This window comes from Dipteris shenzhenensis, chromosome 25 (genome assembly GCF_047967505.1).
Source record: "Dipteris shenzhenensis isolate YYH24624 ecotype China chromosome 25, Dip_SZ_1.0, whole genome shotgun sequence".
Lineage (NCBI taxonomy): Eukaryota > Viridiplantae > Streptophyta > Polypodiopsida > Gleicheniales > Dipteridaceae > Dipteris > Dipteris shenzhenensis.
In genome coordinates this window covers 26,260,700-26,332,788 of record NC_141620.1, presented here as the reverse complement: position 1 = coordinate 26,332,788, position 72,089 = coordinate 26,260,700, and the positions used below count along the sequence as shown (strand labels likewise).

Genomic DNA, 72,089 nt, shown 5'->3' with positions numbered 1-72,089 from the left:
CCTATGGCTGATTGTATTGTATGTGTACTATATTCCCTTAAAGGCACACTGCCTTTAAGTGGGAGGTTGTTGAGGTAAAGGGCAGTGTGCCCACCCACTTGTACAATGCCCATGTATACTCATATATATATATGATAGAGGAATAAGCTGGAGTAGCTTTTGCTCCACCACTTTTGGTGTCTCCTATCACTTTGTGTGTGCTCTCCTCTCCCACACAAAGAACCTAGTGTTTCATGCCAGAACAAAACACATTAAAGTGCTTATCAATTCATCCGTGAGCTCTCCATGAGAATGTTCTCAGTGAAGAGATTAATTTGGTACATTGTTTGACCCAAGAACAAGTCACAAATATCTTCACCAAGCCACTTTCCCTTGACAAGTTTTCCCACTTTTGATATCAGCTTGGTCTTCACCAACTGCAACTTAAAATGGGGAAGTGAAGATTATGTTGTACACCTTTGTACATACTTTTTCTCACAGTGCCCTTTTTGCACTCTTATGCATCTTGTTTTATCTATATCTCTATTGCCATCATGCAACATTTAGAGAATCCAAAAACTGTGTTTTGTAAAGCACCCTCTTCTTATGTAGTGCAATTTAAGAGGGGGTGTTGAGACTAGTGTAAATTGCACCACAGGGTTATGGGATATATAAACCCTAGCCCTAACCCTAACCCTAAGGGATCCATGTATATATTCCAATTTTCCTTGGAATACAAGTTAGTGTATAGCTAGCTATCTCTTGTGCACTCCTCTCTCTCTGACTCTCCCAATTGCATTTATTAGGTTTGATAGGTAATTGGTTGCCCCATATGTTTGAGTGCAATGAACCTTGCGTAATGGTTTCTAGAGAAGGCCAAGGGGAAAGGGGTTGGATATGCCATGGTATGACAAGCTCTGGTCCTGTAAAGATTTTGGGTTCATATTTAGTAGCCGTGACTATAATGGCATGGAAAACTTGTAGCTCTTTGATGAGGTGGAAGGGTCGAGTGAGATCGAGGGGTGATGCTACTTTGTATAAAGGCATATGGTGGGGATGGGCCATAACATTACAAGGTAAAGCTTTGGCTTGGGCTGATGTACACCTAGTGCCAGGTCCACGTACACCATAGATGCAATTTTGGGATCAAAGGTGGGTGCATTGGAGATCCATATGTTCCCTCATGATCAGTATGATTTATCGAATAGGGAGGTTGCCATGTTGAATATAGTGCTAGTTAATATCCCAGAGGTCCTGTGAAACTGTTATAGCATCTCTTGCTTGGAGGGGAAATCACTAGAATGTTGGTGCATCGGGTCTCAATACGATTATTGCAAGAGCAATCTATAGGAATCTTACAGTTTGGTTGATAAGTGGTGGAAGCAAAGGATCAGTGGAGTGTGGAAAGCTGGTCTAATGGGGAAGGCAATATTTCTTAACTCGAAAGTGATGCATACACTTAGAGGTAGAATGGGAAAGTGGTCCAAAGTCAAACAATTTCGCCTTGGGTGGAAGACTCCATGCATTTGGGTTGGCATGACGTGTGTCCAAGTGTTGGTGGTTGCAAGTAGCATCGGCGGTCAAAAAGGTTTAGCCTTATGGGGAAGTCTTTCATACTTCTAAGTGATGCATACACTTAGAGCTAGAATGGGAAAAGGTCCAAAGTCAACCCATTTTGCCTTGGGTGGAAGACTCCATGCATTTGGGTTGGCATGCCGTGTGTCCAAGTGTTGGTGGCTGCACGTAACATCGGTGGTCAAAAAGGTTTAGCCTTATGGGGAAGTCTTTCATTCCAGCAAATCAGAGGTTGATCATATTGGGAGATACTTCTAGGCTACCATCAACTTTGGTAGCCTATTTACGATTCATGCATGTTGCGGCCGGGTCTTTTGGCCTAAGAAAACTTGCTAAGGGTGTGGGTATGAGGTTTAGGGAAAAGGTGTTGGGATGACCAAGGGCTTGCTGTGGCTGATATGGGGACGCTTGTGATTAGAAGGGACTCTCTAGTGGGAATGTGTGTGAATGATCTCATTTAGTTTTGCAAGTTCTCTTGTTTGTTTTGAGTAGGTAGTGAGCCAAAATGGCATGGTTGCCTCAAGGAGGTGACCTTTTTCTTTACGAAAATCGAAAAGCCACCATATTTTCCACACGAAAAAAGGATGTACAAAGTTGAATAGATTCCTAGAATTAAAACACCATACACCGAATGTTTGGAAAAAAGAACTATCACTATTACTCAACATATGTTCCTTTACCATTTCTAATAGTATGGGTAATTTAATACAATACCATGATGGTGGATGGCCACTATTGAGTTTGATTACATTATCAAGGTGTGTTGCATTGTGATAACCGAGAAGATTTTAGATGGCTCATGAGTGTTGGCTCTTTCCTACTGCTTTCGCAGGAAGAGCTGGGTTTTTCTATGTTGCAGGGTTCCGAGGCTTTTTGTCACCAACAGATATGTTGGGATTGTCGTTGTAGTATATGTGTAGCTTAGGACCTCGAGTCGTGTTTCGGTGAGAGACGTAGGCTTAAGTGTGGTAAGCAAACAAAGTGCAAGCATGTGTAAAAAGGCACGTAAACCATCGTTGTTGGGGTAATGAAGGCTTTCGCCTTCATTGGGGGTTGTAGGGTTTAGGAGGAGTTTAAGGGTTCAGAAGGAGGTTCTAGGGTTTAGAAAGAGTTCAAGGGTTTAGGAGAAGTTCCAGGGTTCAAAAGGAGGTTTCAGGGTTCAGAAAGAGTTCCAGGGTTTAGAAAGAGTTCCAAGGTTTAGAAGGAGGTTCCAAGGTTTAGAAGGAGTCCAGGGTTAGAAGGAGGATTCAAGGTTCAGAGTAGAATACATGGTGGAGAACTCGTCTCCCTCATAGACCATGGAGTTTAAGGGTTTTAGGAAAGCATAGGAGTGGGAGAGGAAGAAGGTGTAAGAGCATGGGTGAAAGAAGAGAGAGGAGGAAGGAGGAGGAGGGAAGAGGAGGAGGGAGGGGGAGGAGAGAGGAGGAGGGGGAGGAGGGAGGAGGAGGAGGAGGAGGAGGAGGAGCGAGGAGGAGGAGAAGGAGGAGGGAGGAGGAGGGAGGAGGAGAGGGAGAGGGTGGGTTGCAGGGTTGGAGGAGAGGGGAGAAGGGTTGCAAGGTTAGGACATGCTTTTGGACGTGCAGTGCAAGGAAGCATGGACACTTGAGACAAATGCTTGGAATACCAATGTAGACTCAACACAATGCCCCAAGAGTGTGGGCTTCATTCCATTATGCGGTATTTATACAAGTTGGAGAGCTTCTCTCTCTGCATGTAACACAAAGTCGTATCACAAAGTTGTAACACAAAGTTGTATCACAAAGTTGTAACACAAAGTTGTGTCACAAAGTCATAACACATTCTCTCTCTTCATGTAGAAGTTGTAACACAAAGTTGTAACACAAAGTTGTGTCACAAAGTCGTAACACATTCTCTCTCTTCATGTAGACAAACTCGTAACACAAAGTTGTTACACAAAGTCGTAACACAAAGTTGTGTCACAAAGTTGTAACACAAAGTTGTATCACAAAGTTGTTACACCTTCTCTTTCTTCATAAGTTCATGTTGGCACAAAGTCAACATACTCCCGGATCCATTTTATTACCCGTCCTCGGGTTATGGCTTATTGTGATCACATACCTGGGTTGCCATGTTTTTAGTCCAGTGGCTGTGGAACTTGTGTCGTGCCAGTCGATCCTGCTGTAGAGCCTTAGCACCATACAATTTTTGCGTAATTTCCAGGTAGCCTGTATCTACCATTTGCTCGAACAGAGATATGTGGCGTGCCTCCAAGAAGATCACTCTTTGATAGAGTCGGCTTGTAATCTGAGCATCAATCCGTTCATTGGGATTAAAGCTGAGTGGAGGCAAATGGGAATCAAGGTAACATGGGACCTCCAGAATTAATGCTAATGTTTTGCAGAATATGGCACTTTGGCGAAGGAAGCGATCAATGTTGCCACGCATTGTTTGTTCATGCTACTGAAGTGCTCGGATCATGGTGCCTTGGATATTCCATTCTACACCAGAGTAGGGTTCGATCATTGGGCCAATTAATGACTCGATCTTCAGCCAAAGTGTGTATGTTGGCTTCCCATTTTTTACGCCGTGGAACTGCATAGAACTTGGGATGGGTTCTGAGACATGGAGGTGCCCGTAAGTACTCCTTTAAGAAGATTATATCAAAGAGCTTGGGACGGCGCCAATCGGGTTGTGGATCCAATTTGCTAATCCAACCTTCACTGATTTGATGCTGACGAAGGTTGGTAGGAAAGTTACCCAGGGTCCATCCACCGCGAGTTTTCATATCAGGATATTTGCTCCAAAATTCCTTGATGGGGTTACTGGGAAGTGGTATCTCATCAAAATCATACCCATCATTGAAACTTGGCATGGGTGTACGAATTGGATTACCCGGATCCTGATATTCAAAATCAAATACTGCATCATTTTCTGCTGATGGGAGCACTAGAAGTGTCGGTGGTGATGACGGGGCCGGGAGAGAATCAAGGGACATGGGGGAGAAATATGGCTGAGTGATAGTGGCGAAAGGGGGAGCAGGGGGGGGGGGGAAGAAATGGGCAAATGGTTTGAGCAGCTTGGTAATCCTCAAGGGTAGGATTAGCAAGGGAGGGGAAAAAGCTAGGTGTGAGGGGCTCGTAAGTTTGTGACTGTTGGGTAAGTTGAAAATGGTGAGAGGCATGAGCAAAGAGACGATGGAGGGAATAGATGTTAGGATGGAGCTCGGGGAAGGTCAAGAGGGTGGTAGCAGCAAGGGGAAGTGAGGTTATGATGTTGGCAGAAAGAGTGGTTAGATATGGGAAGTTGGATGTGAGATAGGCCTTGTCATCTTCCGACACTTCTTTTTGTTGGTGCGATGGGATGATCAGCTGCATGGGTTGGATGTCGGTTATGTCGTGCCCTGCAAATAATAGGGATGGCCTTTGTAGCAATGGCAACAAACCTACAATAACCCTGAGGGGAGGACTACCCATGAGGCAGACATATGCAATGAAAGCATCCGTCTTGAGTGTTATAAACCCGGCATGTGTAGATAGGCAGAAGATATTCTTCTCATCTTCAGACAAGTCTTGGCAAATTATGCGCAGGGTTTTAATCCCGATTGATCGTTTCCAGTTGATTGGATGAGCAGATATGATCCTGAGTTGGAGTTGCTTCCATTGGATAAGCACGCGTCCGTTGAGGTGATCTTCCATTTGTAGAGCAGCCACAAGCTCTTCATACACCACGGTTGTGCATTGTAGTGGGGCGTCCTTGGTGTTGTCTTCCAATGCCTCATTGTTGTGCACTAGCAATTGGAGTTCAAGCTTGGAGATGGTTATTTTTTGGGAGTGCATCTCATTCATTTTTTCTTTGTACTGATGGTAGATGGTTGTGTATGCCTCCTTAAGCTTTTTCATTTGCAAGGTGACCTTTGCCTGTTGAGGAATGTCTTCAGTGGTATTGGACCATTGGTCCAAGAACTGGGCTTGTGAAGTGCTAGCCTCTTGAACTGTAGCAAGTTGGTCTTTTAAGAGTCGGCATTCCCTTGTAAGCTCATCAATGCTAAAGGCACGTACTGCCAAAGATTGTTTCATGTCTTCAAGCTTGTCTTTGCAATCCTGGAGCTCTTCTTCTTTGTGAATGAGAGTGAGTCGAGCTTGTGCCACTACCTCTGTTTGTTGCGCATGTGCAGATGTCAGGGAGTTATAGGAGGTCTATAGGATTGCCATTGCTTCTACTGCTGCAGTCAGCTATGTTTGACTTTGGTGGAGGCTGGAGGTCACATCCCGTATGGCCTTCTCTTGAGCTTGGAGAGTCTGGTTCATGCACACTTCTTCTACCTCCTTCTCATCTATCTGTGCCCGAAGTGCCTTGACCTCTATGGCGATTGCTTGGAATTGGTCTTCGATTTCTGATGCTGTGTCTGCCTTTCCAATTCTCTTGCATATGCTTCCTTAGCCAAGCTAGTGAAGAGTTCTGACATTTGGATCATTTGGCTAGCTTGATGTTGGAGAATGACAGACGGTGATGAGGTCTGGCGATATTGCTGATACAAGTGGTGCCCATGTAGCCATCCTGAGGATTCTGTAGTACTTGGGGGAGGTTGTTCCAATGGCATTTCAGTTCCTTGTGTACAATAGTCATACTGCTGATCTGGCACGAGCTCTCCTTGGGGCTCATCGACTGGCATGGCGTCGATGGGCGGTTCGAGTGCTGATGTGGTCTCAAGCTCTGGTGCTGATCGTTCCTCAGGTTCAGGTGCCAACCTTGTGTCGAGCTCGGGTTGGTGCTGTTGGTGGAGACTTAGTGGTTGCAGTTGTGCACCGAGCTGAAGCATTTCCTGAGGCAATTCCGCAATCCTGCTTTCCAGAATAGGTACTTCTGTTAAGGCATCTGTACTTATCAATGTGATAGCTGGAGCAGTTGATGACGGCTCCCATACTGGTGAGAAGGGTATGTCCAACTCCTCAATTGGCTTTGGAGACTGGGGCAATGTCATTTCTCTTTCTTGTAGTTCTTTTTTGATGATTATAGCCAATAAGTGCGGAATTTTACATTTCTGGCCTGAAGAACCATCGAGTTTTTTGGTAAAAAAAATGACGAAGTGTTGGACCCAGTCTTGTTTTAGCTTCCTACTCAGCAAAACAAATGTGCGGAGTGGAAGGGAGCGTTCCTTGCCGTTCTTTATTCCCAGGATGGTGGATAGAAATTGTGCTGCTTCCTTGAGGCGAGGGTCAAGGATTGTGCGAAGCAAGATGCCATCTCTATGGATCAGGGTACCCTTGGTGAGGAGAGACTGTACTTCGATAAACTTTGCATCAGCAAACTGTTAGAGTTAGCTCAAATGTCCACCTCTCATGTAACCCACCAATATTCTGTGTACCCAATGTTGTAAGGCCCCCATATGAGGAGAAGCCATGATGGGTATCAGATATTGGGAGGGATCCCCAGTTTAGACACTGGAAGGGGTCTTAGAGTAGACCAGATGGTTATGAGACGGCTTAGGAGCCAAGAGTAGAGATACCCGTCTGCACAAAGGGGGGGTTCGGGGGGGCGATAGCCCCCCCGATAGCAGGGGGTCCGGGGGGCGCAGGCCCCCGGTGGGGGTCTGGGGGCAAAGCCCCCAGCGGCAGGGTCCTTCATCTGCCCGACGGCATGTTTTCTGAAGGGTCGGTTGGTCTTCCAGGCCGACTGTCTATTAGGCCGACTGCCTATTACAGGGCCGACCGTCAACCACTTACACTATATAAGTGGCCACCCCCTATCATCAGATCACCAGTTCTTCACGCTCATAGTCCTCCGTCCAGCATCTGTCTAGATCACCATCGAAGCTCTGTCTGTAGAGCGCACGGGTGGACAGCCAACCATCAGTTGTATCAGCAGTTTGGTATATCAGAATTTTTTGTATTCTCTCCAGCTTTCCATCGTGTACTTGCGTTTTGTTGTTATCTTCCGCTGCGTACTATTTTCTTACACAAACCGTTTAGGGTATTGGCCACCTTGTTTTGGCAGAGAGAAAGCCCTTTGAATGACTGTACTGTCGAGGATAATGTTTAGTGGGCTCTGCTATACACAATGATTGTACCGTACTTGCCATCCGTTGCATTGCTGGAGTAGTAAGAGTGGAGAAAGTCCTTGATGTAGGTGGTCATGATAGGACTGTCCTCCAAGGATTTGAGGCTCTCATGCAAATTGCCTAGACCCCGTTGCTCTAAGTAAGATGTTGCTTCCTGGGAAAGAGCATAAGTCGATGTGGGTGGCCAGACAAGTTCCAATGATTGGGCCTTGTTAATGGTTGTGTAGGCCGGCTGTGACTGGGGTGGCATTTGTTCTGCTTGGACATGCACTGAATCTTCTTCGGAGCTATCGCTTTGGACCACGAACGCCTGTGGTCTCCGTGGTTGAGAGGATGTAGATGGCTGCGAACTCTGGAGGGGGTCCCGTGGTTGAGGCGGTGGGCTCTTTCTACGCATCCTCTTTAGTGGCGGCATCTTTTCTGAACCTGCATCCATGTACATGTAGTGTACCATTGATCATTACATTGATTGGCATGCCTGTATGACCTTTCTGTGTGTGTGTGGGAGAGAGATCCCTTTTTTTTTTTTTTTTTGTTATACATTCTTTGAGAGTGTGGAATGAAAGTGTGGGGTACAATTATTCATGCAATCATCTATGTGTCTAAGCGAAAGCGTGTGAGTGCACGTGACCTAGTAGCTAAGTAGGAACTAACTATATGCTTTTTTTGCTGGGATTTTCATAGGGCAGCTAGAACTCATCATCACTTCTGAGCTTTAGGTAAAATCGATTGAGGCTACCTATATGTGCGAAGACGTACATATGCAAGTGAGTGCTCGTGATACAATCTAATCCTAACTAAGGAAGACTTGGTTTTCCAAATCTTCGTTTTTGTCGGGGATGGCTCGCGTGTTGATGTAGTAGCGCTTCAGTCGGCTCCCGTTTATTGTTGTGTTGAATTGGACTCCATCTAGTGTTTCAAGTAGCACAGCTCCGATGGGATTCATCTTTCGTACTCGGTAGGGTCCTTGACCTAGATACTTCAGTTTTCCCTTGTGTACTTTGGCATTGTATAACAGGACTAAGTCGCCTTCCTTGATGTCTTTAGCTTTCAGATTCCTGTCAAACCATGCCTTTCTTCGATGTTTTTCTATTGTCATGGCATGATAAGCGACTAGTCTTGTCTCTGTATGCTTTTCCAACTGACAGAGCCATTCTTTCAAGGACTCATGATCACCCATGCATTCCTGTATTGCGATGCGCAGACTTGGTATTACAAATTCGAGTGGGACCACGGCTTCAAGGCCGTACACCAATTGAAAAGGTGTGTTCCTTATACTGACCTTGAATGTGGTTCTGTATGCCCATAAGGCTGCATTCAGTTTCTCTGCCCAATCAGAACGCTGTGGTTCTACTACCTTGGTGAGGATATTGCATATGATTTTGTTTATGGATTCTGCTAGTCCATTCCCTTGGGGGTAGTAGGGTGTGCTTTTTCTATGGATGACCATGAAGCCAGACAAGAGTTCTTGGATTACCTCATTGACAAAATGTGTGCCTCTATCCGACACAATTTCAATGGGGCATCCGAATCGGGTGATCACATGTTCGTATAAGAATCTTGCTGTGCTTTTGGCATCTGCCTTTCTGACTGCTTTAGCTTCAGCCCATTTTGTAAAGTAATCAGTGGCCACAATGATGTAACATGCCTGTGTTCCTTTTGCTGCTGGATGTATGGGACCCACATAATCAATCCCCCATTTTTCAAATGGCTGTTGTGCAACAACTGTTGTTAGGGGATTGAAGTCTATGTGTTGTGGTTTAATAGTTCGTTGGCATACATCACAGCCTTTTACATATTCATAGGCATCTGCCCACAGTGTTGGCCACCAGTAGCCTGCGAGGAGAACTTTTCTTGCTGTGGCTTCCCCTTGGAAGTGTCCTCCTGCAATGCCTTCATGGACTTCACTCAGGATTGGCAGGATCTCATGAGGCATTACACATCTTCTTAATATCTGGTCCTTGCCCATCTTGTATAGTTGTCCTGCAATGAGTTGATAGGGTGCAGCCTTTAGAATCAATTTTCTGGCATCTACTGATTTCATGTCAGGGGGTGGTCTTCCTGCCATCAAGTACCCAATGATATCTCCACACCATTCTGGAACAGCATCTATTTGAAATAGTGTGGCATCTGGTAAGTCGTCTTCTACTCCAGTGGCTTCTTCTCCTGTCTTGACTCGAGATATGTGACCGGCAATGTAGTGTTGGGCACCTTTGCGGACCACGATTTTGAAGTTGAATTCTTGCAACAAGAGGAGCCATCTGGTTATTCTTCCGGTGGTACACGAACGGTTCACAAGATAAAGCAATGCTTGATGGTCGGTGTAGAAGACAAAATCATTTGCGAGTAGATAGTGCCGAAATTTCTTTACACTATACACCATTGCTAGGGCTTCTCTTTCTGTGGTTGTATAGTTGATCTCTGCATCATTGAGTTGTCGACTGGCGAAGTAGATGGGGTAGTCTTTTTTATGTTCACCAGGTTGACAAAGCACACTCCCAATTGCATACTTGGATCCATCAGTATGAACATGAAAATCAATATCCCAATTGGGAGATATAAGGATGGGTGCTGTGATTAGGCGCCATTTTAAAAGCTCAAAGGCTTGGTCGCACTCTTCGGTCCATAAGAACTCCACTAATAATTTGTAAAGTGGTCTAGCGATCATGGCATACTGCAATATAAATCTTCTAAAATAGCCGGCATGTCCCATAAAGACCTGTACACCTTTGGAATTTGTAGGAGGAGGCAATTCCATGATGATTTTGATTTTGTCCATGTCAGTTGCAATCCCATGTTGAGAGACGATGTGTCCCAAAACAACTCTGTGGGTGACCATGAACTGGCATTTTGTTGGATTTAGGGAGATGCCATACTCCTTGCATTTGATTAGTACTTCTTCCAGACATTTGAAGTGGTCCTGTTTGGTTGAATGGATGCACAAATCATCCAAGAACACCTGTAAAAACTTATTCAAAAATGACTTGAAAGCTGTGAACATGACTCGCTGGAATGTGGCTGGGGCATTAGAAAGGCCGAATGGCATGACTCTATATGCAAAAATACCCCATTCTGTAGCAAATGCTGTTTTTGATTGGTCTTGAGGAGCAATTTGCACTTGGTTATAGCCACTGAAGCCATCCAAGAAGCTATATATTTCGGATCCTGCCACCTTTTCCAACACTGTTTCTGTTAAGGGTAGGGGGTAGTGATCCCTAATTGTGGCGACATTCACATTTTTCAAGTTTACGCATATTCTGAGCTTCTTGTTGCGTTTAGGCACAATGACAATGGGTGAAACCCAATCAGTGTGTTCTATCTCGTAGATTTGAATCCGGCATCTAGGAGTTTTTCCAGCTCGTCATAAGCCATGGTGCCATATTTAGGATTTGTGCGATAAGGTCCACATACCTTAGGGCGAGCACCTTCCCTTATAGGGATCGTGTGAACTGCCACTTCTGGTGAAATTCCTTTCATCTCTTTGTATGACCATGCTAGGCAGTCACGGTATTCCATTAGGAGGTCTTTGAGTTTGATTTCATCTTCTTGACGGAGCTGTTTCCCAATGAAAACCAACTTTTCTTCCTCCCCTTCAAGGGCGAGGTTTATTGTGCATGTTTTTGCCGGTCCCTCATAGATTGGAGTTTCTCCAATGCTATCGGTTTCTTGAACTTCAGATTCTCTGATTGGTCTTGGCATTGCTATTGGTGCACTGCCACTTGTATAATTCTTAAAGTATTCCGGCACTTCTCGAAGATCGGCCTCTGATGGGGTTGAACTAGCCTGGCAGGTGTCATGTGTACTGGGTGGCATAGTTGCATTTAGTAATTTGTTAGGCTCTTCTTTTCTTTCTTTTTCTGAAGTCTCTTGATCGAGCTTCATCCGCACATGTGGCTTATATTTCCGAAACTTCTTACGTTGGGAACTGTGGGGTAACTTTTCCACTGGTAAGGTGTTTCCAAGTAAGGGTTCATGTGCTGCACATACTCCTTCTAGTCCCTCAGGGGACCATTCAAGAGGTGGTGGTTTTGATTTTGTGGGAACTGCCTTTGCAAGGTACAATTCGACAATCCTTGTTTGGACTCGTTCGAATTCATTGAAGTGCTCGGCCTTGGCTCTTCTGCGATTTCCTCCTGCAGCTTTCTTGCGGGATCTTCTGCTGTTATGCAACTATGGAGGTTCGACTTTTGGGAGCTCAATACCATTAGGGCATGCAGAATGGCTAGGTCATTATCAAAGATTTGATCTTCAATTTCAGCATTCGCAGCCTCTGTTTCAAGGTCCCAAGGAAAATCTGAGTCATCATTGGTATGGGTACCTTCTTCAGGTTCATTATCCCATTCAAGGTCAGCCATAAAGAATGGCATCTCTAGATCGATTGGTTCTTCATGTGTCGGTGGAGGATCGACCTGTAGTGTGTTAACATCTATCTGTGAGAAGATGGGGTCTAATGAATGGAAGTTGTCGATGGTTGCCAATGTTTGTATCCAGTTATTGACATTGCTTTGTGAGTCACCTGCTATGGCATGCTGTTGCAAGGGATCTGATTTGCTCGAGATTGTCGTGGAAGATGTGTCATCCAATGCTCTAGGAACAATTGGTTTAATAACTCCTGTCCCCACATTCACCCTGACTGCAGTGTCTCGATTCTGGATTGTCAATCTATCTGTTCCCCAGTCATGGAGGACTGATGCTTCCCGTAATCAAGGACATCCCAGTAAGATTTGATAGGATTTTTTGGGGAGATCCAAGATTGTGAATTGAAGGGAAAAGCGGACTCCTGCGATCTTTGTGGACACGCCATTCACTATTCCCAAGGGTTTAGCCCGTGAATCATCGGCAAGGCATATGTTGAAATTAGCCTTTTGCATTGGTGGGAGACCCCATTCTTCGTAAAGCTCCTTTGATAGGACATTGACACCTGCTCCACCATCCACTATGGCTTGGACTTCATTATATGCCTTGTGGATCAAAGGCACAGTGATGTTGTGTATGTCATCTCTCTCACCCATCCGCACAGGGATATCTTCAATGTCGTTCATAGGTGGAGGGGGATTTGCGAGTTCAATCCATCCTTTGAAACTCTCCCAGAGATTGGGACAATTTCGTAAGAGGATTCCGATGGGAATGGACACAGGGCAACTCAGGATGCTAGAGAGTGCAGCTCCTTCAAGTTGACATGGCAGTACATTCTGTTGTGGAGTCTGTTGTTGGAACAAAGGCTCGAGTACAGTATCAATACTTTGTGGGGCCAAGTCATGGAGTGGGTCTTGAGCTTGTTTCTGAGCCTCAAATTGAGCTTGTTCATTTTGGACCCATTGCTGAAGTGCCTGAAAACGAGCCTTCTCCACCTCTGCATTCGGGAATGGAGCTTCTTTTATTCGAGGCTCGGGAGTTGATGTGGATGAACTCGGCTGCTCATTGCTTGGCGGAGGTGGAGGCACTTGTGCTTTCTTTTTCAGAAGTCGCTTCGGTTGGATTGGAATGATAGGGTCCTTCGTGGCCTCTTTCTGTTGGCGTGTAATTACATTGATAGGTTGTGACCTTAGACTTGCCGGACCCAGACTTTGATGGTCCACCCCAATGATGCCGATGGGGATGTCAGGCTTAACCTCTGTTTGTTCTGGGACCTTATTTTTCATGGGACAATCCATACAGGCATGTCCTATGCCACAATCTCTGCAGAGTGGTTGGAAAGTGGTTGGGCTACCACGATGAGGGCACTCTGCGATTCTATGATTTTCTCCACAACCGTAACACTTGATTGGTGCTCGATATGTGTTGGGTCGCACTTGATTTGCATAGACTGGTATTAGACCCTCTGCACCTTCTACATAGTACACTGGGTACTCTGCTTCATACTCAAATAGCGAGTCTACTTCGTCGGCTTGTAATTGATGTATGGGAACTTCCTGAGGAGCTGGATTTGGTGCTCTTAGATACAGTCGTGGATTCGGATTCCTGAGTAGTTGTGGGACTTGTGTCCGAACGGGAACAGGATTTAGCCTCGGAGCTAGTGGCGCTTGTGCAAGTGCCGGTTGCCTGTATACTGGCATGGGTGCCGCTTGGTATTGTGGTGGTCGAGGCGGATTGTTGCGCATGTTGAAGATGCAACTGGTCTCATCATGGCCGACGACGACGCAGATATGGCACCACAACCGTGGCGGTGGATTTGCTTGTGCAGTGATCCTTGCTCTTAGGACTGGGCATTCATTTGCTGTATGATTTGCCAAGCAGTGTGGGCACCAAACATTTTCTCGCCGTGGATATGTTTGAGTTGGCGGTTGAGACAAGTGGAGTTTTTGATCCATGGCCTGCATCATATCTTCTTTCAGCTTCAAGGTCATGGCCTCGAGGCGATCTTCATTGGATGTTTCGGCAGTGTCCTTTGATTTACCTTTTTTCGAGCGCTTATCTCGTGTATTTGATCTGGCATCATCACTGCTAGTGTCTAAATCTGTCATGCCATCTTCAATGTCAATGGCTGCCGCATGAGCGGCACTGAATGTTTCATAGCTACTTATCTTTTTCATATCCTTGCGGATTTTCTTTCGTAGACCTGCTATGAACCATGCCGTGAGGTACTTTGCATCTGGGCGTGGGTCACATTTGGCGATCAATCTCTTCATCTTTCCCAGGTATGTGTGTACATCTTCCCTCCGGCCTTGTTCGATCTTGCTACTACCAACTATGCTCTAATGACTACCATGATGGCTACAAAAGAGCCAGTGTACTTCGAAGATGCAATAGACAAGCTAGAATGGCAAACTTCTATGAATGAAGAAATGGATGCTTTGTATAAGAATAATACTTGGGAATTATGCGACCTTCCACCAGGAAAGAAGGCCATAGCAAACAAATGGGTATACAAAGTGAAGTACAATCCAAATGGAAGTATTCAAAGATACAAAGCCAAACTAGTTGCAAAAGGATTTGCACAGCAATATGGTCAAGATTATGATGAGACTTATGCTCCAGTAGCAAAGATGGATTCCATACAGTTCTTGGTATCACTAGCGACACTCAGCAGATGGAATGTGTATCAGCTCGATGTCAAGAATGCGTTTCTCAATGGTTACCTAGATGAGGAAGTCTACATGCAACAACCAATAGGTTATGTTGAACTAGGAAAGGAGAATAAGGTTTGCCACCTCAAGAAAAGTCTCTATGGATTAAAGCAAGCACCCAGAAGTTGGTACAGCAAAATCGACAAATATTTTGCTGATCTGGGATACATGAAGTCCAATGCAGATCATACTCTCTACTACAAAGTTGACGTAGATGATCTGATTGTGATCGGAAGGATGGATATCTTCATCAAAAAGCTAAAACAAGACTTATTTGCAGAGTTCGACATGAAAGATCTTAGACTTATGCACTATTGTCTTGGAATTGAGTTTTGGAGAGATTTAGATAGCACATTAATGAGTCAGCTGTATGTTGACAGTCTCCTGAAGAAGTTTCATATGGTAGATTGCAAGATGGCAGCCACTCCCATGGAACAGAGTTTGAAACTTACAAAAGATTCAAAAAATCCTACAATCAATGACAGGTACTACAGGCAGCTCATCGGATCTCTTATATATCTGACTATCACATGGCTAGATATATGTTATGCAGTAAGCTCACTAGCACAGTTTATGGCAAATCCAAAATAGTCTCATTGGAATGCAGCCAAAAGAGTCTTGAGATACTTCAGAGGTACAAGACAGTTTGGGATAGAATACAGAGGAAATCATCCACGGTTGCATGGATACTGTGACAGTGACTATGCCAGAGATCATGAGACTAGGGGATCAACATAGGGATATGCATTTTTCCTTGGTCATGGTGCTATATCATGGTTGTCAAACAAACAACCAACTATTTCTTTGTCTTTGACTGAAGCAGAATATAGAGCACTCACTATAGGTGAATGTGAGGCTATATGGCTCAGAAGACTATTGTTAGAAACATATTACTTTGATGAGTCAAAACCAACAACAATATATTGTGATAATCAATCGACTCAAGCATTGGTCAAGAATCCAATATATCACTCCAGGACAAAGCACATTGATGTCAGAGAGCAATTCATTAGAGAAAGAGTGTTACTTGGTGACATCACACTGCAGCATTGTGATAGCAAAGAGAATGTTGCAAACATCTTTACCAAACCACTTGGTAAAGAGCTATTTGAGAAACACTGACTAGCTCTTGGTTTGACGTAGAGGAAGGACATTCCCATTAAAGGGGTGTGCTGGAATGTAATGTTCAGTCCTTCTTCAATTCCCCAGAATCATCATCTTGAGGAAAGGCCTACTTCATGATGTTGATCTTGAGGGAAGGTTTCACGCTCAACATCATGTGATCACATGTGCATAGCACCATCGTGTGATCATATGTGCATAGCACTAACCCAATAAAGTGCTATAAAGGAAAGCGTTAGATCCCCTAACCCTAACCCTAAATGGGTTTGTATATATTCTACATTTTCAACTAAATCTAGTGTATACTTAATCATTTGTGGTGTGCGCTCTGGCTGTGACCTCTCTCCTCATCTCCACTCTTCTCCTCTTCCCTCTTCATATTTTGTCACAAGCTAGGCCAGTATTTCGAGGGTGATGACATAAACGCCTCTATCTGTATAGTCTACCAAAACCAGAGGGTGGAAGCCATCCTAGATGGGGGAACAGGAGTGAGTGTCTGCACCAAGGAATGTTGGGAGAAATGGGGAAAACCTGTACTCGAGTAGTAAAGCTAGCCAATGGAGGAACCGTTGAACCCCTGGGAGTGTTGATTGGCATAAACATTAAGGTGTTTAGATTCACATACCCCATCAGGTTCATGGTCATGGACTTCACTTGACAGCCAAGTTATGAGGCTATCCTGGGTAGACCCTTCTTGCGAATGTCCAGGCTCGTGCATGATTGGTGCAATGATAATATCTACTTACGGCATGAGGAGCAGACCATGAGAGTGGACCTCGAGTGGACTTACACACCTACAAGGCCCACCCATTGTCAGGACACCTTTTTGCCATAGAGTCCAACACCATCGCCCAAACCACCTTTGTAAAACTATTCCAACTCTATGATAGGAAAGAGGATGAGGAGTCTGACGACTTCTGGAATGCACCTCTTCTAAGCCAGAATTCTTGCAGAGTTGGATGCACATCTTAGCCAACATAGATGTCCCAAAAAGAGTTGGGTTTCAGATCACCACCCCAGAGCTCGAGGGTCTGACCCCGGTGGTTCCCCTAAGGATGTTTAACATGCTCAAACCCCGAGAGGTAAGCAAGGGGATCGTAAGGGTAAAATCATATCTTCACTGGCTATCCTACGTAGGCACCATGACTACTCACCACGAGTTCTCCTCTAACTGGGGAAACAGGGTAAGTAGGGTAACCACCTCCCTCGGTCCTCTAAGTACAATGGAAGACCCCCCTTTAGGTCCCAAATCCCAGGTATCCAAAGGCAAGGCTAAGGCCAAAAATTCAACCGTTCCAGTAGAAAAAGAGGAGATTGAGGATAAAGAAGACCTACAGCAGGTACCAACCCACTACAAGGCCTGTACTATTCAAGATCGTGAGATCTTATACCAATAGGCCAAAAGATCTCGAGAGGATAGTTGTTCTGAAGGGTATGATGGGCCGGCTCCGGTCAAGGAGGTAAACCTAGCCCCATAAGGGCAGGACCCACAACTCATATTTGTTGACGATAACCTCACCCCCAACGAGGAAAATGCCTTAATAACTCTCCTATGGGAATATAAGGACTGCATGGCCTAGAAATACATGGACATGAAAGGGGTACCTGCCGTAGTAGTGTAGCATACAGTCCCCATGATGGATGATGCCAAGCCAGTACGGCAACGTCCCGATGCTATGACTCCTAAATATGCACTCAGTGTGAGGGAAGAAATACAGAAACTCATAGATGCAGGATTCATCTATGAGATCGAGCATACAAACTGGGTATCACCCAATGCCCCTGCTACCTTCTAGCATATGATGATTATGGTATTCAAGGAATATCTAAGGGACTTTGTGGAAGTCTTCTTGGAGGATATCCGTGTGAACTCGAAATGGGATGACCACCTCAAGTATCTCAAGCTCGTCCTCAAGGAGTGCCTCTTGTACCGCATATCCCTCAACCCCCTTAAGTGCCAGTTTTGGGTCAAACATGGTGTCATCCTGGGCCACATAGTGTCCCAGAATGAAATCTCCACGAACCATAATAAAATCAAACTCATCTTGGAGTTATCGCCCCCCACCAATGCCAAGGGAGTCCAACGATTTACTGTCCATACGGGCTATTACCGAAGATTTATCTTGTTCTATGCAAACATAGCCCGCACAAGTTTGTCTTCTTTGTGGACCATCAAGCATTGCTATACTTGGTCAACAAACCCTACATGATGGGATGCATCACCAGGTGGATGCTCATCCTGCTAGAATTCGACTTCATAGTTGCAGTGCATAAGGGAAAAACCTACGTTCTAGCGGACCACCTATCGAGGATCCTGAACAGTGAGGCTCCAATGAGAGTAGAAGATGATTTCCCCGACGCTTCCCTCTTCTTCCTCGATGTCATTCCCGAATGGGCCGCCAAAATCGGCCACTACTTGGCCACTAACAGACTACCCCTAGGCCAAGACCTCAAGAAGGATAGAGCCCATAATCTCATTAAGGATGCAACGCCATATCAGCCAGCAACAGCTAATTGTAGGCCAACTCTACTGCATGGGCAAGGATGGCATACTGCGAAGATGCATGTGCGAACACGAATACATCGAGGTGCTTGAAGAAGCCCACTCAAGAATCGCAGGAGGTCATTTTGCCGCTGATGTTATAGCACGTAAAGTGCTACAAGCTAGTGGTCTCTGGTGGCCAACACTCTTCGGAGATGTGACCCAATACATCAAATGATGTGACCCCCTACTAGCGTATCCAAATCCCACAGGGCAGACATGATGCCCTTGACCGGAATCTTGGCCAACTAACCCTTTGAAAAATGGGGCATCGATTTCATTGGTCCCATAAGCCCATCAACTAAGGGGACTGGGGCACAATACATCATCCTGGCCAACGACTACTTCACCTCCCTTCCAGCCTTGGGAGGAGGTACATGATGATTGGGATATGATGATTGGGATGCGGGATTTAGTTCCTCTAGATATTATGGCAACAGCAAATGAAGTCTGACACAAATGTGCCCCTAGCATCCAAGGTAAAGAACAAGCTAGACACATACTCTACATGGCTCCTTACTCGCTATGATGCAATATGATGTTTGCCTCCACTGCATGCATCATAATCGTCGTGTCCAAGTCTAGGTGAGTCGGTACGGTAGGCATCTCACCCGATGCACCAGCAGCCCACTAGTCCTTACCGAACACACCGCATGCATGCACACGATCAGCACCAGGTGATTAGAGTCACTGCCCCACCGACTGTCGTCGCCAAACCAGTACCCCACTGACCATGGCCAAACTAGTACCTCGTCGACCCTTGCCAAACCAGTACCCCACCGACCGTCACTAAACCAGTACCCATCGATCATTGCCAAACCAGTACCCCGCTGACCGTCGCCAAACAAGTACAGCATCAACCATCGCCAAAAAAAGTACCCCACTGACTGTCGTGATCCTGATATCCCGCTGCCTCGTTGTCATTTGAGTACCATGCCGGTCACGACCTTGGCCACATTCCACCGCCCGTCGCCATCAAAGTTCATGCTAATCATCGCCATAGAGTTTCAAAACCGACCGTCGCCATACCAATATCCCCTTGGTCGAGGAGATAGGAAACCTATATAAGCAAGCCTACCCCGCTAGGTCGTCGCCATACCTGTTGCCCCAGAACTCTTGCAAAATTTACCAGAAATCTGACAATTTCCTGCCCCCTTCCACTACATTCCAAAAAACAAGTTTATGTCCTGCTCTTCCTCATCCACCGATTCCCTCATCACTCGACTTCCATTCCTATTTGCGATGCATTCCGAACACGACTTTGTTGAGTTCGAAGTAGACATGGGGCTCCACCCTCACCCTAACCCAGAGGCCAGTGGCCCATCGGATTCCCAAAGCACCCCTTTTGCCACAATTCGCATGTCGACCGAGATACCCGTGGAAGACTTACAAGATGAAGAAACTTCCACCAGGCATGCCACTCAAGAAGAGCCAGCTACAACAGGCACGCCTCCCACGAGGACACGAAAGTGCACCCCAATGCCAACCACAGGTGAGTACAAGATCATGCATTCACAAGCACACTCGCCACTTGGAGAAGCGTGGCTCCAAGAGCTAAATGCTTGTGTGATACACTCATGCTTCGCATACGAGGGCCACGACTACACCCTCCACTACCACACAACAGCAGCATGCACCGCTCTCCAAGACCTGACAGTCGTGGAGGCACTCAACTTTGCAAGTTTGGGTAGAATAGCTTCACATCTCCCATGCCACCTGGACATGACTCTCTTGGCAGAATTCTTCAAGGTGTACGACAGCAACACCAACATTGGTGTCTTGCGTGATGCAGTAGGCAATCCCCACCACTACCAGAGACACGGTGCGGGCAGCGTTCAACCTGCTAGTGGTTGGGGAGAAATATTCCGAGTAGAAGAAGAAGCTCGACACTGTCAAGATGGTCTATCACTACGACCGTCACAAGTGCAAGGGGCACATCCAATTCACCACCATCTATAAGCTAGAGTGGAGCGACCAGCAAGAGCCTTGCAATGGCTCACTCAAGTTAAGCACACGGACCATCATCAGTCACCATTGTGTCCAATGTCTTGCTGCGAATGGTGAACTTCCAAGAAATGAAATGGGCTGACTACTTCTATAGCCAAATGCGAGATGAACTCATCACCCATGGGGACGTCATTGGCAATCCCATGTTGTACATGCCGGTCCTCTATTACTTGAAAAATCAGCATCTACTAGTCGGCTTTGGCCTCGCCGAGAAATTCACCACCAGCCCCGTACAGACCGAGCAAGAAGACACAGAGATAAGGCCCAAGAGAGCGAGGACAATGCCAAGTGTTACTCCAGTAACTCATGTGCAACCGAAAACAAGCCAGCCGCTCGACCAATATGAGGACCGCCAGTTGCACGAATTCATGGAACAACAACTATGCCTCCAATGGGTAGGTCCTCAAGATAAGGGCAAACAGGTTCAAGGAGGGCCTATTCTTGACACAATTGAAATCAGTCTCCATACAGGAGCCGAAACTATGTCAATCACCCTGCTGTGCCCTTCTTCTCAGTCTCCACCACCCCTCAATAGAGAACATCCTTCGCCATAGGCACCTCTTCCACTCCATGGGCAAGCCTAACGGAGGCCATACAATTTTACAGCATGCCCCAATATAGGGCAACGAGTAGCTATAGCCACATGATAGCAGAGCAGTTGTCATGCACAGATGTGATGGAGATGAACCTCTTTGAAGCCATGTCACAACTACCCCATCTCACCCACATGATCTTACAGAGGAGGGAGGAGCAAGCCTCACAACTCTCCTCTAGTCTCATCCAACCCCAGCTCTCTGCACATGAAAGCCAATCGACAATGGTCGTAGCTCAAGCAATAGGCCATGCCGCACTACATCGAGCCGAAGAATACTGGGCCAAGGTGGAAGAGCTTGAGCTCACTCTTACAAAGGTCAAGGATGACCTCGCCACCAGTGAATCCCTAGTCCAAATGCTCATGGACCAGGTGGACAAGGCACAGTCAACTTTGTGCACAACGCTGGAGCAGTAGGCACAGGCAGAGCAGTACGCCTACTCACAGGAGTCCCACGACCAACAAATCCGCTCCTTACAGGATCTCCTGGCATGAGAGGAACCTAACCGTCTCCCTCCAAGAAGAAATAGAAAGTCAGCACGCCACCGGCCAATCTAAGGAGTTAGGATTGGGGAAGACTGGGAGCAACAGGAGTTCCAGATGTACAAGGAGGTCTCTACACAATTAGCCACATACACACTTGCACCGTGCACCATCGCCCAAACCCTTCAAATGCACTTTGATGCACTCTACACACAAAATCTTATCTTCCACCTAGACCTCACTACTCCACTTCCTCCTAATGCCCTCTAGACTATTCTCCGCTGTAATCCCGACCATTGTCGCCCCATCTTAGCCATGTCATATTTCTCTCTTGACCTTCAGTCCACTTCTCTATCCCTTCTCCGTCCCTCCGATCTCCAAACCCTATCCTCCCATTCCATTCTTCTTAATTTTCAAGCCTGGTGCCACGTCACTGAGTCCCTTCATTATTTTGTGGACGATGAAAAGATGCAACTCCCAAAGCCCGAGGAACTCATGCCATGGGTCTACACTCCCGCAAGTCTACATGCAAACATAAATTGGATGTAGACCTATGGCCGAGCCTCAGTAGTCCAATATCAAGGACACCTTGCGGCCTACCAGTCCGCAACCTACTAACCCCTTGAAATAATAATCCTCTTTAATAGGGTACTATAGGCTCTCCAAGACTCACTTGAGTCCTTGGTGAGCAATTTTGAAACAATTCACGTAGCCTACCCAAAGGAAGTAACCGAGGAAGAGGGAAATAATGTAGTCACCCTCTTTAATAACCCAACCTCCCCTCCCTCGGACAACACTGCCAGAGTACTCGTCTAATGCCTCTAATGCCACCACCGCACATCATGGACCCTCCCAATCCATCTCCTCCAACGCTCCGATTGATCTTCCTGACGAAGCCTTCAACACACTGCTCAAAGCAACAAATTTTGTACAAAGCACTCATGCCGCAACTCCTGCAGGCCCAACGGAGCCGAAGCCGGAGCCCATGCTGCTTGTAGATGACGATGCTCTGCCATCCTCGCCAGTTTCTCCCCCTAAAGATGTTCATTGGCGCCCGAACTTACAGTCCTTTCAAGAGCTCCCAGATAGCGCACTAATGCACCATTGGAAGCACCAGCTCGAGGGCTCACACCTCCACCTCTACGAAATTCTTGAGGTGCACCTCCTCACACAGTTCATAGCGCAGTCATTCGATGATTGGCGCCGCGCACATCCAAAGCGCACGAGAGGAGGATACAGCCTCGCCCTCGATGCCCCACTTCCCATGACCGATGTCGATGTCAGTCTGCAGCCAAAGTGGTGGCCCCCATTCTTAAAGCTAAAGAAATTTTGGTGCTACGACCACACCACGCGATCGTTGACTCCACCCACTCTACATGCCCATGGAACGACATTGGACGTGGGCCGCCTTTCTAGTTCTCCAGCAGCAAGACCCCAATATGTTGTACAATTTTCCTAAGTACAACTTTCCTAAAGAAATGATGGAGGAGGGTTTTTGCTTCCGCCTCCATTCATTCGACACATACGACTGAGCGTCAGATCTTGCCATCGTCCCCGCTGTCCATTTCAACTGCCTCATCCTCTTACTCCTCTGCGATCTTCTCGTCCACAACTGCCCCATCGACGACCGCATCCACAATTTCAACAACCAGATTGTCTTCGACCCCGACGTTGGTTCGACTCAATTCCAGGACCTCCACCTCTACCTTCGCGTTCGCAATCTCCACAGGCGTCACCTCCGCACTTACGAGGATATGCATGCTACACATTTTTGGAAGTAACGCATGTACCTCACTTGCCTCACATTAAGGCAGCTAGACCGCTATGCCATCCTGTAGTCAATCCCCTCACCACCAACCTCCTCTAGCGCGGCTGACCTGAGGATGGATTAGCAACAAGAAAGGGGACAAGTTAACATCCACAGAGTATAGCCGCCAAATGTCGAGTAATCAGTAAGTAAAGGTGACGAGGACGAATGATCTACTTCAATGAACAAGCTCAAGGGACTTTGATACCTAAATACACCAAGGCTAGTGATTACAAGCAATGTGCACATGGAAGGAGTATAGCTCAAACTCAAGGAGTTTGATCCCCAAATACCCAAAGTCCGCTTCAAAGTCCAAGGATTCAAGGATTCCAGACACAGGTTGTATGTTCCAACTACCACTGCCAAGAACAAGAAGATGCACATGAGGAATAAGGAGATGCACACTTCAGATCCACGTCCATGGAAGCATGAGGAGTACAAGTGCCTTGCACTTTTCAGCTCCACATCCATGAAAATAGCCACGCCAATGAAAATAGCCATGAAAGGAGTATAGCTCAAACTCAAGCAATTTGTTCTCCAAATATCCTGAGACTAACGAAAGCTAAGCCACTCCAGGTTTGAGCCTCATGCATCATGCATGACCACAAACAGGTCAAGGTGTGAGGATGCTCAGTGATTTTGAGCCCCAAATCACCTAAGCCTAGGAGTGGCGAGACTAACACAAGCGCTATTTGAGAGCCGATTAGTAGAAACACCTCCTAACACCAAGCTTGTCCCAAGCGCTTTAATATGATTAACACAAGCGCTATTTCCACTAGTAGGGAGAGATGTTTAGAGTAGTGATATACCTTGGCACCCTACGGGCCCAAGAGCCCTTGGTTGTAAAGTAAGGGAGAGTGCTAAAAAGGAAAACGGTTGGCCCTTCCTTCAAAAGGTAACTTGTATAAAAGACCAAATGGTTGACTTTGGTCTTCATTGTTGTTTGCACCAAGTTGAATACAAGCTCCCTCTTCTCTTCCAAGAGAGTGTTTTGGGTGTTCTCTTGTTTCCTTCATAGTGCCTTTGTGGTTGTCACTCTAATCCCCTTCACTCCCTTCTCCTTCTTCCCCTCCTCCTCCGTCCTTCCCCCTTTCTCTTCCTCTCCCCTTCCCTCTTCCTCTTCTCTCTTTCCTCGCATGAAACCACATTGCAACAATCTGGAGGCCGCTTGCGTGACACTTGCGGACGACTCATGCTATGCATTGCTCCCACAAGGAGTGGCTAAGCATGGAGACTTCGTCGACATATCTTCAACAACCCCATGACACATGAGTCGCGCTAAGACCACTACAAGATGACTAGTGGGCGAACTGTCCTTCAGCCTGCTTAGGACTGTTTGTATCAACTCAGTCTCAAAGGATGTAAGATTAAATCTTTGCCTTATTGAGGCAATCTCATCCCATTATTTTCCACCCGAATCCCACACTTGTCTGAACACCATTGGACCTTTTCTAAAGATTCTAGTAGCCAACCTCGGATGGCTTCTTAAAAGAGGAGGACCATGTAGAAATGTCCAATTTGTAAGCCATAATGACTTGCCCAACAAGGCATCACCATGAAGAGCTCTAAGACCACCCCATGAGCATTCTTTAGTATTGATTTTCCAGATCTAGACCAGCCTATTTAGCATTTCAGACTAAGGGACTTTAATCTGAAACTTTGAGAACACGACATCCTGCCAAGGTACATTTATGCCTTTAGGTGAATTTAAACAAATAAAGTGCCTAGCTATTCTAGCCCATGGCTGGAGGCTCCCAATCTATAGTAGCAGCCACTTAGCACACAGGTTCTCATTCTTCATGGTCATACTAGTAAGTCTTAAACCACCAGCCTCTCTTGGGGTAGTGAAAACATCCCACTTGATTGCATGCCATCTGCCTTCCCAAACAAAATTGCTTATGCATCTATCCACTTTCCTCGTATTTGATCTAAAAAAGGATAAAACTGATAACACATATACCATCAAGGATTCAAGTACATGCTTCTTTGAGTCTGACAATGTTACAAATTCATTAACTACATGCAAGAAATTGAATACATTTTCTTCAGTTCCTTCCAAGAAGTTGGTATTATGGTCTGCAAAGAATTGTGAGCAAAAGTGAGTTCCATCCGACATCCTCAAACCTCTGATAAAGCCTTTGTTAATCTGATAATCAATTTGGGTCAACAAAGTTCAGTGACAATTGCAAACAGCAAAGGCGCCAAAGGGAAGCCTTGCCTTATTGACCTTTGAAGTGAGAATCTCTGGTAGTGATAACGATTTACTGACACCCTAGCCCATGCATTGGTGAATAGCTTCCTAGTCAATCTACAAAATCCAGCACCGAATCCTAAAGCCTGCATGCTAGACAAAATGAAGTCCCAGTTGATTCTATCATAGGCCTTTTCTAGGTCCAAGTTGAGCATCACGATGTTCGCATTTTGAGTAAAAGCATAGTCTACTACCAGCAGAGCATTTAAAATAGCTTCCGGAATATTTCTTCCTGTAACAAAGCCAAACTAGTTTGGGTGAATAAGTCTACCCAAAATGAACTTAATTCTGTTAGCTAACAGTAACCTTGTAAATAGTGTTAAGCATGGAAAGGGGTCTCCATTGACTAGGATCCAATCTGTTTGTGACTTTTGGGAATTAGCTTAATGATTCCCGTGTTCCGCTCACTGGCTAACTCACCCTTGGTGTAGCACCAGTTAATCAAACCTACCATTTGTCTCTTGCATGTGTCCCAGTAGTGCTGGAAAATTTCAGCAGGCATACCATTAGCACCAGGGGCCTTGTCCTTGCATTACTGTGAACTTAATATCCTCCTCTGAAAGGGTCTTTGAATGAGTAATGCTTCATGCACTTGAACTCTTCGAGGCATCTCTGCAAGGAACGTTGGGACTCTTTCATGGTAATTAGGAGGCAAAACTAGTTTAGTTCCTGCCACTCTAGCCAAATGCTTTACAAAAACCTTTGCTATGTTAGCATCACCTGTAATGACCCTTCCTCATCTTTTATCATGGTTATATACTCCCTCTATTTCTTTTCCCTTACTGCTCTAAAGAAGTAAGCCGTGGGCCTATCACCGTCCTCATGCCATTTCAACCTGGCTTGGACTTTGGCAGCCGCAAGTCTCTTGTGAACCATATTTCTTAAGAAAAGCTCAATGGATTTGAGCTAAGCTAGGAGAATGACATCCCTAGGACTCTCTTGAAGAGCTAAGATGAAGGACTCGTGTACCAAATTTGCAGCATTCTCTGCTATTGACCTCCCGCCACCTGTACCATAGGTGGCACAATCCCTGAGTCTTGGTCAACCATGGAGCTCCCATCCTGGACTCTTTGCCAATAAGAACTGAAATGACTATCAGTTGTGTAAAGCCCTCTCAAGGACTAAATAGGTCTGAGGTTATTTCCGTAAATGACATAGCATTTACAAACTTTACTCGACTTAAGGCATCCGCCACACTATTCAACGAACCCTTTCGATAACGTATTTCAAAATCAAAATCTTGCATTAATTCTGCCCATCTAGCTTTCCGTCCCCTCAATTCAGATCCATCACACACATACTTAATTGACTGATGATCAGTCAATACAAGAAACTTCGAACCATACAAGTAGTGTCTCCAAACCTTAAGAGCATACACTACAGCATAAAGTTCCTTTTCTAGTGTAGGCCAACGATATTGGGTGTCGTCTAGCTTCTTACTCTCGAAAGCTACAGGTCTGCCCTCTTGGAATAGAGCTGTCCCAATTGCATAATCACTCGCATCGGCCTCTAAAACATAAGGCCAGGTAGGATCAGGTAATGCAAGAACAGGTTCTTCCTTGATAGAAAACTTCAAGGTTTCAAAAGCCTTGTTCATTGCATCATTCCAAGAGATCGGCTGGGTAGACCTGCATCCACGACCTTTCAATATGTTTGTTAGGGCTGTCGTGATATGTGAATAATCACGCACAGACTTCCATAGAAATACCGTAAATCCTAGGAAAGAATAAAGTTGTTTCACAGTCTGAGGGATAGGCCATTCTAAAACCTTCTGGATACGATCCAGATCAATGCTAATACCTTCAGAAGAAATCTTGTGTCCTAAGTAAATGATCTCCTTCATAAAGAAGTTACATTTACTCATCTTGGCATAGAGCTTATGCTGTCTTAGAATAACTAAGACAATTCGGAGGTCTCCTATGTGATCCTCAAGCGTTCGGCTATATACCAAGATGTCATCTAAGAACACTACAACGAATTTGCCTAGAAAATCTCGGAACAAATCATTCATCATTTGTTGAAAGGTAGCAGGAGCATTGGTCAAACCAAAAGATAATACAAGAAACTCGTAGTGACCATACCTAGTTTGGAATGCGGTTCTATCTATGTGTTTAGCATAGATACGGATTTGGTGATAACCCGTACGCAAATCTATCTTAGTGAAATACTTCGCTCCATCCAAACGGTCTATCAGATCATCGGAACAAGGTAGAGGGTATCGATTCTTAATTGTCACTTTATTCAATCATTTATAATCTATACACATTCTACATGTAGAATATTTCTTCTTTCTTAAGAGGACAGGTGCTCCCCAAGGTGATTTACTTGGGCGTATATAGCCCATATTCAAGTAATCCTGTAGCTATGTAGCTAACTCATCCTCCTCAAGCTGGCTCATCCTATAAGGTGGTACACTAATAGGTTAAGCCCCTGGGACTAAGTCTATGCGATGATCTACTGCCCATTCTGGAGGTAAACCTTCCAGCAGTTGAGCAGGGAATACATCCTTGAAACTATCTAACAACATTCTCAATTCCCGGTGTTCAAACACACTTAAATCATTCTTGTTATTTATCAGAGACAACAAATGAAGAAAGCGGAATCAAAACACACTGATAGACATCATAATGAGAAGTGTTTAATATAATCCGAAGTTGCATCGCAGATACAATAGGTTCCTGAGAAGAGGGAATATTATCACACTGAATACAAAATTGGGTGTCCTTATCCACAAAAGAAAGGATATGCTCCGTCCATCCAATCCGAATATTGTGGGATTTAAACCACTCTATTCCAATTAACAAGTCCACATGCTCCAAGTGCATAACATAGCACGTAAGAGCCCCTGTGTATACTTGAATCCGGATAAGAAGCACTTCAATCTTGCGATCCCAAAACTGCTTCCCAACTGGAAGCTACACCTCATAGGTGTGATCGCTAGATATCATGGACAGCCCCATCTTCTACACAAATTTGTAATTAACAAAGTTGTGAGAGCTGCCCGAGACAAAGAGAATGTTGGCGCACCTCCCTGCCTGGCCGAAATCCTTCCTAGCCTATGGCGCACCTCTCAGCCACTCGCACCTGCGTCACCTACCACTACGCAGCCCTGGCCAACAAACGAAAACTCCTCGCCTGCCACTCAGCTCTTCTCACGCCTCTCCTACCTACATCTCCACTCTCCTAGCTACGCCTCAACCCTCTCTCACTATTCCCTTCAGCAATACCGAAATCACAGACTCTCCTTCTTCCTACCTTTTCCCTAAATCCTGACCACATCCGATAACCCATGAACCAACAAGATCTTACAGCAGCAAATTTTGAAATTAGGGCATACTTGGAGGAAGAAATCGTCCAAAATTTTCGCATCAGAAGTTCTTACCTCAGGAGCTGGCTCTGATACTAACTGACACGTCCTAGCACTCCTGAAACCTCTGATCTGCAAGCAAACACAAGAACACACACACAACATGAGAAACTGAGCAGGCTGCTCACCACCTAACCATGACATCTACGGGGTGTGATCCCAAATCAGGAGATGTTCCCTCCGAGCCACGAGTTGAGCTACTGACACAAACTCCCAATCAGATCCAAACCAGCCTGGTGTCCCTTACCACCAGGTGGCGCTGTGAAGCCTGGGATCCGCTACTGGACCTTGGGCTACGCTAAGATGCAGACGCACGTCCGCAACTCAATCCAGGATCAGACCTAGCACCTGGGTACGAAACTTGCTCCCATCGACTTACTGAGAACTGAACCTCTGGGCCCCTTTTATAGACTCGGGCCCCAAGCGCCAAAAATAACGAAGACCTTTAACTGGTTCGTACCCTTGCTGCTCAACCTGAGAATCAAGCGTGCCTAGCTCTAAGCCTCCCCAGGCTACCTGAGCTAGTCTTGTGTACCCAGTACACGTCAGATACCAATCCATGCACATGACACAACCTCCTTCCATTTTTGAGAAACTTTCTCATCAAAAGTCCTCAAACCCATCAAAGAAGAATTCCACTTAAAGGGAATCGGCCCTTTGTTGGTTACCCTGACCTTCAGCAAATCAAAGCGTACCATGATAGGAAAGTGGTCAGACACATAGCAATCCAAAAACACCTTGCCCTGAGGGGAAGGACTGATCCACCATCCACCCTGGCTGAAATATATTCTATCAAGACAGGCTGCAATGTAGCATCTCCATGTCTGTTATGCCAGGTGAACATTTTGAGTCTATTAAGGCTCTCAAAACTAGTCCAATCCACAAGTCCACATGCACACTATTCTAGTCACCTAGAAGAATTTACTTGTCTGCCACAACTGATCTTAGTCTATCCCATAAGAAGGTAGAGTCTGCATAGAGTAATTCGGAGCATACACAATGATAACAATGAACGCAATAAGCACCATCAACCGAATGAACTCCCCATCGGCATCTCTGTCAACTGCTAGAATCCTCACGTTGTCTCTAAGGAATAAGGTAGTCCCACCTTTTCCAGCCCGAGGACAGTTGCTAATGGATGTGTAACCTGGTACCTGAAGCTCCTGCAAGGCTAGACAGGAAGGTCTGTTCCTACGCAGGAAATTTCTCACGAACTATTGCTTCCACATCGCACATGCTCCTCTAATATTCCAAGACATGAAGGACCACTGTGGCCTTCTATTCTGCATTTCAATCTCCCTCATCAAACATTTCATGTTCCATCCCTTCTGCCAAAGGAGCCTAGACATTAATGAAAGTACGCTTTCAAGCTCGGTTTTTGACTGCACGCAAAGGCTCTGTCTTCTTCGATGCAGTAGACTGGCTATGCCCTGGACGATAATTGTCTCCTTTCTTCTTTCGCAAGGGCTCCCTCATAAAATGCAGTAGACTGGCTATGCCCTGGACGATAATTGTCTCCTTTCTTCTTTCGCAAGGGCTCCTTGTTTTTTATGAGGGCTTCACCTTTCTGCGATTCCGAGCCACCAGAAGCTTGCAGCTGCATGTTTGACGACGAACCTTCCTAGGGGTGTTTCGTGGGACTACTCTCCACACAAGGAAGTGCAAGGACAGCTCCTTCCAATTCCTTCAGTTTTCCCTTGCGATTTTCCTCCTGTGGACTAGAGAAAATAGTTTCAGGCACTGTAGCTACTGTGAGCGACTTCTCCATATCTTCTTTCTCAGTCCCACCCCTCTCCGGACATCCCGTGTGAAGTGGCCACTTTTCTTGCAAAAATAGTGCTCAGGCATTCGGGAAAACTCTGAAGCGCACTTCAACAAAGATCGACCACCCGTTTGACATAACCAGATCTAGCGCCTCTGGTGTTTCCTTCCGTGTGTCCCACAACAGGAAAACTTTTGGGGAAGACCATTTTGGTTGGACCGGAGAAAGATAGAGAACTTTCCCGAGGACAGAAGCAATAGAGATAAGCTCTGGAACGAGCAACTCACTGAGGCTAGGGAAGTGCATCCACACAGGGCACTCGTGCTATAGTACCTCCTCAGGGGTGAAGGTTGCGCTCCAAGGAATAGCGTTTACCAAGTTCCCCTTGAAGCCGACCGAGCTTGAGACAAGCCATTCTCTCTCTCGCACAGAGTGGACCGTAGCTTGGTAGAAACCCTTGCCAACGAAACGGTAATCCACCAGCATTGCTTTGCCTTGGTATGCAGAAGCAAACCATTTAGGGAACTCATCCTCTGACGGAATACGCCTGAGGAAGAGCATGAAGATTCCACAGTCCAAAAGCTAGGAGTATTCTCAACAGAGGTTCTAAGGCTGAATGTCCACCTGAAGTCGAACAACTTTCTTGTTGCCCCCCTCGTCACCAGCTTGAAAGCTCTCTCTCTTCTTGAGGTTGATACGACGAGTAGCCTGACCCGTCTACGACGGGTCGGAGACCCGCTCTGCTGGGTCTCAAGGTGGGATCTTTAATTTCAAAAGAGAAATTCTGAAGTTCCAACACTGGAACCGCTTGGCTTGGCTCACTCAGTGTAATTTTGTCCAACAGCTTTCCTAAAACCCCCTCTCTACTTTCATACATAAAATTTTGCAAGATTACGTGCATAAAATTCATGAATTTGTTTGAATTAAACATGTTTGTATGCATATCCCCTCTCTCCTTTCATACATGGAATTTTGCAAGATTACGTGCGTAATGCATTGTATGCCAATGTAGTGCTAGATTGCAACACAATCAATTTTGGTTTATGGGATACATTAGTTTCAGTGTAAATAAATAAAATTCATGAATTTATTTGAATTAAATACGTTTGTATGCATATCCTCTCTCTGCTTTCATACATGGAACTTTGCAAGATTAAGTGCGTAATGCATTGTATGCCAATGTAGTACTAGATTGCAACACAATCAATGTTGGTTTATGGGATACATTAGTTTAAGTATAAATAAATAAAATTCATGAATTTGTTTGTATTAAACATGTTTGTATGCATATCCCCTCTTTGCTTTCATATATGGAATTTTGCAAGATTATGTGCGTAATGCATTGTATGCCAATGTAGTGCTAGATTGTAACACAATCAATCTTGGTCTATGGGGATACATTAGTTTGAGTATAAATAAATAGAATTCATGAATTTTTTTGAAATAAACGTGTTTGAGTATAAATAAATAGAATTTATGAATTTGTTTGAGTATAAACGTATATGTGCATGCTTCAATAAACACAACAAAAGAAGATTTACTTAAAATTAGCATACCTAACAGAATATACGCTCTATAAAAGAGTACTACAAAATCTTACAAATTCATATATCTACATACAGAGTGTCTATATCAGCTCCCCTAAGAAAATAGACTACGTCTATGTCCCACCTCACGCACCACCACACGTGCGCGGCGTCGACCTACGCAAGGCAAAAAGATCATTTAAGAATTATAATCATTAAATCAAGGAAAATTTAGAATTGTGTCTTAATAATACTCCACATTAATTAGAATGCTTACGTTGGCGCACAGGAGTGTGTATGTGGTACATAAATGCATATATAAAGTCTCCGTTCGCCTCTCGATAAAATACATCTATTCCCATTGGCTCTAGGTACCCAATGAAGCGCACATAGATGGTATGGGGACTATTATTCCCAGCAAGACGTTGAGAACTCACGGCAAAATATCCAAGATTAAGACGTTCCACCCCATCATACGCTGGACCGAGGAGATTCATTGCAAAACTTGAATCGGGAACTGCCCTAAAGGAAAATAATATCATGTTTATTCACTTATATATGTAACCTAAGTAGCTTTCACCTATATGGAAAAAAAAAAAAGGTCATCTACCCAATAAAGCTCTCCAACTCCAAGATGTCAACCAATAGCTAGGCACGCATCCCAGCTCTCCAACCATCGGGATCTGTATATTCCTAAAGGTAAATGACTATACTATTAAATAAGTTAACTTAGCAACTGACTACTATACAATTATAAACCTGCTACCCGTACAGTTGTCTCGGTGGTGAATGTAAATGACGTTGCCATCCTATCATATCATATTACAATAACAATACATATCATATTACAGTAACAATAGATGTGTCAACGTATATATAGAGAAGAAATTAAAAGGCTTCACCAAGCCACAAATTAAAAAGAAAATTAGTTATAGTACATTTGATAATCCATAATTTGAAGAAAAAATAACAATGTGTGAACCCATAAAACTCACAAAAATCATACATTGTCAAAATTCTAGAGACAACATTGTTTGAATGGAATATGGAATGAGCTCATGAAAATTATACAAAAATAGTCATCACCAATTTTTAATCCACACTTCAAAGGCTTACAATTGATAGACCTTTGATCGCCTAAAAGAACACAATGATACAAAAAAGACTGTGAAAATTTGTCACCCACAAAAGTCTGAAGAGGCTTTCAAAGAGCATTGGCATACTGCTAGGTTCTTCTTGATGCCAATTGTAAAACCTCTTTGTATACAACATTTGTGGTACAACTCATTTTAGCATCCTCATCACTAACCCGATCCACACTCTCTGGAAGGAATACTTTGACTGCATTTGATGATCGGACACGCGAGAAAGCCACGTATAATTGCCCGTGACTAAACACCAGTGTCACCAAGTATAAGCCTAGGATAGACATTGTTTGGCCCTGTGGCTTGTTTATCGTCATGCCAAATGCTAGCCGAACAGGAAATTGCCTTCTTCTCATATCAAATGGAAGTTTCAAGTTACTGGGAATGAAAGTTACTCTTGGAATGCACATCCTATCTCCAGCATTGGTGATAATCTCAACTTCAAATACCTTTGTGTGGAACTCTTTGCATATCAGCCGAGTCCCATTGCATAATCCCTATCGAGGATTTAGATTGCGCAACAAAATGAGGGGAGTATTTTGTTTCAAAACCAGCCGATGAGGTGGGTATCCACCACTAAGATCGAGCGTGTTAAGATACTCTACTGCATACAAAAAAGAATCTCCACATGAGCTCTGTACTGAGTCTGCACTTAGATACTCCTTTTCCTCGCCGGGCATTGCCTTTAGTGCAGTAGCATTAACTACATCAACTTCAAGGTTTCGAGGTGCGAGAATAGCATGGTCTCGAAAATATGATGCATAATCCACAACCCTTGCAAGTCCTGTATACACCCACTCAATCAGACCTTCCATAGAGTTTGTCCTTACAAGCATCTTTGATGGGATTGCAACAGTGTCTTCTCTTATACGCATGCTAGTTCCATTTCCAATATCTAACACCCATTGTATGAATTCCTGCTCTATTGAATTATCACCTTCCTGAATAACCCACATATTCTGTACCAGCTTCAATACCTTGATGCATCTCCAAATCCTTGAGTGGCACAATGTAGAATTGACAATATCTTCTCATCTTGCCTTGGGAATAACTGGCAAGGCCTGCCTAAAATCCCCCCCTAACAACACCACCTTTCCACCAAACAGTTGGTCATTTGACATGATATCTTGCAGCGTCCTATCCAGTGCCTCAAATGCGAATCGATGAGTCATAGGTGCCTCATCCCATATTATCAACTTTGCTATCTTCAGAACATCTGCAAGATGACTATTAACCTTTATATTGCAACTGCTAGTGGCATCCAAATCTAGTGGTATCTTGAACCGCGAGTGTGCTATGCATCCATTACTTAGTAACAACGTTGCAATCCCAGAAGAAGCGCATGCTAAAGCGACATGCCCCTTCCCACGCAACCTAGAAAGCAAACAATTGTTTAGGAAAGTCTTTCCAGATCCTCTTGGACCATCAAGAAAACGCATCGCACCAACATTTGCATAGACCGTTGTCAAAATCTGATCGAAAGCAGTCTGTTGATAATGATTTAAGGTACTTTCCATCTGTTGACCAAGTCGTGCCTCACTCTCAAAATCAAACATTCTTTCTTCTTGCAATAGAGCATTTGTAGCTGCCAATACACATGATCTATCCAAGGTAGGCAATCCATCAAACTCTACCAACCTTCTCCCATGTTGTTGGAGAATATGCTCCAAGTGCCATAGAGCCTCCTTCCGTGCCAATCCATGACGGTCAACCATACTTGATTCGAATGCAAGGAAGAAATCATCTGATAGATTGTTGTCTTAGAACCTTTCCCACAAAATTCCTGGAGATGTTGGCTCACAAAAAATCAAAATTGCAACAAAAAGGTGCCTCAACTGTGTGCTATTTTGATGTAAAACGGCCTCTTGCATGCAGATGAACCATTCCTCATCACTTTCCAATAACCCTCTAGCTATACATGTTGCCTTGAAAGTAGGGTAAACTTGCCCATCAAAAGTGCGCAAGTCATCAAAACACTTACAACCCTTGCAAACGTTAAGTAGCATACGCATGAAATATAATTCACTAGCAGATGGAGAAATGTTATACATCCGACCAATGCTATTGCCCTGCCTTCTTCTAGACCACTTTTTATTGGATTTGTTCCAAACCATCTCGCATGGAAAGTCACTGTAAAGCAAATTATATGCATCATGTTGCAATCAGTTGTAAGTGAACCATTCCGTGAGGCTGGTCTTTCTCTTATGTTCCCTATCGACCACATTGTGCAAATCATCATCATCTCTGAATATCACATTATTCAACATCGGAAGATGGACTTGCAACCTTTGTACATCTGGCTTTTCATCATGCATATCATACTCATAAATGCGCTAGCATGCTTCTGATGCTGATACATAATGTGAATCTAGGTAATAGTTTATCTCATCAATTCCACAATCAACTGGGTTGTGTAGTTGTCCTTGTCCTTCCACACGATTTATCTGCATCCTGACGGTTGCTCTGTCATGTCCCTTATACATGTATTTATAAAAATACTTGACTGCAATAATTGTGGAACAAATTTCAACGTTGATATGTGCCTTGTACTTCATAGAGAGGAAAGGATTGAATGGCACAATCCAACGATTATCCAATATACTCTCTTTCACCCGTATCTTGATTAATTGTTATGTATCCACACCAATCTGGACTCTTCCATACTACTATATGCATCAACAATATATTGTTGCAATAATCTCCCCCCTTGTAGAAGGCACGCACTTGTATCAGGCCTTACCTGCAGAGACGGTACACATAATATATTCTCTGTGTCACACAATTTTTCCTTTGTACATCATGTAATGATATGTGAGTAGGAACATCTCTATAAGGAATATATAAATGCCATACATCCTCCCCTCGGGGAAATAGAGGAACATACATGAGAGACATGTATGATTGATGCAAATTTGATATTCTGGTTATCAATTCATTGTGTCTTAAAAACTGGATGTCTCGATTCCCAACATCAGAATCATCCCCTTGCCCTGGCATGATAGCGGCAACCTCGCTAGCTATTGGGACCAAGTACTGTCTTGAGGTTGACCAGCTCTCACAAATTACCATCTTCAAGTTTTCATGTGGATTTCTTCTCAATACTTCCCCCACAGCAACCAATGCATTGGCATACGGATTGCATTCATGCATCATCCTTTGCAACAATTCCAAAATGCCAAGATTCAAACCAGGCATCCCATCCAAACGGTTTTGCAACTCATGATCTGTATCATGGACATATAATTGTGCAAACTGTGGAAGCTCCTGTCTAGACTCATCAGGTAGCAAACTCCCGACCTGATGGTACACTGTGCCGTGAATCCGAAAATTATGTATACCCCTATTCCCAGAAAACATTTGATCAACTTGGGCTCCCAATGAGGCAAACGCCATGACACTATTATAGGCTCTTATATCATCCTTAAATGATCTGCTTCTAGCGTCACTTCCATGAAGTAGAACTTTTAAAATCTCTAGTGGATCTTCCAATGGCAACAATCACACACGACCAACTTTACAATAATACTTTCCCACAACCCTATGCATACATCTGGTCTCTTGCTTCCACGATTGAGCATGACAAAAACTGCATATGCAATCCATACCTCCAAGTGAATGAACAATAGGACTATTGAAAACCAATGGATACAAAGATGGGTACCCTATGTCATCCCTTAATGGAAATCGATGCAGGATAGATAGGATCCCCCTATACCCTAAACATGCATTCCTATTGCTGCCAACAACATGCTCTCGTGCCCTTGACTGCCCATAATCTCTAACTGCATCCAATTGAATTATTGTACCTATTACTGGAGCATCTATTGTATTTCTTCCCCCAACAACACAATGCTGCACCATCGGGGCAAAAAGTAGATTCTGCTGGCTCTAGAAAGTGAGAATCCATCCTTGCATGTGGCTGCACTCTCACACTTCTAATTGCAGTACAAAAAACATTCCCTTCTCTAAGACTATCAGCAAACTCCGTACTCATACATTCCATAGTTGTACTTGTACCTTGCTTTTTGAGCATTGTTCTCTACCTAGCAACATTGCGACATGCCTTACGTGTTGAACGCAATAAACTTCTCTTATCAAGAGAAGTTAAATTATCTACATTCCATTGTACATCATTATGTCCCTGCATTTGATTATGTTGTCTGCAATGAACAACCTCTACAATTGGCTCCATGTGTCTAAAACCTTGCTTTTCAACATTGTTCTCTATCTAGCAATACTACGACGTGCCGTGCGTGTTGAATCCCATAATTTTCTCCTATGACAACTTGTTTCTTTTGCCATTGTCTGTTTATGAATAGAACTATATATATCTTATTCTCTCTCTCTCTCTCTCTCTCTCTCTCTCTATATATATATATATATATATATATATATATATAAGGTTTGGGATTTATGGCATATAAGGCAAAGGATTAAATTGTTAATCAAATAAATGGAGTGTACATGGACTCATTTGGTAGAAGTAATGATGCATGCCAAATGGAGTCAACTAATAGAAATATTCATGCATGCTAAATGGAATGCTTGACAATGCAAAATGCAAAAATAGCCTATAACTTCCTATTGTAATTTCGTAGCATGAAGCTTTCACCTTTTTGCTTAAGCTATGCATCCATGAAACATATGTAGGTGTAAATGCTTTGTGGGTATGAGTGCATAATTGCATGCATATATGTGTAAATTCATGCAAACATATGTATGGAAATACTCAATGCCATGTATGTAGATGCAACCTAAAGAATATGATGATAAGACATTCTTGTAACATGTATTCTAGTAAATACAAAGATTGGGAACTAAGATGAACAACATAAGGGTGTGAGTACATGAACATGAGCGATATATGTAGGTAAGTTGTGTGTATGTATGTATCTACATGCATGACATACGCTAATATCATAATTAAATATGTACTCAAAAAGAGAGCACATTAAATAAATGTATCTGAAGGACTTAGGATCATTCAAGGTTACTCACATATATTTCACTCATCAAACTTTCTTCCTTACCTTCCATGACATATAACGATACTCCATCAATTGTAGCTCACAGATATCCATGCATTTCTATTTACATTAATTTGACTTACATTGCCACATATATCAAATAAAGATAAGAAAGCTCAAAAAAATTTATTATTGCAATTGAAAACCAAATACGGAAGTTTTGTGTGGTAGGCACAAAAGGCTATCCTACTAAATAACTTAAGATTGACCCCAGTATGCAAATAACATAGAAGAACTTTGCGATCCTTTACAAAAAGCAATATAAAAGCCCCAAAACCATCTCAATTTTCATGAGCTGTAATGCGCTCCAACTTACGGCTCATCCTTGTCATCAAGGTTGTTAGCCTCTTCAAACCAATTTTGAATGTTGACACCTCGGTGCACAATAGATCAACTTGCTCTTTTAGCTTGTCAACTTGCAACCTACATCCTCTATCACATACTACTGAGCCTTCTTCACCCCCCTCTAAAAGTTGTCGTACATACTGGTTCGTGTCATTTACATTATTCTCAATATGAGCAATCCTCTCAATGAGAGTTTCAGAGGATGCACCCCTACCCTCTGTTACCACTCCATCATTTTCACGATGGACTTCTCTCCATAAGGATGTTAGATATCTTGTATTCATAGCTTCACATCACCATTATGCTCGCATACATTTTGAATGGACTTCAAAGGACGCATAATCTTGGTTTGAGTTTGACTAAATAAATATATAAATTTTATGAAATTAACTAAATTAAGCATGTGTGCATGCATACAAATGTATATGTGCATACACCAACACACACTCACACCTCTACACATATTTGACTCACCCTATTTCACTATAGACTGTGTGTGTGTGTGTTGGGGAAAAACATTGGTCATTCCAATATGTTTTCTGCAAAAGAATATAGCTGCTTGGGTCATCTCCATTGATAGGGATTCCTAATCAGATGACTATTAAGGGAGGAGATCTTGCAAAATGTACATAGCATGGGCAACGTCAACACTTCAAGACTTGTCATCTCGACGGATCTTTATAGCCCAAACATCTTCCAAGGAAAATACTATGATCTTTGTAGCTTCCACAATGGCCAAGGAGGCCAACTTGATTCTAGGAAAGCTTCTTGAGGTTTTTCTGATGAAAATCTTGAATCCAACCTGGTTGAATGGCTTAATCTATGCCCTTTTTGGATTTGGAAATTCAAGCTATATACAATATAACATACTAAGAGCTCGACCGATGTGACTAAGGAAAATCAAGAGAACTTGGAGATGTTGATTATAGCATCTAGAAAGAATCAATGGTTGGATGCTAGGAGTCATAAATCAACTCCCTTTAAGGGGGGAACAGAGGTGTAGAGATGGTGCATGTTGCTTGACACGATTGTCGGGAAAGACATCTTCAATGAAGTTGTGAAAGTGCACCTATCCAAGCTGCTAACATATCAATATACACTCAAATAATTCATATGGTTACATCTCCATCGATGTATTTTTACTTTAGCACTCACAGAAAAATCTATTTGCGAGCTCTGTATGCATTGTAGCCTCTACATTACTACTTGCACCATCTATCGACATCCAAATTCATCCATTTATTGAAAAGCATTTGAACATACATCCATCTACTCAAGTAATTGTGCATTTACGATTGAGCATGCTCAAGCTATGATTCTTGCGAGAAACTCCATTTGTGACGAAATGCAGCAGTGCAAAGGGAGCTAGCCACACCTCAAGTGGCATAGTAGAAGAAAGGATCGAAAGACGGCACCTAAGAGACAATATTGGCCGCATGGACAAACAATGGGAGAGGGAGAATAGGAAAGAAGGAAGAGAATCACTCAGTGCGAGAGGGGGAGGAGCAATGAGGGTGAAAGCCAAGCTAATAAGCTAGGCACCACTTCTGCTCCCCCTCCTTCATAGCATTATTCTGCTCGTCTAGTCACGACTTTTCCTTCGACTTCAAGATATCTGAGCAATAATACTCTCAGAAGCTTCATAAGGAGCTTGGATATCAATGATAGTCGAGAGCTAGTGTAGTGTTCATCTTCTCTATTACTCATGCAAATAGCATACTCCAACAACGGGAGCAAAAGGAATTGATTATGCAAGGGAGCTAGATAATCTTATGCCAAATAATATTTTGATATCCTGATGCTTTCCCAAACTACAAATCTAGCATGGGAGATGGACACTATGCCCATACGGTATTTCTTCCTATAGCGAAGTATTGATGGCTGTCAAGGCTAGAGAAATGTCATCAACCAAGCATTAGAACCCGTTCTCTATCAGCCTGACGCTCCTTATGGGGCTCAGTTCCTGGTTCAATCTTGTTCGAGTTTAGCAAACCTTCTTCCCAATGGTTGAGTCTTGGTAGTAGGGAGCAACACTTATCAGCTTCACTCTCATAGGTGACCTTCCTACAAAACTTAGGGCCGAGGCATTTTCTCCTGCCTACCTTGACTCCGCCAACGATGCAAACCATCTGATCATTGTCACTACCACCATCCACGATTGTCTATAGTTAATTCATTTTCACGATTTTCATAAACGCTACATCTGCGACCAATTTTGGGCTCAATCTCGTTAGTCCTCCATTCACAATCCGGTGTTGCAGTTGCAATCTTGTAGCAAGACAAATCTACAAAGCAGGCCTCGAGCACCATATGAGCTAGCTCGCTGTTGCGGGCAACAACGTTTTTGCTCAACGATACTATTGGTAGAATTCTCATGTGCGATACTTTTTAATGGGCTTGCACGGCCTGATGGATCTCAAGGTTGGGGTTATGCCTCAATCCCTGCCAAACTTCACCCCAGCCACACGCTTCAGCCTTTAGCCAGTCATCACTGGCACTGTATCATTTTACAAATAGCTTCGTCTGGAAGTTTTATCTGTTTGGGTTACGGATAGACGATATGCTCAGCCATTGGCAAACATAAGAGAGCTAGGCCATTGCTGACTGTGGGCTCCGTTGATGATAAGAATGTGTAAAGAGAGAAATGGCATGTTACCCATGCAAAGATGCAAAGGCATTATTCAGCCACGGATTTGCAAGCATCTGAGTTACCGCTTGGGTCTTGAATGTTCCCCAGCCGAGCTTTGCCATAGATTAAGATCTCGGGGGCATTGAATGGGGGCCAATTAAGTGAAAGAAGCACGCATATAGGTAAATGTGCGAAAGAAAGGAAGATTGCAGAAACAAAGGAGGTCAATGCCCCCTGGAATGCTTCTGGTCATCCTTATCAGTGTGCGCTTGCTCAACATGACCTCCGTCTTCTTGTAACCTTGTGGTCAGTTGGACATCTGAGGTACTTTAAATCATCTCTTTTACCCTTGCTCTACGGGTGGAGGACAATAGGAGCAACAACGCAAGGAAGAGAAGGATCCTCCTCCTCAAACGATGAAGGGAGGCGGGAGAGAGGGGAATGGTACACAATGTGGAGGCAAGGAATGGCGCACTGTTATGGAGTTACGCAAGTAAAAGGAGTAAGCTGGGAGGCATGCTAGAGTTGCGGAGAGGAGGAGCTAGATAGGAGAGGTTGAGAGGAGGAGGTTGAAGCTTATAGATGAAGCATGGTAGGCTCGACTCTCTAGCGCCCTCCCTCAGCATTTGCTCTCCATCCCTGCCCGCTATGGTTTCAAAATGAAGCATTCAATGCTCCGCTCCATCCCTCCACACCACCATAGTTTCAAAATGAAGCATTCAATGCTTCGCTCCCTGCAAGCTACTATGGCCTCCTAGTCTCTAGCCTCACGACACATGGTGCTTGGAGGCTTTTAGTTGATCGAGATGTGGCATTTGGCTCTCCCTCCCCTCGCGACAAGTGGGAGGTTGGCTCCCTCCTCCCTCCTTAAGATATAGTATAGATATAGATATAGATATAGATATAGATATAGAGTATAGAAGTATAGATATAGAAGTATAGAGTTGAATCTCTGATTCAACTAACTCGGAGAGGATAACGTGGAGTGGGGAGCAAGGAAAGAACGAACGAAGTAAAAAGAAAGAGAAAGAAAGAAAGCAAGACATGAAGAAATAAAGCGTTTTACAAAACGCACATTTTATAATGGAAGGTCGTCTTCTCCAAAAGCTTATTACATATTCTTCGTCCGCCATAGCCAGCTTCCTCAAGCTCAACAAGCGCAAGCTCAAGCTCTCATCGCCATCTCCATCTCCATCGCCTCCCATCTCCATCGATCCATGGATATGGATTTCGATCCCCTCCTCACCCTCACTGAAAATTCCTCCGCCACCTTCTCCTCCTCCTCTAACCCCTGCCTCGATTTCTTCTTCCATATCGTACCCGATACCCCCCCCCGTCGTACTTCCTACCTCCTCTCCCTCGCTTGGTCCCATCACCCCCTCACCGCCCTCAAGCTCGCCTTCCACCTCCGTGGCGTTCGGGGTTCTGGTAAATCCAATAAGGATGGCTTCTACACTTGTGCTTCCTGGCTTCAGGCGTCTCACCCCCAGACGCTCGCTGGGAACCTCCATCTCGTTGCCAAGTTTGGGTATTACAAGGACTTGCTGGAGATTGTGCTGCGGGAGGTGGAAGGGCACATTGAGACTGAGCGCAGGATTGAGGAGCGAGAAGCGCATGCGGCCAAGGTGCAGCTAGCGAAGAAGAGAAAGAAGGGGATGAGATCATTTGGTGCTGGAGGAGGCTATTACAGCAGAAAAGGTAAGGCAGCACGATTGGCGAAGGAGGCAGGGGAGCTCAAGGATAGAGACACGAGGATCGCGGCGTCCTTGGAGAGGGACAAGGCTGAGAGTGAGAAGGCTGCGGTCCTTCGCAAGCAGAAGAAAGAGCGGATGATCGAGAGAGCGACGAAGAAGTATATGGATGATCGCAATTACGCCAAGCTTCACGACGCTGTTGCTGAAATCTTTGCGAATCAGCTTCTGAAAGACAAGAAGGCACTCGAGAGCAACAACATCTTCGACATCAGCTTTGCTGCGAAATGGGCTCCCTCCGATCAGAACAGCTATGATCTGCGAACGTGTATGTACCATGCCATTGCTCGCAGGATCTTCACCAAGGAAAATTACCCCGATCTCGCCGGCCTTGAAGGTGAAACATATTCATCTGTGATCGGAGACAAGCTGAGGAAAGAGTTTCTGGTTCCTCTTCGGGCAGCTCTCAAAGTTCCTGAAGTGTTCATGAGTGCTAATGAATGGAGCATGCTTCCTTACGAGCGCGTCCCGTCTGTGGCAATGAAGAATTATGCAGATATCTTCGTGAAGCACGATAAGGATCGATACATTGAATTCTTGGCCAAGGTAGCGTCAGGGACGAAGAAAGTTGCTGCGGGGGCTTTGTTTCCCCATATGATCGTGAAAGAGGCTGTGGAAAACGAGGGGGATACTCGCGGCATGGTTGCTGAGCTTCAATGGAAACGGATGGTGAGTGATCTGAAGGAGAGCGGCAGCCAGCTAAGCAGCAGTCTGGCGGTGTGTGACGTCTCAGGAAGCATGAGTGGCACTCCGATGGAAGTGTGTATTGCCTTGGGATTGCTGGTAGCGGAGCTTAGCGACGAGCCTTGGAAGAATCTCGTGTGCACTTTCAGCTCTAGACCCCAAATCCACGCCGTGAGCGGTGAGACACTGGCCCAGCGATACAGATTCACGAAGGCAATGGACTGGAACATGAACACTGATTTTCAGAAGGTGTTCACCACTCTACTGGAGCTTGCCAAGGCTTCCAACCTGCCTCCAGAGAAGATGATCCAGCGACTGTTCGTGTTCAGCGACATGGAGTTCGATGAAGCCTCGGCCTATCCGTGGGAAACGGACTACATGGTGATAAAGATGAGGTACGAAGAAGCTGGGTATGGTTCCCCGCCACAGATTGTGTTCTGGAATCTGAGAGACAGCACGAGCACACCAGTTCTGTCGACTCAGGAAGGAGTAGCGCTAGTGTCTGGATTTTCCAAGAACCTGCTGAAGATTTTCTTGGAGAATGGGTCGTTAGAGGACGAGCTGCAGGAGGAGGAGGAGGAGCAGCAGGAGGGTGAGACTGCCACAGTGGAGAAGAAGAAGAAGATGGAGATAGATCCCATGCAAGTGACGATGAAGGCAATATCAGGCGAGCTTTATGATGAGCTGCGAGTGTTGGATTGATCACAAGCGCCCTGCAAGCTTCCTTCTGTTTGTTCAGCATTTGGGTACTGTGCAAACATGCAATGTACAAACATATTTGGCTACTGTGCAAACATGCACTGCCTTTGCATTTGCTCGCATGAAATTTTGGTCACTGGCAACCATGATGCAGTCTATTTGAAGGTTCTTACCTTCATAAGGGTTTGCAGCAGAGATAAATAAGACTCACACCGGCAAAGAATTCCAATCTTCCCTTTCAAACTTGTGCAGCGGATTTGATAAGACGGTTTACCTTCCAAGCTTCAAAGCGGAGATAAAATGAATACCGCATATGCAACTACTTTCCCAGATGTGTTGCCATCTTCCTTTTTGCCCCCTTCAAGAATAAGCATCGACTCTGTTTATCAAGTTTTTGCTGCTCGATGTAAAGCTTTCAAGTTCTTGATATTGGATCTGCTAATCTTGTGAAATTTTCAAGTTCTTGATATTGGATGCGTTAATCTGGTCTGTGAGCCTCCCAGCTCTGATTTTACACTGCTTTTTGATTTTATGTCACTAAGAACTTCCTAGAACTCGACTCAGGCTGAACTGGATATGGCATTCTTCTGTTCATAGATTATATTGCATCATTCTGTTCCTTTCTGCATTTTAAGATGTTGCTTCTTCTCGTCTCGATATCATTCGTCACTTCTACATGAAAAAACTTTTGGGGCATGCGGTTATGCCTGATTGAGAAAATACCTCTCTGAAAGTCGGTGTATGCCCTTGACGTCTACAGGAATGACGACATTTATTATCATAGTGTGACCTTTTAACTTCTAGACAATGAATTAGTCCCATTTTGGTGTTCAAATGCTGTGGACCTTTTTAGATATATATGTATGTATATCTACGAATATATCGAGCAGGCATGTATATGTTTGCCCCCAATACACTATTGTTACTGACGATGCAGTTCACTTTTTGTGGACCTTAATTTTTCATCTGCTTAACTTTAATTCAAGGATGCATATCCTTGCAGCTTATATACTTTTAGATCGATCCAATTGCCAAAGTATGTATTTTGTGGTGAAATACATAGATGTGATATTATTATTTACACGCTTTTTTTCTCGTTTCAATATGATCTATCCTGATTCTTGTTCGGAAGAATGGTGTGAGGTTGCAGCAATGGAGCTGGGAACTACAAAACTAGGCATGTTCCTTTTTGGAATGATCAGTACAAATTTCATTGCAGGAAGGACGACCAGAAAGCTAGGGATGTTCAGCTAAGTTGAGAAAATGACCATCTGATGTAGATACACTTTCCAAAGGATTTGGATGCAAATTTCATCCAGCATGAAGGCAGGCTGGAAGTTAGCAGCAGCGAGTTCAAGAAGGTCCCTCTAGCGGTTGGAATCAGAGAACTATATTTGTGGCATTGGCAAAACTGGAGCTTAGAGTTTGACTTAGAAGTCTCTTAAGTGAGTTGGGCAGGAAAGAGCTCTGCGTTCCGTCCTCACACACATCAGGTTGAGCATTGTGGGCCTTTTCCACCACTCTCTACTCTATAGTCTTGATGGCCCAGGTCTTCTGTGTGAATCTGTTGCTGTATCCCAGTTTCTAGGATGTGGGAATCTGTCTGAGACTGATCGAACAGATGGGCTCCTCCTAGTGGCTTAAAGCTCTTGCAGCCGAGTAACAAAAGAGCACAACAGATATTTGAAGTGCCGGATAAAGTTTTGTTTATCTATCGATCTATCTATCTATATAATGGCCCTTATGGGTCAGGTATCTATATTGGCTTAATCTGAATCTAGCGCGCAAAGCCCCAACTCGTACCTACGATGGCCTGCATTCAGAGCTGTCATTTCAACGTGGAGGCACTGGACTGTGCCACCTAGCTGGACGCGGCTTTGGATTTTAAAATGTGAGGCCTTATCTCTTAATCGTACTGTTGGAAACATTCCTAAGGGCCTTTTCCCACTAGACGTTAGCGGAGTTTCTCATACTTTCGCGGACCCCTCAAACCCCCAAAGTCTCCATCCGCCCCATTTTAACCAAACCTTAGAGAGCATCCCCGCCATTGGGAAAAGCTCCATCCTCAATTGTGGGACTCCCAAACATGGAGGGTGTTCACCAAGGTAGGCTTATTTCTAGGGCAACCAAAAAACGTTGCTAACATCACGAAAATTTGTGATGTTAGCCTCGTTTTTCGGCTTCCCATGCATTAGGGAGCTCATATAGCCAATGAAGAAGGAGATCGAGGAATAACTTTTAGTGATAGATACTCTACGCTCAACGGAGAACTTGGCTTTGAAACACGCGGGAACACCTTGCCATAGTTCTTGGAATTCGTTCATCCTATTTTTCTGCATAGTAGGGGAATGTCCTCTTAATGGTCTGTCTGCGCTTGTATTCACAAGAGGGTGGACGTCCACTGTTTAAGTAACAAATACGTCGCAATAGTTTCATCCAAATATGGGTAGCTCGGTTGGTAAGGCTTCTATGCAAGGGTTTTTGGTCTTGAGTTCAATTCTCGCGAGTGTCCAAGAATTTTTGCTCGCCTGTCCATGAGTCAAACTCCACATCATATTTTTAGATTGGGCAGGCGGACGCATGTGAAAACATGAGGGAGTGGGCGCGCAATTTAATTGTAGGAGGTGCTTTTCGTCGATTTGTGGGTGGACGTGTGTGAAACCCCCCTTAGGTTATGTTAGTGAGCTTAACACAACTAGTTGTGTTAAGTTGAAGTTAACCTTAAAATGGAAATTACATTCCATGTGGTAACCCATTATGTTACACTCAGTGGTCTTAAATAAAACTTTCGGGGTCTTTTTTATACAAAATCAATCTAAAGATAGTTCTTTAAAGTTAAGGTCACAATGGATTCTTCTAATCAATCTTTTGAAGACCTTTCCAACGAGTACCCATGTTGTATATAGGCAATGAACTCTTGTCTCATTGCCCTTCGACAAATAAGTCTGCCTCATCACCAAGTGTCTCTTGGCTTTCTAGCGAGTTCCGAGTTGATCTTGACCATGAAATTTTCTTAACAAGAATCTTGCTTTAAGTATCATTCCCAGTGGTCACCCTTAAGTTAACCATTAAATTTTCAGATTCCAACTTTTTTCTCTTCTTAAAAGTCCTTAAAGTATCTAATTTGAAGGGGTTAAATTTACAAACATTTTTAACTGGCAGTTGGGAGATTTAACTTAACTACATTCTAAAAATGCTAATGCGAATGTACACTAGTGTGTAGACTTCGTTAAGAGTTTTAACTAGTACTCCCTAACTGGTAATGGGAATAGGCCCTAAGCTAATAAATGCCTGAGACTATCTTGAATATTGGGCAATAAGCCATTTTATCACCTATCATGTCCACTTCAAGTGGGGTGCTTTGTCCCGATTTTTGCATCTCTAGTTAACCACCTCATGTAGTCCTTTGGCAACATCACAATACCGCTAGGTGAGATCTTCAGCAATAGCAACAGCTCAGCATACAACTCTATCATTGTGTCCCATACCACCAAGAGAGACTCCTCGACATAGATGCTTCAGGCCATAGTGTAATTGATACCCCACACAATGGGCATGGGCTTCCCTAGTCCATATGACTACATTTAGCTTAGCCCTAAATCAACTCTTTACTCTTTATCACACCTAGCAACTTGTCCTTAGCCCTTCTTATCTTACTATATATTCAGTAGAGTGGGAGGCAAGACGTTGCCACATGTGTCCTATGGAGGGACATTATGTTGATTGAAGCACATTTGAATTTTGAATTTGCCACCTCTAGACTCGCTGTTATGAATGCATAAGCCCGTTGAAGGCAAAGTAGATTTCCCACCATACTTTTGCAATATATGGCATCGCTATTGTAGGCAAGAGAAAAGCCCACCCCTCTCCATGCTTTTCATCTCGAGTTGTTTTTGCAATCTATGGCATTGCTATTGTAGACATGCAGAAAACTTGTCATGACATGATTATTTGTATTAGATCCTAGAGGATCATTCTAGGGAATCTGGCGATTACCCTATGGTTGTAACATTGTAAATTGGCCAATTGAATGGAAAGGGTAGTATTGTGCATGGGTATTGCATTAATCAATGGTAGGCATGAAGAGCCATAGGCTAAGGGTAGAATAATGGGGTATGCCCAAGGGATGTGATCCCAAAAGGCATAAGGGGTTATACCCTCTCGCATTACTCATGGTGTGTGAGTATGGGCATTTGCATGCATAGAGATGAGCATATGGATTAAGCTTGAGATGAGCATGTAGGTAGAGTCTAGCCAAAATACACTCACTGGGCACTCCTTCCACCCCGTTGGAGGGCCAATCTCTCTGATGTTCTGCATCATTCTTACACATGAGCGTCTTGCATCCAAGATCGTGACAAGTGATATTAGAGCCTGGATCCCTTCCCTGTGTAAAACCGCCATGTGGAAGCTGTAGAAGTAGACACCAACGTAATCATTAAAGAGCAAACTAGGCCCTTCATTGCATTTGTTTTTTCTCTCTCTACTCCCGGTGTGTCGCACAATCTGCTTTTTTGTTGAATGTGAGGAGCCATCGCCCCAAGGTAGCCGTTGATAAGGTGGGCCAATCATGGGCCATCGGGGGGCCCTGGCTACAGCAGTCGCCTTTAACTAAGGCTGCATTTAGTGCATGTTGTCATGCGTAATAGCACAACGAACAGCCTATCTCCTGTGTTATTAATTAACCCCCCCACCGTCGCATAGTCCTCTCCTCTTCCATCATCTCTGCCTGTTCCTATTGGCTCTATGCAACCGTGTGCCACATAAATTGCACTGTGATCTGCGTCGTAAGCTACATTGGGATCTGTGTAACGTCCATGTGTAGGCATCGCCAATGGTGCCCGTGGACCCACTAGCCACCGTTAGCCCCTGTGCCTCTACCGCCGCTTGTAGCCCCATCAGCCGTCGTCACACCATTTTAAAAATCACCCCCCCCCCCCTTACATTTCAAAAAAAAATCACTCCCCCCCCCCCCCTCTCCCTTAATTCCCTGTAAGTACCCTTTTCTCCCCCCCCCCCCCTTATTTCCCTCTAATTCCCCTTTTCTCTCCCCCCCCCCCTCCACCCCCACCTTGCAATTTAAAAAATAATAAAAAGGGGCCATTATACATCGCAAGAGTCGAAGAAGCATTGTTGTATCGTAGCAAGTAACGAGGAGTGGGCGCTTCATTGAACGGGCATGGGGAAGTACCACTATTTTTGAACTCCTTCTTTCTAACACATTTAAGTTCATTTCACACACTCGTAGCTCATCACGAGCTTAAATTGAAAACTTGATTAGTTTCAGTTGCATTTCCAAAACATGGAAGATAATCAATAATTCACACCTGAAAATGTTCCACAACTCACATTAAACAACACCTTACACCCCTATCTACCAAAATGTATTTGATCCATTATCCGATAACCCTCAGCCACCTATCGAACCTCCACTAAAAATACCATCACCACCACACTACCCAGACAATGCAATCCAAGAATTTCTTCAAGGATTGTCGGCAGTCATAAGTGACACAATTCAAAGAGAAATGCCCTTAAAAAGGAAATTATTTGAGGATCAAGCAGAGCCTTTAGAAAAGAATAAGAAAAGAAGGTTTGATCCCAAGGAGCGGCTTGAGTTTTCGAAATACGACGGGGTTAGGCAACCGGAGAAACTCATCAATTGGATTAGACATCTCGAATTGTACTTTGTACAATTTGATTGTACGGAAGATGAGAAGTCAGCACTAGCTACTCTACATTTAGAGAAGGATGCATTACTTTGGTGGTCCGTACGCCAATCGGAAAGTAGTCCAATCAAGGAGTGGTCTAAATTCTTGGAAGAATTAAAGATGACATTTCTCCCACTTAAGTATAAGGAGGATCAAGTGTTTAAATGGGACAAACTAAGGCAATTTCATAGGGACACAGTGAGTGAATAGCTACGAAATTTTGGTCTTTATCCTTAGAGTTCACAACGAAGATGGAAGAGGAGAAATTGTATAAGTTTGGCCGAGGCACCAGAAAGGAAAGTCAATCCAAGAAGGAGAGAAGTAACACATGAGGCGTCAACTTCAGCTAGTTCTAAAGAAAATGGATGATGCTTTCCTAGACGAGCGGGAGTATGAACATTAGTAGCAAACCAACAAGGAAACCTACTCTAGGTGGACAAGTGAAACCTCCATTCATGTCTCCTCAAGAAAGGGATAGAATGTTTAAGGAAATAAAATATTTTGGATGCAAAAAGGCAACAGATCATAGATTCTATGATTTTCCGGAGTTAAAGAAGAAGATGGGGTAACACATGAGGCATCAACTTCACAAAGTAGACCCTTTGTTCAATCAGCTAATTCTAAACGAAATGGATGACACTTTCCTAGGCGAGCAGGAGTACGAACAATTAGTAGCAAACCAACAAGGAAACCTACTCTAGGTGGACAAGTGAAACCTCCATTCATGTCTCCTCTAGAAAGGGATAGAATGTTTAAGGAAAGAAAATGTTTTGGATGCAAAAAGGCAACAGATCATAGATTCTATGATTTTTCGGAGTTAAAGAAGATGGGTAAGACCAATGTATATAGGGCTTCTCACCCTAAGCAAGAGGGTGAACCTTCTTGTTAAAATATTGAAAAGAATAAAAAGAGCAACAATGCTAGTTTGCATTACACGTTTGGTCAACAAGACTTATTTAAGTTACATGGGTGTGTTGGGGGTCAACGTATCATCATTAACTACGATATTATCTTAGATAGGTTGGCTAATATAGTCAAAGTTAAGAAATGGCCTTTGAGGGATATGAGTATTAGTGGTGCATTTAGAGGGAATGAAGAGCAATGTACTTCTAAAGTCAAGAACTTGCTCTTCAAGATCCAAAAGTATGATCATAGAGACTTTCTTGTTGCTCCTTTGCAAGAAGTCGACATGATCCTAGGCAAGTCTTGGAGGTATGATTTCCAACCATCTATGGATGTAAGGAAACATACTTGTACCTTTGAGCACCAAGGTACAACAATCACCTAAAAAGGTGAGCAAGATATTTCCCATATTGCACTCATATCTCATACTAGAGCTAAAAGACAGTTACATAAGGGAGTGAGTTGTAGTGTGATATATGTTAGGGAAGTGAATCCCGAACATAGTGATAAGAAAACGTCAACATTTAGACTTCCTTAAGCAATTCGACGATTTGCTAGTGACAATCGGCATGAGTTGCCTATCTCTAGACCTAAAGACATACTATTGAGTTAATTCCAAGGTCCTCTCCTCCATGTAGAGCTCCCTATCGAATGAATAAGGTAGAGCTAAAGGAGGTAGAAAAGCAAGTTGCAGACTCGCTAGAGAAAGGTCTAATCAGGCCAAGTAGTCCGCCTTTTGGGGCTTCAGTCCTTTTAGTAAAAAAGAAGGATGGAACCTTTAGGATGTGTATTGATTATAGAGCCCTTAACAAGTTGACTATTAAGAATAGGCTATACCTAGAGTTGACTACTTGTTAGACTCCTTGAAAGGTGCCATGGTATTTAGCAATTTGGATTTAAAGTCAGGATATCATCAAGTTAGGATGAGGGAAGAAGACGTGCATAAGACCGCCTTTAGAATGCTAACAGGACATTATGAATTCGTAGTTATGTCCTTTGGGTTGACTAATGCACCTACTACCTTTTGTAGGCTAATGAGAAGAGTTCTTCAACCATACATAGGCAAGTACTTGTGTTCTTTGATGATATTTTAGTTTATAGCCAAAATGAAGAAGAACACAAGCAACATCTTGCAAAAGTGATGGAATTGCTTGGCGAGAACCAACTCTTCCTGAATATAAAAAAGAGTGAGTTCTTTAAGAAGGAAATAGAATATTTAGGCCATGTCATCAATGAACATGGAATTCAGGTTGATCCAACCAAGGTGAAAGTTATAAAGGGTTGGCATGTCCCTATGAATGTACATGAACTAAGATCTTTCCTTGGTTTATGTAGCTATTATAAGAGATTAAGATTGCATCACCACTTATTGATCTACTTAAGAAGCAATCAATGTATCATTGGGGTGATAGACATTCGAGTGCCTTTGAGAATTTGAAGGTTACTTTAATGACTAGCCCTGTGTTAGTTTTTCTGGACTTTGATAAGCCTTTTTTGGTCATATGTACAGATGCTAGTGGTACATCCATTGGAGATGTACTAATACAAGAGGGACATCCCATAGCCTTTGAAAGTCGAAAACTTCAAAGTGTTGAATTAAAGTGTAGCACATATGAGAAGGGACCATTAGCCATAGTTCATGCTTTGAAGTTATGGAGACATTATCTTTATGGATCCGACTTCAAGGTGAAGATAAATCATCAGAGTATTAAGCATTTGATTTGTCAACCAATAGTTTCACCCCGGAAAATCAAGTGGGTAGAATACCTTCAAGGGTTTGGAAAACCTAAGTTAGAATAACAACCTAGTAAGGAGAACACAGTGGCAGATGTAGTAAGTCATAGACCAAGTGTAAACTAGTCTCTGTAGTGAGAGAAGAATCTCTTTGTGCAATAAAGGACACCTACAAAGGTGAAAAATAATTTGGGACTATCTATGATGCATTACTTCAAGGACAAGGTGATTCCTTAGAGGGATATGCAATTCATGATGGGTACCTTCTTAGAGGATGTTTCATTTGTGTACCCTCCACTTTTAGATCCCTAGTTTTTGAAGAGATGCATAGTAGTCCCTATTTTGGAAATAGAGGTATTAGAGGAACCATTGACAGAATTGAGAGATATTTCTATTGGTCAGAATTGAGAAAGGATGTAACTACTTTAGTCCAACAGTCCTTAACTTGTAAAAAAGTTAAGAGTGATCATGGTAAGACACCAGGATTACTTCAGCCACCATTACCCATACCTAGTAGAGGTGGGAGCATACTACCATGGACCTTGTGTCAGGATTCACAAAGACAAGGACACAAATTGAGCAAATCCTTACCATTATAGATAGACTTAGTAAACAGGCCCATTTCATTCCTTGTAAGAAGAACACCACTGCCATAGAAACCACTAAGTTATTTATTAAATAAACCTTCAGATTACATGGATTAGCTAAATCTATAACATCATATAATGATCCCAAGTTCCAAAGCCATTTCTGGCAAGTTGTTTTTGAGAACTTAGGAACTAAATTGCAATTCTCCACTACATATCACCCATCAACTGATGGACAAAGTGAAATAGCTAACCAAGCTATTATCCAGTTGTTACGTAGTTATGTCCATGACAATCCTACCCCATGGGAACTATATTCACCTCTATTAGAGTTTGTGTATAACAACTCAACCCATTCTGCTACCCGCAAGGAACCATTTGAGATCATCTATGGCCAAATCCTTCCCACACCCATTGCTCATTTAGGAGATAGGATTTTAGCAGCTGATCAGTTTGTTGAAGATGTGCAGGAAGTACTTACACAGGTTAAATCACATATTCAATGAGCTCAAGAAGTGTACAAGAAGTTTGCAAATAAGAAGCGAAAGGATGTACATTATGAGAAGGGAGATTGGGTTCTTTTAAAGATTGACAAAAGGTGTATAAAGACAATTCCAGGAAATACCAAGTTTGTAAAGCTAGTGGTAAATTATTATGGATCTTTCCAGGTTTCAGAGGTTATACATCCAGAGGGAACTCCAACATCATACAGGTTGACACTGCCTACCATCTGGAGGATGAAGAATGGTTTCCATGTTAGCACCTTGAAGCCATTTAAAGGTGAACCACTGGTGGGGCCTATTGAAGAAGAAGAACCAGAACTTGAAGACGGGGTAGAATTACTTGTTTCGGAATGAATACTATTCCATGAGGTCAGGAGTACTAGGAATAGACAGAGATCTCAATATTTAGTAAAGTTTAAAGGATGTCCTATGGAAGATGGTCAATGGTACAATGAAGATCACTTGAAGAATTACCCTGTACTTGTTGAAGATTATTTGAAGGCACACAGATGAGGACATTTGCTTCTTTAAGCAAGAGGGCATGTCATGACATGATTATTTGTATTAGATCCTAGTGGATCATTCTAGGGAATTTGGCAATTACCCTATGGTTGTAACATTGTAAATTAGCCAATTGAATATAATAAAATATGCACATATGCATTAGGACCTAGGATGGTTAGGAAAGGGTCTTATTGTACATGGGTATTGCATTAATCAATGGTAGGCATAAAGAGTCATAGGCTAAGGGTAGAATAATGGGGTATGCCCAAGGGATGTGATCCCAAAAGGTAGGAGGGGTTGCACCCTCTCGCATTATTCATGGTGTGTGAGTATGGGCATTTGCACGCATATGGAGTGTGGCTTGAGATGAGCAGATAGGCAAAGTCTAGCAAAAATACTCACATTGGCACTCCTTCCACCCCATTTGGAGGGCCAATCTCTCTCAAGTTCTGCATCATTCTCACACATGAGCATCCTGCATCCAATATCATGACAAAACTAGAAGCAGAAAGCTTTGGCAAAGGTAGGGCATCAGCCTTCTTCTATGGACAAGCAACCAGTAGCAAGAGAGGTAGTTCAAGCTACAATGAACAAGTTCGAAAGCTGCAAAATGGGCATCAAGGAGGGTAAAGCAAAGGAATTAATACCGTTTCAAGCCAATGCCAATGAAGGAATCAGACCACTCATGTACGCTGGGGAAGTCGACCAATTTCTCGCTGAGCTCAAGGCCAGAGGTGGGTTAAAGGTGACGTCAATACAGCGGGAGGCGACAGGGACAGAGGCGGGTGAGTTGGTATGGGAGGCGCAGAGGGGGGAGCTGGGTGGAGGAGGGGGGTTAATAGTGATTTGTCTCTTCAAGCAAGACGTACTGCTCTTTATGAAGTCTCAACTTCTTTCATGTGCCTCCACCTTCCTCATCATCGCTAGCCCGCGAGATGACTTCACAGGTCCTATCCTGATCCACTTCCAAAACCCTTATACTCTCAAGTTACATCAGTCGATGACAGGGGTAAGACAATTGAAGCATCCAGAGAGCTCATTTGCATCAAGCAGTCGATGCAACTCTAAGGAGACTTTCTTCATCGACATCAGCTTTCATCAAGCGGCGTCTTCTAGATTTCCCCCCTCCTGCCTCCAGCTCCTTCCTCAACAGTCCTGTACATTCTCACGTCATGGTTCCCTTCACCTTCCTGCCGGTCATGGAGTTCATCAACTGTTAGCTTGAAATCTCAGCTGCGCCAGCAAGGAAGCTTTATGACCCAAAAAAAGTCAACACAAAGTGCTGAACAACACACAAATAAAATAATCTCAAAGATCCTGGCCGCATTGGCAAATGATGGCATAAATGACTTTATGAGAAGAACAAGCAAATCAACAACAAAGGCAAGAGAAGATGGATTGAATGCCAAAGGGGTCTTTGTTTTGAAATACAATACAAGACATGCCAACGGTAATAGTTGGGGAGGAGCCAATGGGCAGAGCTATGGAGTGTTACATGTGGTAGCTCTGATAGGATGAAGCTACCAACGAAGGCAAGGCACTTAACCAATGACAACGGTGGAAGCAGATAATGTGCAAAGCAGACAAGCAATCACTGCCCTTCTTCTTTTGACTATTTTATGAAGCTTGAACATTTTTTCTTATGGGCATTCGATTGGGACTCTTTGCTGCTACAAACCTCTTGGAAGTTGTTGCTACCGTGGCTTGACGCTAGGGGTTGCAAGTTCCATGAGACAAGGAGGAGAGGATTAAGAAATGTTGTAGCAAAGCTCCTTCATGGAATATGGCTACAAGGGCGGAGCAGTGGAAGTAGAAGGTAGCCTATGACAGAAGCTGCAGCTGCATAGCCACTCATAGCCTCTCCCTTCTTCACTCTAGCATTCACACCTCCCCACAAAATCTCATTAAGCGATATGTGCTGTCATAAATTTGCAAGTCATTTTGCCTATCGGAGAGTATGGAGTTGCTTTCTTGGGTTGTGATGAGACATGTCCAATCTTAAGAGTGGAACAGATCACCTCTTTAGCTAAGCCCAGGGTTGTGGAACAGAATATCCCTAGGACCATAGCACACCGTGGGAGGCAAGGTAGACAAAGCTTGACCTTTTGGTCATCCTTCAAGAATGTGGCAAATAAAGTATAGATTGTAGTCAAAATGGAAGTGACGACATCTCATGGTTGTGCATTTTTATGATCCTTAAGCGGTGAATGATTGAATCATTACTAAGAATAATGACCCTGATTGAATTTGATTGAATGATTGAATCAGAACTAATAATAGTGTCTGGTCCAGATTGAAGAATTTGATGTTAAGGTGCTATCTCCTACAATCTGTGCCTCATTTTCGGTCCTGATTGAAGAGTCCAATATCTATCAAACACTTGCAGGTCGCTTTTGCAATTTACGATCGACAACAAGTAGTTAAAAATGACCTTTGAAGGGATGCCGTATAGTCCCCAACCCCCTGTCTTGATAGTAGTTTCATTAGCTTAGCTCGGCTACTTGGCTATGATAAGATATGGATACAATGGCCTAGAAGAGGCTTCTTCAAGAACACCTCACTTCTTCTTCCGAGGAATGGAAAAAGCAATGCATTGACCCTTCTGATATATGTTAGGGATAAGTCGGATCCTCTACGCTCATGCACCCACAATGTAGTGTTTTATACATTGAATGAGTGACATAATCATCTCCGACTACAGATAAGAAGCCACACTTTGGTTATAGCATCACTAAAATCAAACATCACAATGTTTATAAGAAAGGTAGGACATTTGTGGTCAAACATGTCCATAGAGTTTGATTATTTTGGGTGTTGTGTAGACGAGTGGATGTTCTTTGTGGAATTCTTCACATAGTGAAAATTTTCATGCTACTAGGCTATATACAATATTGCCAAATGTGGTGGTGAATAGAAGGAGAAAGATGCATCTCAGTAGTAGAAGTAGCTTTGGCTTCTGATTTGCAAAAGCTAGGAAAGCACAAGTCATGAGTGTGTTTTATCCTTCATGAGAAGTGCATCTCCTTTTTCCCTTGCTAATAGGGCCTATCGGGATTCGATTTGACAAAATAAGACAGTTTGGTGAATGCTCTTATTGCTTAGGTGCAACACAAATTACAAAAAAAGTGTGTTGTGCCCCAATTCCATGTGAATGGAGAAGAAATTCACGAGATAGATGAATCGTAAAGTGGCATAGAGAGAGAGAGAGAGAGAGAGAGAGAGAGAGAGAGAGAGAGAGAGAGGGGGGGGGGGGGAGAGAGAGGGGGAGAGAGGAGCAGAGAGAGCAATGCTAAAATACCTTGCCCCTTCCTTACATATGGATTTCCTTTTAGACCCACAAATGACACTTAAGACTAAGTAAGGGCTAGCAAAGTGAGAGGAGGTCCCTTGGGGAAGAATGAAGGGCTAGCAAAGTGAGAGGAAAGGTAAGGGTTAACAAAAACATATGAGATGGGGGTAGAAGAGGGTTGAAGAGAAATGGCCAAATAAATTAACACAAGGTAGGGGGTGAGTGGGACTATAATTGGGAAGGTGACCATAAGTAGGGTAGAGTTGGAGGGACTACAATATTCCTTGAAACCTATCTATGAGACTAAATACTTTGGACATCCCTTTGAACTTATCTATAAGATTAAATATTTATTTAGACCATTATTTTCACAACACAACCTAAAGGTAAGACAATCTAAGTAATGCTTAAGGACGTTATCTATCTATCTTTATTTACTTATTTATGAGGTGTCACATAGCACTCAAAGGTTACTATTGTGTGGTACTTTCTCCTTGCAACCTCTTTGTGCCTTACCCAACACCTTCCTCAAGAAATCCACCACAGTACTTCCATGCATTGACTTCACAATCTTCCTTTGACATTTATTTTTTGTGGGACCAATGCCACATTGCACTCTAAGGCTAGTGTCACATGGTGCTAACTCCTTGGAACCTCTTTATGCCTTGCCCAACTACGCACCACAATACTTGTCTTTGTCAACTCCACATCCATTCTTTGATATAAGAATATAAGAATATCTTTGAGGAAGGGAGGATTGGGTAGTAGTTCAAGAGGGGGTGGAGGGAGGGGAGGTGTGGTGGAATGAGAAATTGAGGAGTGGAGCAAGGGGGAGCAAGCAACCACAAGGAACGGGGAGCGGGGGGGAGCAAGTAGTCATGAGAAGCTTGGAGCAAAGGTGAGGGAGGCAAGGAGAGTGGCCATGAGGACCAGTGGTGAGTGAAGGTGAAGGGCTCTAAGAGAAAAGATACAAGGAGGAGTTGGTGGGTGATGGAATGGGTGACTGAGGATAGGAACAAGGGGAAGCATCCACGAGGAGAGGAAAGGGGGAGGTGGAGCAAAGGTGAGAGTAGTTGAGAGAGCATCTTTGGGAGAGGGGATCATGAACACAAGTGAGGGGCTAGAGGGGAAGGGGAGGTGCAAGTTGATGACACTGAGAGAGTAGCAACAAGGAAAAGGTGGTGAGCGGCTATAGGAAAAGGTAGTGAGTGGGGTGATGGGGCTAAGGGAACAATCATGAGAAATTGGAGGAGCAAGTGAAGTGAAGGGGATAGAGAGAGCAGCCCATAAGGAGGGGTTTGTGAAAAAAGGTGCAATAGTCGCAATGCAAGGAGAGGTGAGGGTCTAAGGGGTTTTTGAATAGAGGTTAGGGACTGAGGGATGAAATCATACTATAAGGAGGAGGAGGGAGAGGTGGAGAAAAGGTGGGGGAGAGATGCAGTGAAGGTGAGGGGGCCAGCTTGTAAGGAGAGGGAGAGGAGGGCAAGGTGGACTGAAGTGGAAGGCCTAAGTGTAAGGAGATTAGGGGCTAAGAGAGTTTCTATGAAGAGACGGGACATGAGACCACAAGGTGAGGTAGAGATGAGGGGGCTAAGAGGGAGCAAAGCTAGAGAGAGGTAGAGGTATGGTGAATCTATGAGGAGAATTGAGAGAGAGGTAGAGAGGATGGGGTGGCAAGGTAGCTAGGAAAAGAGAAGAGAAAGTAGAGAGGGGGAGAAAGGATCCTAAGTACCATTGTGCTAAGGAGAAACAATTCAGATCACATGGTTTAAAGCAAGATTCAAGGTAGTGGTATTTGGAGTTTGATAGATTTATGCTTGTTCTCAAAAACTAGCCTAATGGCACATATGTGATCTTGTTAATATATGTTGATGTGACATGCTCTAACATGTAGGATATAAATGTGCTCAAGTGGAAGTTGGAAAACAATTTTGCAATGAAGGATTTGGGTGATGCAAAGAAAATCCTTGGCATGAGAATAATAAGAGATAGGAAAAACTGCAAGTTGAAACTTGACATTGTCTCAGAGTGAGTACATTGAAAACATATTGGAAAGGTTTGAAATGCAACATGCAAAGCCTATTTCTACACCTTTGGCTAATCATTTTAGATTATGCAAGGATCTGTGTCCCAAGACACAGGAGGAGATTGACTATATGTCAAGGGTTCCATATGTATAATCAATTGGTAGCTTGATGTATGCAATTGTATGCACAAGGCTAGATATTGCACATGAAGTGGGAGTTGTGAGAAGATTTATGAATAAACTAGGTAAAGAACATTGGATGGCTGTAAAGTGAATTCTCAAATATTTGAGAGGTAAGATTGCTCATGCATTATGTTTTAAAGGTTCAAACATTTCTCTACAAGGATATGTTGATTCAAATATAATTCACACATTGACACTAGCTCAATCTCTTGGCATTTGATAGTTCAACACTTTGGTGTGACACTTGGCAGTTCTCTTCTTCCTCGAAGTCAAGATTGTTGCATTCTTCTTGCACACCACCCATGTACAGTCATTTTCATTAACTATTTTTTGGCATTGGTTCCTGCACATATACATTAGCCTTGTACAGGTCCAAACGCTCAGTTGTCTCATCATTCAATTACAAGTTTGATACTTGGCACATAGTTATTCTCACATGACTTGGTTTTGACCATTTAGCTCTCATATAGTGTTCTCATGGGTAGACACTCTCATTGGTACACTATCATGTGTACTATCCCTCTCTCCCTCTCTCACTTTTGCTATCACTAGTGAAATGCATTAGGACCCCTTGGAGAGGTTTAAGGGGCAGTGCCCATGAAGCAAAAAATACATGAAAATTGGACCATGAGCTGCTTATGAGTTGTGTGGTCAAATTGTAAGATAAGGGTATGGCTCACATAGCACAAAATTAGTTGATATGTTGCTTGTATCTTGTATCTTCTTGCTTGCTAGATAAGAAAGAAGCAGGGCTGATTGTTTCTCCATGTACGTAGCCCACACTGGGTGAACCACGTATATCAGTGTCTCTTTGTCTCTTCCATTCTATGTGCTTTTTGTATTGTGTATTTTACCCATTTTTCTTCTTGCATTGTTGCTTCGTTATAGTTGCTCCTAACATGGTGTTTTAGGTATGTCAGATTAATATCTCCTACTTTGTTTTGGTCTACAATGATCTTCAATCATACTCATTTTAAAAGCCAACATAACTTAGGGTGCTTTTTTGGCGAGGTTGAGTACAATGTGGATCTCACATAGTTCTCTGATGCCATTGCAAATAAGGCTCCTGAGGAGATGAGAAAGGATGCACGATGCAAGAGCAAAATGCAAGAGCAAACTAGGATTCACAAAATAATGAACATTTCATTAATTTTGGACTTATATGTCTACATTTGAACTAATCCTAAAAATCCTTCCCAAATGGAAATTTTACTTTATGAAAACGTCATTGGAGAATCACAAGTTACTTTTTGGCATTGTCATTTCCACATAATAAATTTTACAATATCTCTCTATAATGTTGCAATAATAATGCAAAAACTACTATTAAATCCTACTTTTGTATTTGTTTTTAAGAATCCTATCCATGTTGAAAACCTTCTTGACTTATTAATTTAAATCCATGAAAAATCACTTACAAAATAAAGAATTATTAATTTAATCTAATCCATGAAAATGCACTTAAAATTCAATTAGAAAACTATAACTCTCTTCAAGATTCAACAAATTAAAAGGTTTAAATAGAAAAGAGACATGAAAGACTCTTTTGTACTCCAAAAAATAACAATACTATGCATGCAATTTTATGTTATCATATCTTTACAAGAAATATTACCTTGGATGACTCTTTGTACAAAGGATCCTATCACAACTTTTTCTATAATTTTATTTTGACTTTACAATGAGTTAAGTACAAATGAGGTATAAATGGTCGATTCGAACATTTGCTTATTTGAAGGTCGAATTCGTCATCACTTGTCGCTTGGGTGCCATCTTCATTCACTCCCATTTGACCACCGTCATCTCTTGTCTTTATTGATGCTTGAATGGTGTTATCATGGGCATTCTTCATTAGTGCTATCTCCTTCTACTTCCTCCTTAGTGAGCATATTTAAAAACTTTGTAACCTACAAAAAATAATTGGTAGTTTATTTTTTCTTCTACATCATACCCCATGTGCTTCTTTGTTTTCTTTGTCCTTGATTTCCAGGATACTATGACTTTCTCTGTAAAAATCTCTGAAACTACTTCACAATTTGGGACCCATTCCTTTTTCATACAACTACTATAGAGCGTATTCTTATCCTAGTTCTCCTTCCTACTGCTTGGCTCATACCATATCATTGTAAATGTTGTAGCTCTCCCCTGGACATCCATGCTCACATCCACAACTTTTGTGACCCAAAACTTCACATTCTCATGTTTATCATCCAATGGACAAACTATACAAAATAATGGATGTCTATGTCTACTTGTGGCATATACTCTCTCTTCTTTGGTCCACAATATGGACGTGGGAGTAGCAATTCAAACTCATTTTCAAAGATACCACAAGCAAGTCACTACCAACATTTGGCCAAAATAGAGGCAGTTCTTCCTTAACATTATCTTCTCACATTTTCTCAAGGTCGTTTATCAATTGGTAGGTCTTGCTAATTACAATAGTAGTGTGTTCCTTCCAAGAGCGCTTCCAATTAGGAAATCTCCGAAGCATTTCCTCTTTGTATGTAATAAAAGATTTTAAGCCTTCTATTTCACCTTTGGATTTATCGTTGATTTCTTTTATAGGATCCCATGTTGGATACTCTGACATTTTTTGCCTCTTTGGGATTGTTATGGGTCTCGGTGGTGACTCACATGTCATGGGGATGTTGAAGATATGCTCACAGAGTCTACTCCTTGTGGGAGCAATGCATAGCATGAGTCATCTGCAAGTGTCATGCAAGCAGCCTCCGAATTGTTGCAATGTGGTTTCATGCAAGAGAGAGGGAAGAGAAAGAGGGGAGGGGAGAGGGAGAAGGAAGGGAGAAGGAGAGAGGAAGATGGGAAGAGGGAGAGGGGAGTGAAGGGGGATAGAGTGACAACCACAAGGGCACTATGAAGGAAACAAGAGAACTGTTGAGATATCGAGCTCCACTTGCGATATGCTAGGGTGACCGTTGTGCATTTATGTCATCGACTTGTTAGCTACAGATGCGGTTGGTACACCGCCCACGAATAATAGCTAGATGATAGCTATCCTTATCTACTCTAGTTTGTGGCTCAGTTAGTATGCCACCTTAGTTAGTTGAGTTTGGTTTGAGACCCACGTATAGGATTCTTCTATTTCTTTGTACTTGAGTTCTTTTTGGCTTTCACAACTCAGAAGAGGAAACATCTTCCAGTAGACAGGGTGATGATAGAAATGAGCATCTATTTATGGTGCAGCATATGACCAATTCTGTGACAGGTGCAGAAGAACGAAATGATGTGTGGTATGATGACTTAGGTGCATCAAACCACATGACAAGTCATGCAGAATGGATGTAGGATGCAATGAAAATGGAAAAGCTAGGATTTGTGGAGACTGGTGATGATACTGCACATCCTATTGTGCATATTGGTAAAATTCCTTTGTCTATACAGGATGGGAAAAAGAAATACCTGTTGGATGTATTTCATGTCCCGAACATCACCAAGAACCTGGTTTCTATTGGTCAAATGGTTGAGCAGGGCTTGCAGGTCAGATTTAATCCTCATGGATGCTTTGTTGAGGATATGAAAAATAACGGTCGCTTGATAGCAAAAGGAAAGAAGAAGGGTAGGATGTTTACGTTGGATGTGGACATGCCTGAATTGAGTGCAGCAATGTTTGCACATGGGACTGGTGTAGTTACAGATATTGATATCTGGCACAAACGCATTGGTCGTGTTAATATACAGCGACTTAAATCAATGCAAGCCCAAAATATTATTGTAGGATTGCCTAAATTCAAGGTTGCAGAAATGCACAAGGTTTGTGAAGCCTATCAATTTGGGAAATAGGCAAGGAAACCTTTTCCTAGGCATGTTCAAGAGAGTAAAAAGCCATTGGAATTAATCCACTCTGATGTGTGGACTACTAAAGCTGCATCTATTGGAGGCTGTCACTATTTTGTCACATTTATTGATGACTTCAGCAGAAAACTTTGGGTGTATTTTATGAAAAAGAAAAGTGAAGTGTTTGGGCACTTCAAAGCTTTTAAAGCTATGGTTGAAAAAGAAACAGGCCTGCAAGTAAAATGCCTAAGGTCAGATGGAAGGGGAGAGTACCTCTCAAATGAGTTTGCAAGGTTCTTACAAGAGCATGGTATAAAGCAACAATATTCATGCAATTATACCCCACAGCAAAATGGAATTGTAGAAAGGAAAAACAGGCATATTGGAGAGGTATCTCGGGCCATGCTAAATGAAAAAGATCTACCAGATTATTATTGGACTGAAGCAGTTGCTACTGCAGTTTATATAATGAATAGGACTCCCACTGCAGCAATACATGGCATGACGCCAGAGGAGATGTATACTGGTAGGAAACCAGACATTTCTCATTTGAAAATTTTTGGTTGCATTGCCTATGTTCATGTGCCAGTTGAGTGAGTTGAGGTCCAAGTTGGATCCAAAAGCTGAGAAGTGCGTCTTTATTGGTTATTCTCTGCAGCAAAAAGGGTATAGATGCTATAACCCTTCTACACGTAAGTTCACAGTGAGCAGAGATGTTGTTTTTGATGAGATGAGCAGCTGGTATAAACCAGTAAATGTAATGATTGATGTAGATGCACAAAATGGTAATGCTGCATAGAATTCACAGCAGCAATCACAAAATATTAGTGGACCTAGAGTGTTCTCTAGTAGTGGTTCACATACTTCGCCATGGACAAGCAGATTGAGATCAAGAGAATTTCCTCAAAGTAATGTAGAGAGTGGTATGCAGGTATCACGAAAAGGAAAAGAGAAGGTAGATCAGCCCATGTTTGATGTGAATGCAGGTCACTCTTATGTGGATGGTGAATCCAGTGGCTCAGAACAGAGCATTGATGATGAGTTGGATATTCCTTCTGTTGTTACACCTGGAGTAAGGAAGACCAGGGATGTTTTGAGAGCACCTGGAAGTGAGCCTATTTTGCTCAGGTCTACCAGGGTTAGGTATCGTGTGGATAGGCTGAAATATGATGGATTTACAGCCATTCACTATGCCTATATGGTCAAAGTGATACAAGAACCAAAACCCACTTCTTTTGAGCAAGCCATGGGAAATGAAAAATGGAAGAAAGCCATGGATGAAGAAATGGATGCCTTGGAAGCAAATGCTACATGGGAATTGGTGCCTTTACCTAAAGACAAGAATGCAATTGGCTATAAGTAGGTTTATAAGATCAAGCACAATGCAGATGGTTCTGTGAATAGATACAAGGCAAGATTAGTTGTCAAGGGGTATGCACAGACATATGGCATTGATTATCAAGAAACTTTCAGTCCGGTTGCAAGGATGGCAATCGTAAGAGCAGCCATTGCTATGGGTGCATCAAAGGGATGGTCTTTACATCAAATGGATGTAAAGAATGCCTTCTTGCATGGTGATTTGCAAGAAGAGATCTTTATGGAGCAGCCACCAGGTTATGTTCATGCTCTTCATCCTGAGTTTGTTTGTAGGTTGAAGAAAGCCTTGTATGGCTTGAAGCAAGCACCTAGAGCATGGTCTGACAAGATAGGACAATATCTTGTCACTATTGGCTTTCAGATTTCCAAGGCAGATTTCTCACTCTATGTGAGAAAAACAGAGAAAGGTATTATGCTGCTTGTCATTTATGTTGATGATTTGATCATCACAGGTGATAGTGATGAAGATATCCTTCATGTGAAAATGCTATTGAGGCAGAAGTTTGAGATGAAGGATTTGGGAGAGCTACGTTATTTCTTGGGCATTGAGGTTATTAGATCACCAAGTGGGATACAGCTCTTGCCAGAGGCAGTATGGATTGGACATGCTGTCCAAATATGGGATGATAGGCTGTAAGCCTATTTCAGTTCCTTTGGAGTAGAATGTGAAGCTGAGCACAGATGCAGGTGAGCTTTTGGAAGACCCTACTATGTACAGACGCATCGTAGGAAGTTCGATTTATATGACTATTACCAGGCCAGATCTAAGCTATGCTGTTGGATTGGTAAGTCAGTTTATGCAGGCTCCAAGGAAACCGCATTTGGATGCGGCTAGATGCATACTCAGGTATGTGAAGTCCACATTGCAGTATGGACTATTTTATGAGGCTGGGGTTCAGATACAATTGCATGGATACACTGATTGGGCTGGTAGTATTTCTGATAGACAATCTACCAGTGGATATGTATTCTCTTTTGGGAGTGCTGCAGTCACTTGGAGTAGCAAGAAACAGCCTACAACTGCCTTGTCGAGCACAGAGGCTGAGTATAGGGGTGCAGCAATGGCTGCATGTGAGGTAGCTTGGTTGCATAAGCTACTCTATGATATGCATCAATCTATAGATGGGCCAGTTGTCATTTACTGTGACAACATGAGCAGCATACACTTGGCAAATAACCCAGTCTATCATGCTAGAACAAAGCACATTGAGGCGCATTATCAATATGTGCGGGAGAAGGTTTTACTAGATCTTATTGATCTAGTTTATGTCAGCACAGAGGATCAAGTAGCTGACATATTCACAAAAGCATTAGGCGCAGAGAAGCTGCACAAGTTTAGAGACCTGCTTGGTGTGCATGAATTGGGATTGAGCTCGAGGGGGAGTGTTGAGATATCGAGCTCCACTCGCGATATGCCAGGGTGACTGTTGTGCATTTATGTCACCGACTTGTCAGCTGCAGATGCGGTTGGTACACCGCCCACGAATAATAGCTAGATGACAACTATCCTTATCTACTCTAGTTTGTGGCTCAGTTAGTATGCCACCTTAGTTAGTTGAGTTTGGTTTGAGCCCACATATAGGGTTCTTCTATTTCATTGTACTTGAGTTCTTTTTGGCTTTCACAACTAGAAGAGAAAAACTATTTTCAGCGTCCACCTTTGTGTGTATTCCCCCATTGTGTATGTGAGAAAGCTACAAGTGAGACTCCTTCCCTCTCTCCCACTATCTTCACAAGAACACCCAAAACACTCTCTAGGAAGAGAAGAGGGAGCTTGTATTCAACGTGGTGCAAACAACAATGAAGACCAAAGTCAACCATTTGGCCTTTTATACAAGTCACATTTTGAAGGGAGGGCTAACCATTTTCCTTTTGAGCACTTTCCCTCTCTTTAAAACCAAGGGCTCTTGGTCTCGTAGGGTGCCAAGGCATATTGCTATTCTTACCATCTCTCCCTACTAGTGGAAATAGCGCTTGTGTTAACCATATTAGGGCACTTGGGACAAGTCTAGAATTAGGAGGTGGTCCTAACCAGTTCCCAAATAGTGCTTGTGTTAGCCTCATGCCTCCTAGGCTTAGGTTATTCGGGGCTCAAACTCCCTAAGTGCCCTCACACCTTAACCTATTTATGGTTCAAACCCGATGAATGCGGCTCAAAACCTAGAGTGGTGAGGGTTAACTTCTGCGAGACACTCAATGGTAACCCTATCTCGGGATATTTGGGGATTAAACTCCCTAAGCTTGAGCTATACTCCTTTCATGGCTATTTTTGTTGGGGTGGCTATTTTCGTGGATGTGGAGCTGAAAAGTGCACATTGTTTGCACTCCTTGTACTTCTGTGGACATGGACCTGAAGTGTGCATCTCCTTAAGGTAATGACTTTGGGCATGGCTAGATCCCATAGTGTGATGAGCGGTGTATACAAGGCCCGAGAACGGAATCACCATCGGTGGTAGCTGGGACATACAACCTTAGCCTGGAATCCTTGAATCCTTGGACTTTGGAGCGGACTTTGGGTATTTGGGGATCAAACTCCCTAAGTTTGAGCTATACTCCTTTCGTGTGCACATTGCTTATAATCACTGGCCTTGGGATATTTGGGGGTCCCTTGAGCTTGTTCGTTGAAGTAGATCATTTGGCCTAGTCACCTTTACTCACTGATTACCCTACATTCAGCGGCTATACTCTGTGTATGTTAACATGCCCCCTTTCTTGTTGTTGATCCATCCTCGGGTCAGTCGCATTGGAGGAGTTTGTTGGTGAGTACGGACTATAGGATGGCATAGCGGGTATTGAGAGCTCTGATACCATGAGAAAACATGTGTGCCTCAGGATCTATGGAGCACTCTAAGGTGGATGGAACCTATGTGGAAACATGATGAAGAGAGTGCTCATGACATGTACCTCAAGTCAATTAGGTTTCAAGATAGATTAGCTTGGACTCATAAAGATAATCTTGAGATAGTGCATAGTGCTTGATTGATATTACTTCAAATGAGCCTCCCTTTTATAGGTGAGGGTACTTACATCCATTTGCTTGCTCACGAAAGCACCTAGGGGAGGTATTGACATGTAAACCACATGACCACCTTAAGTAGCAATACATGCACTAAGGGGAGGATTTGATCTTGTAACTCACATCTGACCACCTTGTAGTAGCCAAAGGATTATGGCACCAAGGTGAGGTGTTGAGAGTTGTGGTGCCATGAGCACATGTAGAGCAAAGGTATGAGTAAAGGGCAAGCTGCCACATGGCATGGAGGAGATATTGTTGGTAAGCTGAAAGGAAAGACTAGACTGGACACAAATTCAGAATACTTGTATATAGAATGAAGAAGAGTGAGGTCCTTATGTAGGCACCTCTTATATGCTCATTGACATCACTGATGACTTCAGAGCTCCACAATCATCTCTTCAATTTGCTCCTAGATTCTCTCAATCATCCTATGTGGCTTTCCACCACCTAACTGTGCTTTTGGGCACTCACACATAGAAACCAAGGTGTGCCTGAGGCATACACCTTGAGATATCCCAACAAACCCCCCCTTAAGGGAATGCCTCAGGCTATGTCAAGGATACAGGTAGCACAAGGTGTCTCATGCCATCTCATGGTGGTCATAGATCTATCAATGGCTAGGATCTCAAGCTAGCAAGGGTTCCCATGGGTGTAAGGTAAACAAAAGGGATGCAAAAGACCTTCCAATGGTTATCTCCCCTGCATGTACATGCACACAATGTCTGCAGGAGGTGCCATGGAGCAAACAATACACATGGTCTACATCATAAGGTGACCAGAGGTGTTTACAAAACACACAAAAAATAGTTTATTTCATTCAGTTTGGAGGACTATCTAGGCTGAGTACCTTGACTCATCTAGAGCATGCATAGAGATGATTTAAAATGCATAATCTTCAAAGGATGCCTCATCTTGTGGAGGCACATCAACTGAAAGTAGATTGGCATTTTTTGTCTTTGAAGTTGCTTCCTTTTTGGCAACCATTATCGTGGCAATCTTCAACAAGGCATTTTCTTCCTTTGTACCATAACAAGACATTGCTTTATGTTTTGGCTTTTTTCATATTTTGCATAAGCAAGCCATGAGAGGGTCTAACCTAGGAATTGGGCAATTCTTCTCTCTTACAAGGCTAGAATAACAATTGAAAAGCTTCAAAATATAAGCATTTAAGGTAGCAAAGTATTGTGACCAAATTTCAATCAATGATGCTTTCACTTATATGCTTCACAGAGGTGGCTAAAATGAAAGCTTTCCAGTCAAAATGAGGTGTAGCAACTCAAAGTAAAGTTGAAGCCACAGTTGTACTGATGTTATTGAAAACTTAAAAAACCCAGAAATGCTAGAGTAGCATCTTATGTAGCATCACTTTCAAAAACTTGTCAAAACTATCAAAATCAAAAGACTGAACTTGGAGGGCTTGTATCTCACTCTTCAGAGCAAAGGAAAAGGGGGTTTTTGAGGCAAAAGAGAGCTTATATACCCAAAAGGTCCACTGAGGAGAAGGGGTGCAAAATCGCATCAGGGCGCCATAGCTTGCTTCTCCATTTTCGACTGGTTTTTCTCTGTTTTCAGCTTGAATATGCAGCCATTGCTGCTCAGATTTCTGCACAAGATAGCTCTAGGTATGGACAAGCTCCCTTTGAAAGGAATTAGAGAAGCATGGAGCATTATGAGAGAAAATGCAGGAAGAAGGGTCGACGATCTGCATGAAATGGTGACGAGCAGAGGTGATAATTCATTGATTCCTTGCAGCCAAGGGTTCGCCCCTTCAAGGTGTATCTCCAACAGGAAGGGCATGGAGAATGGCAAAGAAACAGAGGAGAACAGGCTTAAGCAAGTTTTGGGAAGAAGAGGAAGAGATGGTGAAGAAGAAGGTGGAGAAGAAGATGATGATGTGGCAAAAATGGAATCAAGGGGGATCTCATCCTATGTGGCTTTCCACCACCTAACTGTGCTTATGGGCACTCACACATAGAAACCAAGGTGTGCCTGAGGCATACACCTTGAGATATCCCAACAAACCCCCCCTTAAGGGAATGCCTCAGGCTATGTCAAGGATACAACTAGCACAGGGTGTCTCATGCCATCTCATGATGGTCATAGATTTATCAATGGCTAGGATCTCATGCTAGCAAGGGTTCCCATGGGTGCAAGGTAAAAAAAAAGGATAAAAATGACCTTCCAATGGTTATCTCCCCTGCATGTACATGCACACAATGTCTGCAGGAGGTACCATGGAGCAAAACATACACATGGTCTACATCATAAGTTGACCAAAGGTGTTTCCAAAACACAAAAAATAGTTTATTTCATTCAGTTTGGAGGACTATCCAGGCTGAGTATCTTGACTCAACATAAAAAGAGAGTTCTGGAGCATACATAGAGATGAATTAAAATGCATAATCTTCAAAGGATGCCTCATCTTGTGGAGGCACATCAGCTGAAAGTAGATTGGCATTTTCTGTCTTTGAAGTTGCTTCCTTTTTGGCAACCATTATCTTGGCAATCTTCAACAAGGCATTTTCTTCCTTTGTAGCATAACAAGACATTGCTTTATGTTTTGGCTTTTTACATATTTTACATAAACAAGCCATGAGAGGGTCTAACCCAGGAATTGGGCAGTGTCTTCTCTCTTACAAGGCTAGAATAACAACTGAAAAGCTTCAAAATATAAGCATTTAATGTAGCAAAGTCTTGTGACCAAATTTCAATCAATGATGCTTTCACTTATATGCTTCACAGAGGTGGCTAAAATGAAAGCTTTCCAATCAAAATGAGGTATAGCAACTCAAAGTAAAGCTGAAGCCATAGTTGTACTGATGTTATTGAAAACTTCAAAAACTCAGAAATGCTAGTATAGCATCTTATGTAGCATCACTTTCAAAAACTTGTCAAAACTGTCAAAATCAAAAGACTGAACTTGGAGGGCTTGTATCTCACTCTTCAAAGCAAAGGAAAAGGGGGTTTCTGAGGTAAAAGAGAGCTTATATACACAGAAGGTCCATTGAGGAGAAGGGGCACAAAATCGTGTCAGGGCACCATAGCTTGCTTCTCCATTTTCGATTGGTTTTTCTTTGTTTTTAGCTTGAATATGCAGCCATTGCTGCTCAGATTTCAGCACAGGATAGCTCTAAGATGGACAAGCTCCCTTTGAAAGGAATTAGAGAAGCATGGAGCATTCTCAGAGAAAACGTAGGAAGAAGGGTCAACGATCTGCATGAAATGGCGATGAGCAGAGGCAATAATTCGTTGATTCCTTACAGCCAAGGGTTCACCCCTTGGAGGTGTATCTCCAGTAGGAAGGGCATGGAGAATGGCAGAGAAACAGAGGAGAACAGGCTTAAGCAAGTTTTGGGAAGAAGAGGAAGAGATGGTGAAGAAGAAGGTGGAGAAGAAGATGATGATATGGCAGAAATGGAATCAAGGGGGATCAAATGGCTCTGATACCATGTTGGTAAACTGAAAGGAAAGAGTAGAGTGGACACAAATTCAGAATACTTGCATATAGAATGAAGAAGAGCGAGGTCCTTATGTAGGCAACTCTTACATGCTCATTGACATCACTGATGACTTCAGAGCTCCACAATCATCTCCTCAATCTGCTCCTAGATTCTCTCAATCATCCTTTGTGGCTTTCCACCACCTAACTGTGCTTATGGGCACTCACACAGAGAAACCAAGGTGTGCCTGAGGCATACACCTTGAGATATCCCAACAGATATCCCACATGTGAGCAAGCAAATGGATGTAAGTACCCTCACCTATAAAAGGGAGGTTCATTTGAAATAATATCAATCAAGCACTATGCACTATCTCAAGATTCTCTTTATGAGTCCAAGCTAATCTATCTTGGAACCTAAGTGACTTGAGGTACATGTTATGACCGCTCTCTTCATCATGTTTCCACATAGGTTCCATCCACCTTAGAGTGCTCCATAGATCCTGAGGCACACATGTTTTCTCAGCGGGCAAGCTGTCATGACATGAGGTGAGTGAGGTACATGCGGTACTTTCAAAAATGTGTGGCATGCATATCCTCATAAGTGTAGAGGTGATGCCCGTGGAGATTGTTGACATGG

At 43.3% G+C, this 72,089-nt stretch overlaps 2 protein-coding genes across 2 annotated transcripts; one reads left to right on the top strand and one right to left on the bottom strand.

Moving 5' to 3' along the window:
- Positions 1 to 33,741: 33,741 nt before the first annotated feature.
- On the bottom strand, positions 33,742 to 34,200 carry LOC147885672 (uncharacterized). Its single transcript, XM_087396188.1, has one exon. It carries the CDS (start codon positions 34,198 to 34,200, stop codon positions 33,742 to 33,744), a length of 459 nt encoding a protein of 152 aa, XP_087252314.1.
- An 8,141-nt stretch (positions 34,201 to 42,341) lies between these two features.
- Positions 42,342 to 44,802, top strand: LOC147885671 (uncharacterized). The gene has a single exon (XM_087396829.1). It carries the CDS (start codon positions 42,463 to 42,465, stop codon positions 44,380 to 44,382), a length of 1,920 nt encoding a protein of 639 aa, XP_087252955.1. The 5' UTR covers positions 42,342 to 42,462; the 3' UTR covers positions 44,383 to 44,802.
- The last annotated feature ends 27,287 nt before the right edge of the window (positions 44,803 to 72,089 follow it).

Excerpts from the sequence above, each read along its gene's own strand:
- LOC147885672 (XM_087396188.1), bottom strand. The coding sequence starts at position 34,200 with ATGTGGGTTATTCAGGAAGGTGATAATTCAATAGAGCAGGAATTCATA.
- LOC147885671 (XM_087396829.1), top strand. The coding sequence starts at position 42,463 with ATGGATATGGATTTCGATCCCCTCCTCACCCTCACTGAAAATTCCTCC.